The sequence below is a fragment of the Phascolarctos cinereus genome, unplaced genomic scaffold, assembly GCF_003287225.1.
Source record: "Phascolarctos cinereus isolate Bilbo 61053 unplaced genomic scaffold, phaCin_HiC Scaffold_4;HRSCAF=312, whole genome shotgun sequence".
In the NCBI taxonomy this organism is placed as follows: domain Eukaryota; kingdom Metazoa; phylum Chordata; class Mammalia; order Diprotodontia; family Phascolarctidae; genus Phascolarctos; species Phascolarctos cinereus.
The window spans coordinates 358,096,180-358,168,268 of record NW_027555847.1 but is presented as its reverse complement, the minus strand read 5'-3'; the positions used below and the strand labels follow the sequence as shown (position 1 = coordinate 358,168,268).

Below are 72,089 nucleotides of genomic sequence, written 5' to 3'. Positions count from 1 at the left end.
ATTTAATGCCAAACGAAAGAGTTTACTTTTGATCCTGGCAGTAATAGAAAGCCACTGGAGTTTACCGAGTAAGGGGCTGGCGTAGTCAAACCTACGCTTTAGGAAAGTCACTTTAGCAGCCTGGTGTTGGATGCACCAGAGTAGGGAAACTTGAGTAAGGGAGACTAGTCAGGAGGCTATTGCAATAAGAAATAAGAGGTGATGAGGTCCTGAACCAGAGTGGTAGCTATGTAAGTGGAGGGAAAGGGACACATCAGAGAGATGTTGTGAAGGTTTTTGTTGTTGTTCAGTCATTTCTGACTCTTCCTGATTCCCATTTGGGATTTTCTTGGCAAAGATACTGAATTGGTTTGCTATTTCCTTCTCCAGCTCATTTTACAGATGAGGAAACTGAGGCCAATGGGGTTAAGTGACTTGACCAGGGTCACACAGCTAGCAAGGATCTGAGGCCAGATTTGAATGCAAGAAGATACATCTTTCTGACTTCAGGCTCAGCATTCTATCTACTCTACCACCTAGCTAACCCATTGTGAAGATAAAAAGTATAATATTTGGCAAAAAATTATATATTTATAGTGAGTCAAGGAGAACATTGAAGTCTCAGACCAGGGTAACTGGGTGGATGGTAGTGCCCTCAACAGTAACAGGAAAGTTCAGAAGAGGTAAGGGTTTGGAAGTTAAGATTAGGAAAATCCTCATTTGAACATGCTGAGTTTAGGATGTCCAAAAAGCAGCTAATGATGTAGAGCCACACCCCCAGAGGAGGGTTGAAAGAGGAAAGTTGGAATTGGAGTCAGATGACCTGGATTTGAATCCTACCTTAGTACCTTTGACAAGTCATTTCAACTCAGTTTCTTCCATTGTAAAATGGTGGTGAGGATTGGACTGGATGGTCTGTGGTCTCTTCTAGCTATAGAAACTGAATTCTATACCCTGGATGATAGAGAATATTTCCTTTGCAAGTCTCCACGTCTAGTGCAGCATTGTGACTTTTGGTCAGTCAGTAATGTTACTTGACTGATCAGAAGATGAGTCCTAGCTCTTTGTGCTGGTGATGCTGCCACCAATGTAGAGAATGTCCCCAAAACCTGCAGAGCTGACTGAAAAGTGTGGCAAGTATCAGGCTCACAAAGTGTTGCAGTAAAACAAGGGAATGGACTCCTGAATCACTCAAGGGCAAAGGTACTATGATGGGAAGCCAAGGGTCAACAGCAATCATACAAAGCCAATTGAGGGGAAAAGGCCAAGACCACAAAAGAGATTTTATAAAACCCAACTGCAGATCAAAGAGAATGTTGCCCATCAAGAGATGTAAGCCAAAAGGAGATGAGAACGAATCAAATAATCCAGTTCTTTTGTTTGTTTGTTTGTTTTTTGCTTTCATTATAAAAACAATTAGAATGGTGAAGCTGTAAACAAAAAAAATCATTAAATCAGAAAGAAAAAAAAGCCACAGATTTGGCTCAATTGCTATCTGAAGTGATGTGTTTCAGAGAGTCCCTATAGTTTCATGAAAACCATTTCCTATTTTTTTATTATCATTACTAATAACTGACATTTAAATATATTTGTTGTTGAAATTATCAAACCCTTTTTTAGATGAAGAAACTAAGGCTCGAAGAGATGAAATCACTTCTCCCTTAGTACCTCCTTCCTGTATCTATTTGTGTAAATACTCAGATCCTCTCAGGTAGGAACCCCAGTTCGAACCAAATCTGGAAAGGAGAAACAGGGAGTTGCAATTGAGAAGCTTTTGAGGGGCTTTGAGGAAGTACTTCGTAAACACAAGGTGTCATTGTTATAGGAAGCCAACCATCTCTCACGGGTACTATCCCCAAGTTACCGTTTAAAAACCCTGACCAGCTTTGAGAGTGTCTCTCTGCAAGCTAGCCTCATTCTTTATCTTCCATGGCCCTCAGAAAACCGAAACATCTGGGAACAGCAACTGTCTCCCAACTCTCTGTTGGCCTGCAGGAGTTATTGTCAAAGTTGCTAGGCTTGGGAAATGGAAAGAAGGCAGCTAGTGGGCAGTGAAGATCTGGGAATGGACAATGGGTGGTGAAGTCTTTCTAAGTGCCCAACTTATGGTGTCCTGACCTGTCTACCAAGAGGCTTCCATTATCTTTGAAAAAATGGAGAGGTTTGGGGAAGAAATTAGGGAGGGATTGTCAGAATTACATTATAGGAGCAGTAGACAGTCAGAAGGGTGTTATGATAAGAGGTCCTTGAATGACTAACTTAACAAGAAAAATTTCCCCCCACTGACCTGCCATTGAGTTTGAAATTTCCATTGTTCACTTTTGAAATGGATTAAGACATTCATTTACTTGGATGGGGCAACCTAATAGTTTGACGACACAAAAACAAGAAATTGTTTATCTGATTAAGCCAGGAGTGGGGAACCTGTGGCCTCAAGACCACCACATGTGGCCTCTAGGTCCTCAAGTGCAGCCCTTTGACTGAATCCAAACTTCACAGAACAAATCCCCTCAATAAAAGGTTTTGTTCCGTAAAACTTGGACTCAGTTAAAAAGGTTGCACCAAAGGACCTAGAAGGCCACAGGTTCCCCACCCCTGCATTAAACCAATTACCCTTGATAACCTAGCTGAGAGCTGGGTTCAAAGGGAGTGGGAAACAAGGCCAGTAACTTTTTTATTGGGGGGATGAGGGAGAGGAATGGTGAGTAACTGGGAGGGTGGGTAATTGCCCTGGTCAGGTGGGTCCCCTTATGAGAGATTCCAAGGCAGTATGAGACAGGAGGGATGGGAGAAAGGGAGATTGGGAATGCTAAAAAGAGTCCTGGGACTACCAGACATAGAGACAGAAGAGAGCACCAACCAAGAATTTTGCCTCCATCATAATTCTGCCCGTCTTTCATGGCCTGTGAGAAGATGAGGTCACATCCCCCAGGCAGCAAGATGGGAGCTGAAAGTTGAAAGTAGCTGCTGACACATTCCAGAATTCATTAGAACCTGTTCCCATTCTTTAGTGAAACATGGGGATGTTTTTCATGCTCCCTTGGCTAGCCACTCATGATAAGAAGAGAAAATAGGTTTGTATTCTAACAGCTCCCCTTTTCTTCCACATATGGGCCTCCCAATGCCTATTTGAAACATCTCTGTCAGAGCACGGTAAGCATTGAGCAAACTACATTATTCTTTATAATCAGGATAGGTAGAAGGGCATAAGGAGGAAATGTGAATGGGGGAAAGAAAGAACAGAAATAAGAGAGTATATATATATGTATATGTATATATATATGTATACATATATATATATGTATATGTATATATATACATATACATATATATATATATATATATAGAGAGAGAGAGAGAGAGAGAGAGAGAGAGAGAGAGGAGCATATGATTGGGAGGAAGAGGCAAGGGGAGGAAGAAAGGTGTCTAGATGTAGCTATATATAAAGATATACACATATACATACATATGCTATATACATGTGTGTACATTTTGGTCCCAGAATCCAATTAAGCACCTCTGATAGTTGGCAAAATTTCTTTCTAGGAAAAAGCAGGATTGAATCCTGGAATCAGAGACTTTGAGTTACTATCCTGGAGTCAGGATATAGGACATAATAAACAAACATTTGTCCAGGTACAGGCTCAGTAGCAAGCTCAGACACAGGCCCAAAGAGATTGAGATTGAGAAGACTCCTGCTTCCTTATCAAGAACATATTGGCTAATTGTTATATTTTGGGTGTGGGCTTAAGGTAGTGCTCATCTTTAAGCCTTTGCAAACCAAGACCATTGTAGGGACTTGCCTGGAAAGTAGTTGAGTTCAAGGGCCAATGAGTGCACCCTACTTTCCTCTAATCCAGGAGTTAAACCTGAGGTAAATAAACATTTTTGATAGGAAGATAGATACAGACAGAGACAGACAGACAGACAAAAGACAGACACAATGAGATGATAGACAGAAGATAAAGACATAGATAGATAGATAGATAGATAGATAGATAGATAGATAGACAGACAGACAGATGGATAGATGAATAAATAGAAGACAAACATCAATAGATAGATGGATGGATGAATAGACAGAAAACAGACATCGATAGATAGAAGACAGATGGATGAATGAATGAATGAATAAATAGAAGACAGACAGACATCAATAGACAGATAACTGTGTTTCAATATAATTGGTTTCCTTTATAAACCTATGTATTTTATTTTGTGTACTTAAAAATATTCTGAGAAGGACCCCATAGGTTTCATCAGACTGCCAAAAGGGTCCATGACATAGAAAAGGTTAAGAATGTCTATAGAATGTAGTCTATCTTATCTATAAATTATTAGGCCCAGGGTCCCCAAATTTGAGATGGGGAGGGTGTATGTTATAGGAGCTACTTCTGATTTTGAAAGTTTGACATTGTCAGAGTTGAGGATGGTGGACAGTTGACAGCAAAGTCCCTGAGTAGGTGAAAGAGTGCAACGATGAGAGCTGGCTTGGCTATTAGGCAAGACTTTGAGATCTATCCATAGGTCCTGATCTCCTGACTTGACATCCTTGTCCTGAAGGGCAGGTTCTATTCATGCGGGGCCAGGTAAAAACCCATGCCTAAAAGTGCTTTCTTATGACAATATAGTGAGAGTACAGACCAGGAGAATGATACAAGATCACAGGGAAAGGAGATTACTTTAAACGGAAGTTACCAGGCTTATCTTTGGTGACCACAGCAAATGACTGCCATTGCACAGAAGTAATAACTCCAGCCAGGAGCAGACAAGGAGAGCTCCTTGAGATCTTCCTACAGGGTTCTTTCAAAGCATGTCTTTCAGAAAACTGAATGAAAATGAGCCGTTTCACTTTTTTGCAAGACCTTGCACTCAAGCTTCCCCAGAACCTTCAGATTCTAGTCATGTTGGCTGCTCCCTGTCCCCCAAGTCAAGTCTGGATGACCACAGCCTCTGTGCAAAATGCACTCTAAGCTATTTAAGTTTCACCTGGTTTCACATCCAAGCTCATGAGATCATGAGTTTTGCATGATTTCAGTATGAAGTAATAAACTGGGGCCAGATTTCTTGGACAGGCTTTTAAACCTCACGAAACCTTTGGATAAACTGGAACTGAATTTCACATTTGAACTGAAACCCGAAACCTAGAGTTTCTCCCCCTCTCTTTTACACACATGCAAACACACACTATGTAGTTTGAATACAGTGTTACTGCTCTTGTAAAAGTGACTGAGGCTTTTTTATTCTGGTTTCCTCCCTCTGTAGCCAAGGAAATGACACCATATGCTGTTTCTCTGAATAAGCAGGGACCCCAGAAGTGGCCCAGGCTCCCGGGGAGACAGCAGATTTAATGTTCAGAACAGATTCAAAAGATACCGAAGTTCTCAAAGCTGTTGAACCAGAGCTCGTGTTAGCACATGCTGGAAACTGAGACAGCAGTGAGCCTTTGGTGGGTGGAGAAAAGAAAACCCTACAATGAGCTGGTTATATAAAGACTTGGAAATGAGGCTATTTACTAGCACACCCATCTACAAGTACACAGACCATTCTGAAATGGAACCAGAGTGTGTAGGCACAGAATTCTGGAATGTGTGTTGACTGAACATTCCAGTGCTATGTAAAAGGGGCCCATAGCAAAAATCATGTTGTGGCATCAGTGACTTCATTTTTCCCAGCATACCCTTGGGTACTCTTTGGGCAGAGATCATATAAGAGCCTATGATACTTCAACAATAACAACAACAACAAAATCAGAGAGGTGATAACAATTTAGGTTGTGGTTGTTGTGTGCATGCTTTCTTTTTGAAAGTATTAGCTGATCAGATTGGAAAAATCACTCAATTCAATTCAACAAGTATTTATTTAAATATATATGACACAATCCCTAGCTAAAATAGAAATCTAAGAATTTAGTAGGAGAGATAAGAATTACATATATAGGGGACAGCTAGGTGGCACAATGGATAGAGCACTGGCCCTGCATTCAGAAGGACCTGAGTTCAAATCTGGCTTCAGACATGTAACACTCACTAGCTGTGTGACCCTGGGCAAGTCACTTAACCCCATTGTCAAGCCTAATAATAATAATAATAATAATAATAATAACATATATGAAATTGTCAGAGACCAATGTAAGACACATTGGTGGATCTGCAATAATGTACTTATGAGTACTACCTCCCCTGTCTTAGAATACAACCATGCCTCCTCCTTGTCCTGTGTGATTCTCCTTCCTGAATCCTCCATGAGAGGGAATACATAGGGTAGTGGATAGAGCCCTGGTCTAAGAGTCAGGAAGACTTGGTTTCAAGTTCCACTTCTGATATATATTGCCTTTGTGGTCCTAGGCAAATTATCTAACCCCTCAGTGCCCTGAAGAAACTCTTTAAGACTACAAACTGTAAAAAAGTTCTTGTTGTATCCCCATTGTTCCCTCATCTTCCTCTCTTAGTATCCCAGGCTTTCTTGAAGACTCAGTTTAAAACCCACCTTTTTTGGAGGCCCTTTCTGGAATCCCCAGCTACTAGTGCCTTCCCCTTTGATACTGCCTGCCATCTACACTGTATACATCTTGTATGTGTCTCATTATTTGCATGTTGTATCCCCCCCACTGGATGTTGGCTTCTTGGGGGCAGGGATTATTTTCTCTTTAAAAAAAAAATATTTCCGTGGAGGATTAAAACATTGCCTGGCACATAATAGGCATTTAATAAATGCCTGTTGGCTGATTTGTATTGGTAAAGGGAATTTCTTCACTGGGAGTCCCTTCTGTCAATGAGATCACAGTTCTGCCCCTCCCCACCCCACCCCCGAACAAGCTACCATATCCTCCCTAGAATATGAACCTAACATGCTGTAAGCATTCCTCTGGGTGATTTACTACTTCATAAATACTAGGACAACATTCAGACTGTCCATCTGTTATCTTCTACTGTCACTTGATGAGCTGCCCTCCTCCTTTTCCGGTTGTGTTGTTAGAATGTCTTTTACACTTCTGGTACACATGTGTTTCACTCTTTGTACTTGCACCCATCCTCATGTGACATAGTTTTGAGTGTCCCCTCAGCATCTTAGTCATCCTACTCTGTACAAACCACAGTTTATCGATGTCCCTCCTAAAATGTGGCACCTTCACTGTAAGTCTTTTCTCTGTTGCTTCAAATGACACAGATCTTTCTCCTTCATGACCACTCCCACATAGCACTTACCACCTATTCCACACATTTTGATTATCTTCTCTTTTATATTTATTTATCTCTGTACATGTTGGTCAAAGACGTTTGCCATTGCCATGGAGGACGTGAAGACTCCCCCTGGCCAGAATGGGCAGATGAGAACATTTTGTTCCAACAGCCATGAAGATGGCTGAAGCAGAATCTGTGAAAGTCTCAGTCAAGATAGCTTCTGTGGCCCTCACAGCTCCAAATCTATGATCTATTGACTCTGCTCTGTCTCATTTGGTTTTGTCCAATCACCCTTTCTATCTTCTCATCTTTCTTGTGCCAATCTTTACATTCAGATCACCAAATATCAAGGTGTATGGTCATTTAGTTCAGAAGAACTTATCAAATTCTTCAAAAATTCTATTTCATCTTGACGTAGGAGGGGTTTGTTAAAAATAATAAAAGTGCAAATATAACTAGTCACAGGGACGATTGGATGAGTTTTCACGTAAGATAAAATAGTGGCCATCTAGTCTGAGATCTTCATTTTACATATGATCGTAAATCTGAGGCCCAGAAAAGACAACAAGCATCAGAGCTGGGATGTAGATTCAGGTTTTTTGACTCCAACTTCTTCTGCTGATCTGTACCTCTACAGGCCTCAAACCTATCTGTGAGTTAGGGGAGTATCTCCCCCAAGCTTCATGTGAAGACTTCCCCTGGCCAGAATGAGTGGCTGAGAACAAGTTGTTCCAATTGCCACGAAGGCAGCTGAAGCAGGTGCTATGGAGTGCTTAGAGCTTGGCCAGACATTGAAGACACCAAAGTCATCTACTACATCCTGGGCCATCGCCAGTCATCTTGACTTTTGTCCTGCCACTAGACTTCAATGACTCTGGAAAAGAGAATGAGGCTGATGACTTTATGCAACTCTGCCTCATTTAAACCCAATTCACACACAAGTCAAGACATCACCCCATGATATCATTGGTCCTCTTTGAAAATGAAGAATGAACAACAACCTTCCTAGAAATGAGGAACAATACATTTTAAAGGCACTCAGGGAATCAATTTTCCAGATATCTCCAAAGTTAAGATTCCAAAAGAATGGAAAAGTTCAAAGAGAGCATTATTTAAAAAAAAAAAAAGATGACCAAGAAGACATGACCAACCACCAATCTATATGCCTTTACTCTCAGTTCTATAAAGTCCTTGTAGACAATGGGTTCATTGAAGGTGTTGTTGATACAGATGTGAAGTGAACAAGCATTCTCTTGTGGATGATTCAAAAGAGGCTTGGAGTCACACAATTGGCAAAGGTGTTTAGACAGTATAAGAACCCAATGTGTTTATTTTTTGCTTAGTACAAAAAAACACCCTGTTTGACTTAGAATAGGAAAATACAGACCGAAAGGTTCTTTTCCAGAAAGGTATATATGTACAAAAGTCTACAATAAATACAATCATAGAGATAATTTTGTTCAAGGCAGGGGAGACATGCTTGTCAAGGGTTTTAACCATCACTGGAAAATATCCTGTGCTGAGACGAGAGAAAAAGAGAGATCCTCAGTAGATGGTGAGATTATGCAGATACTCCTGTTTATGGGCAACTTGGTGCTGATTACATTAAGCCCTAGAATGCTGCAATTAACAAGAAAACACAGTGACTTACATAATCAGTCTAGAAAGCCATATATGAAAACCAAATCAGCAAAGAATGTTTGCTGCCCAGATTGTGACAGGTTACTGAAAGGGCAGCCTGTTCAGTGATTTAGTCATATGTCTGTCCTGGGCTTTCTTCTGTCTCTGCACTCTCTATTAATGACCTCATCAACTTCATTGAGTTCAATTATCATTTATGATAATAATTATTATTCTTATCTTCAAAACAATACTAAAAGTTATTATTTATTATTATTATTATGGCACCTAGATTTAAGGTTTGAAAAGCACCATAAAAATATTATCTCATTTGATTCTCACAACAATCCTGGGAGGTAAGTGAGTATTATTATCCCCATTTTAGACATGAGGAAACTAAGGCAGACAGAGATCAAGTGACATGTCCAGGGTCACACAGATAGTAAATATTTGAGGCTGAATTTGAACGCAGTTCTTCCTGACTCCAGGTCCAGCATTCAGTCCACTGTGCTGCCTACCTCATGTGGCTCTATGCAGATGACTGTCATCTCTCTCCCAAGCAATAATCTCATATCATTAACTGTCAGAGGGACCTCTCCACCTGGATGTCCCCAAGGCATTGAATACTCAATATATCCAGAAAAAACTCATCTTTCTTCTGAAAGCCACTACTCTTCCTAACTATCCTGTTTCTGTTAAGAGCATCACCATCTTTCAATTCACCAAGGTTCACAACCTCAGAATCATCCTTAATGCATCCCTTTGTCTCCTCTATACCATTCATTAGGTTTCAAGGCCTTGTCAAATCTACCTCCTCAACATCTGTCACATCCACCTTTTTATCTCTACCAATACAGCTATCATTCCAGTTCAGCACCTCCGCACCTCTTGCGTGGACTATTGCAATAACCTTCTAATTGGTCTCCCTTCTTCAAGTCTCTTTTCTTTCCAATTTATCCATCACTCAGCTGCCACATTTATACTCTTAAAGCATGGGGCAATCTAACCATATCAGTCCCCTCCTCAATAAACTCTAGTACCTCCCCATTGTCTTTGTGATTAAATGCTAATTTCTCTGGGTGACATTTAAAGGCCTTCACAATCTGGCCCAAGTCTCTCTTTCCAGGTCTAGTGCATGTTATGCCCTCTCACCTAGTCTATGTTTCAGCTGAACTAATATACTTGCTAGTTCCTAGACTTGACCTTCCACTTTGTGTCTCTGTGACTTTGCACTGAAATGTATGCATGAAACAATATCACTACTTACCTCTTCCTCTTAGAATCTCCAGTTCTTTTCAAGTGTTACTGCTTACATGAGGTCCTTTCTTCCTCATCCACACAGTTTTAGTGCTATTCCCCACCTCCACAAAATTAATTTGTATTTACTTCATAATTTTTTGTGTTGACTTATCTGTGTATCTATTGTTTTCTCCCAGCAGAATGTAAGGGAAGGGACTGTTTGATTTTTGTATTTGAAATCCTAGCACCTCACACAATGCCTGGCAAATAGTAGGTGCTTAATTGCTGGTTGAATTAATTGTGACTTATTCCAGCAGATGAACAATAAGCTGGGCCCAAAATTGAATAGGAAGTAGAGAGAAGGTTGATTCAAATTTTAGAAAACACATTGTGCATTCAATGATATTAAGTTGTCCACTGTTACTAAGGCCTGCTATATAAATTTTATTTTTATTTATATGTTTTGTTTTTATAGTAACTTCATTTCTAAGTATATTTTCTCCCCTCCCTTCCCTAGAAATTTATCCTACATAATAAAGATTAAAAGCAAAAGAAAAAAAATAATTTCAACCAAATGAGCCAATATATCAATTACGCAGTGTTTCATACCTATACTTCCCCATCTTTGCAAAGAATGGATTGAAGTATATTTACTCAACTCTTCTCAGGACCAACCTTGGTTATAATAATTATATAGCATTCAGTTACCCTTTTTTTTTTGTTTTTTCCATTTATATTGTTGTAGTCATTGTGTATATTATTTTTCTGATTACTTCCTCTTCATCAGTTCATAAAAGTCTTCTTATGAAGCCTAATTTTTTTAACACCAATATTCTCCCACTGAAGTTCTATGTCTACGAATCATGGAATATAGTATTGAAATATTAAATGAAGTATTAAAAGCATGATTATCCCGAAGGGCAATTGGAAGACATGTCAGTCAGTCAATATTCAATAAACTTTATTAAGCACCTACTAGTTGCCAGGTACTGTGCTAAGTGCTACAGATACCAAAGACAATCCCTGCCTCACATATCTATCTGCCCTTCTACTTATCCATCAATCAATCTGCCTATCTATTCATCTATCTTTCTTTGTATCTACCTATATGATTATCTATCATCTACCTATCTACCCATATATTTATCTGCCTATCTACCTATCTATCCACCCATCTGTCTACCTCTCTATCTACCTATCTACATAATCTACCTATCTGAATGTCCATCTATCACCTACCTACATATCTATTTGCCTATTATCTGTCCATTTATCTACCTATCTACCCATCCACCTTTATCTCTCTAATTTATCATGTTTATTTATCTGTTTTAAAATAATATTTTCTACTTTCTCAGGAAAGTAAGGGAAATTGATTCTTACCATCTGGACCACCCATGAAAGCCATCTGTGAGTGGGAGGAAGGGAAATAGAATCGCAGGTGCTAGCAACAATATATGTGGAGCTCAGAATAGACATTTGCCAAAGAAATCTCTCGAAAGGAAGTTGCCTTTCTAGTCACTACTTTGGGTTAATGGAGTGTTGCTTTCTTATAAGTCTGCAAAAAAAAAAAGGTCAGCTGTTGAAGGAAAGAACTAAAGGCTGTGGTGGCCCAGTCCAGGATCCAGTTGGAGATTGTTCTATTAAGAGCTCTTGCATTGACTTTTCTTACCGAGCCCTTACAGTTTACTCTTCCCTCCTTATTAGAATTGAGAATGGCTATGGGTAAGGAGAATTACATTGTCCCACTGAAAAAGTTCAATTCAATTCAATTGGTTAAGAATTTATTAGGTATCTGCTTAATGTGTTTAAGGCTTAATAAATTTAAGGAATACTGTAGAGTCCTGAGGTTGTATTCTTTACTTTAAAAATATTTTAAATTCAGTTTATAGGACTCTAGGACCACAGATTTTAGAGGTGGAAGGGGCCTTTGTGACCATCAGGCATTTGTGCTTTGACAATGGGGAATCTAAAGCCCAGAGAAATTAAGTGACTTTCCTAAGATTACATTTGTCAAGTACTTAAAAGAGATAGAATTCAAACTCGGGCCCTCTGTCTCCAAATAGAGCATTCATTCACATATCTATCAAACAGTAAGTCAACAGCATTTGCAGAACGTTCCCTGTGGGCATGGGCATGCCACTAGACCAGAGGCTATTAAACTTTTTGATGTCATAGACCTGTTCGGCAATCTGGTGACAGGGAGGGATTCCTTCTCAGAAGAGTGTCTTAAATGAATAAAATAAAATAAAATACATAGGAATGCAAAGGAAACCAATTCTATCGAAATGCAGTTCTCAAGATTTTTTTTAAAAAACAAGTTGATGGATTCTTGCATTAGGCACAATGGGAGAGGTTAAGAAGCCCTGCATTAAATATTGTGAAAGAGATAGCAAAAAGAATCATAGTCTTTTGAGCTGCAAGGTACTTTATAGATAAGCTAGTATAGCCCTCTTAATTTTGCAGATAAGGAAACTGAAGCCCAAAGTAGTGACTTATGGAAGGTCACATATGTAGTTAGCCACGGAAGTAGGACCACAACCTAGATCTTTCAACCCCATCTAGTTTTTTTCTACTTTATTACGTTGACTCAGGTCCCATCCCCATCCCAACAGGATAACATTCCTGTTATCAAGAAATACTGATTAAATAAAATAGTATGATTTTTGTTCAGTCATTCTGTGGTGTCTGATTCTTCATGACCCTATGGACCTGAGCCCACCAAGCCCTACTATTCTCCACCATTTCTCTAAACCAAGTTTATGTTCAAAATCATTTATCTATCTCATCCTGTGCCATCCCCCTTTCCTTTTGCCTTCAATCTTTCACAACATCAGGGTCTTTTCCAAAGAGACCCAGCACTCTATCCACTGTACCACCTAGCTGCCCCCCATAATATAACCTCATTAATTTGAGCTTCGCTATAACACAATCTACAATTATTTGGATCTCAGTTGGTTTACCTTTGCCTTTTCTATTCAAAAATTCAAAAGTGTCTACAGTTAGCCATTAAAGGAGATAAATTTTAGGTTAAGTTACACAGCCTGCCCTAATAGGGATTACAGTGTACTGCATGTGGGGCTGGGGGCAGGGGGAATTGTACTTAGGTGTAGAGACGTGGTTACAGAGCTATAAGTAGGAATCCCAACACCTGGGAGAAACTGATATGGAGAGAAGGAAAGGATGTAGAGGGGTACACCTAAAAACTCTAGTCAAACAAAGAGTCCAACATCACCCTCCTTCCCATTATAACCTACTGATGGGGTACTCTACTTCAGATTCATGACTTGCAAAAGAAAGGTTGAGGTAGATTAAAGACAAATGTCATGAGCATAGAAGGTGGTTGAATAACTGGGGGCCAAAGTACTTGAAAGAAGGATAAGGGTTGAAGAAGTATGGAATGGTGGATAGAGAATTGGGCAGAAAGATCCAGGTCTTTCTGAGTCTTGTTTTTAATAACTACTAGATATGTGATCTTGGACAAGTCATTTGATTTCTCATAGCCTGACTGGTTTCAGTATCATTGATGGAGAAAAGAGTCTATTATAGAAATCTTTACAGATATTTTCCATTTTGTTGTTTGTCACTTTTCTTCCTAGTTTTATTCTTAAATGCACTGGGATAATTTGGCTTAACTGGTTTTCTTGCTAAGTTATCTATAAATGTGTTTTCTTCTCTCTAATGCTTTACCTCTTTATGAGGTGTTCTTGCAAGATCTTCCTCCATAAGAATTTTTTTTTTTTACATAGGACTCCAAATAGAAATATTTAATTTACTTTCTTGGCTGTGTTTTCCTGGAGAGTGGGTTCTTGTTTAACAAGAGACTGGTCAATGAGCCCAGCACTCATGAGCATGTGCAGAGTGCCCAGTGAATGCAAATCCCACCTGGAAGACAGATAGTCTATAAGGGGTTTTGGTCTACTTAACACATAATGAAGAGGAGCCTCTTTGATTAGCTATGAAGCTGGAACTGGGATACATTCCAAAAGCACTAGTCAAACCAGGCCCATACTTTTTTTGGTCTGACTCTTTGCCTGGCTGCATTCTAGTAAAAAGGAGAGAGACAATGCTATAAAAGGAGAGGACTTGAGTCCTCTCCATTCAAGGCTAATATATGTCCCAGGAATATGGGCCTCTGTCTGTTGCATCATTACAAATTTGTCTTTTCTACTTTTAGGTGAAGGAGATTGGAGCTGGCTATAACCTTCAGAACATTAGGTGAGCAGGCCACCAGGAGGTCTGGGAGAAAAATCTGTGCTAAGTTTGGTAGTCAGCCAGTCCAGAATCCAGGCCAATGTCTTTCAGAGTCCGGCCTAGAGTAGCTAACACAGGGACTCATCTAGCTAATATTATGCTCCATTTGGGTGTGAACTTAGTGGGACCAATGCTATCTAGAAACTGCCTTAAGTTTGAGGTCTCCCCAGGAACTGAGGTGACATGGGAGGGATTGTGCCTCCCAGGTGTTAGAGATAAATCTTTATACTTCTATTCTTACTATATTTTTGAGGTAAAATCAATTTTAATTAGTTAAATGCAACTTGAGACACTAGTCACAGATGACTTACGGTAAGAGGACCACATTGGAGTGGGGACTGAAAATTACAAACTTACAACACTAGAGAATCCTAACCCTTCAGAGATTCCCCTAGAGCCCTGAGGGAGAGATATAGCCAACCTACACTCTGGGACAGTGAGGCCACAATCAATTGCTACACCTGTTTATGTGAGTTGTATTCCAAACTATAGTTGAAGGCTAGAAATAAGTCTGATGACCATTTAAATACATAGGAATGAGAGAGACCTCCAACCTCTAGAAATTAATTCTTCAAGCTGGATTTGTTCTCAACTACTGTTCCCTTTTGGCCTTCAGAGGCCCAGAGGGACATGGCCCATAATCCTGTAGGTGACATGTAAGAACCTGCAAAACAACCAGCTAAAAATTAGCTGAGAAGATGATGTATGCCATGCTCTCAAAAGAGATTGGCTCAGTTACCATCACAGCAGCCAATTCTAAATAGGAACCAATTTATCTGCAATGTCGGCAGAGAGTACACCACATGAGAAAATGTCAACTCCGTAAAAGATTGGAGACACATTTGTATTAAGCAAGCTGTTCTCAATCCTAAACAGTTCCGCTGGAAGAGACGTCGTGGGTGTAACAGTGGAGGCAAAGCAAGCTTTTTTTTTTTTTTAACCCCATGCTACAGCATGGCTGTGAGTTAACATATGGCATCCCCAAAGTGTGAATGAACTGGGATGTGTGTCAGATGCCTAGATCTCGCAAGCAGGGCTCTATTTGGGGAAAACTGATAGGACAGAAACATCAGTGTGCTGGGAAGGAGTAGTCTCTGGGGCTCTGCAAAACAGAACCTAAATTATAGGTGCCTTGCCAGAAAATATCCCAAGGCATCCATCTCTGCAATTACATTTCAACACTCAGCCAAAGAGGGGAATGAAAGGGATCAAATACTTTACCTTTTCTCTTTAGCGATTCCAGTATATGATATCATTTATTCCTGACTCCTACTTTTTTCCAACTATGGAATTCAGACTTGGAAAATCAGGGACATTAAAAAAAAAGCAATTTATCTAAACCATTCATAACTACAAATTCTTCAGTCCTTCAAAGATTGGAGAGCGAAGTAGTACAATAAGCAGTAGAAAGAATACTGGCTTTAGAATCAGAACTCCTTGGTCCAAATCCCACCTCTGACATCTCCCAGCTGTGTGACCTTGAGCAAGTCACTTTAATTCCCTTGATTCCCCATCTGTAAAATAAAGGATCAGCCTAGCTGGCCTCTGAGATCCCTTCCAACTCCATACCTTATGATCCTAGGATTTCCTCCATGTGGCTTACCTCTCCATCCTGTAGATCGCAACCCCTCTATTTCTTAGTTCAATATCTTCCTAAAATGCTATGGCCAAAAAATAAATCACCCTGTGGCCTGCCTGGACTTCCAAGAAGATAATACGGTGCCACGACCAAACATACTCAAAATCTTTCTAGTTTGGTAGAGCCACTCCCACACTCCAAAATGTATGACTTTAAAGGTGGGCAATTATAATTACTAAGTAAATACTAATTTTTTAATTTGTTTTTCAGAGTGAGACTCATGATATTGTGGAGGTGACCCTGGGCCTGCAAAGGATATTCCAGGACAGTTTCCTTCTGGCAAGTTCTCTCAAGGTGTAAAGCTTCACAATGAGCTGTGCAGTTGGAAGGCCAGACTAGCCAAGTTCAAAGATGCTCCCATGAGAAAGCGGGCAATACGCAGGGGAGAGGCAGTGTGGAGAATTGGTGTGGGTTGGAATCCTACCTCTAACACTTCCCAGCTACAGAAATATATGAAAATCATTTACCCTCTCCAGGCCTCAGTCTCTTCACCTATAAAATGGCTCTCCACACAGCTCTTGGAGACATGTAATTATTCACAGTCTGAGAGGGGAGTTCAAGGACACTGGTTCTGAATCCCAACCACCAACGCAGAGGAGCAGAGATTGTGGATTCCTCAGGGAGCATGATTCTAGAATCTAGCCTTCTGGGAGCAAAGGGAGATGGACTGGGCAACACCACCTTTGAGAGCTGCCTCATGGGCAACCACAATTTCAAGAGTTCCTGAGCTTTAGGCACCAGGTCTTCCCTAGAAAGATTTCCAGATGCAGCATGTTTGTTGAAGAAAAAAAGGGGACAGGCCATATGGTTCCTATGTATTTTATCCCTTGGATAGCAAAGCAGTGAGATATTCAGGGTGGTGTCCAACACGCCATGCTTCACGTCCTGTTCAACTCTCCACCCTAGGTCTCTTGCCATTTGTCCTTTTCTGCCTCATGTGCCACGTCTCTCCTCACCTTGAACAACTCTAGACAAGACCTCCTGGAAGCTATGCCTGAAGTCCCTGAGGGAGTTCTACCCCTCAACTTTTGAACTGACATCCTGAGTTTCACCTGCTCTGATTGGTGAGTGAGTAGGTACCCGCTCCATTATATCTACTCCCAACACTAATTCCCCCTCATCTCTACCAAGACCAGACCATGCATCATATACCATCCACTCACTACCCTGGGCATCTTGCCGTCTACCTTGTCATCACATTCATTCCATCCCTCCTGTCTTCCATCTCTTGTTCTGAGAACCCTATGTCCAACGGATCTGTTCACTCATTGTGACAACTTAAACGAAATTCCCTTTTCTGGCTACCACTCCCCATAAGAGTTGTCAGCCTACATTAGAATGTAAGTACCTTGAGGGCAGGGACTATTTTATTTTTGTATTTGTATCCTCAGTACCTATGAGAAGTCCTGGAACATTTGTTATTGTTGTTCAGTCATGTCTTTGTGACCCCATGGATCATACTGTCCATGAGGTTTTCCTTGGCAAAGATACTGGAGTGGTTTGCCATTTCCTTCTCCAGTGGGTTAAGGCAAAAAAAGATTAAATGACTCCCAAGATCACATAGCTAGTAAGTGTCTGAGGCTACATTTGAACTCAGTTCTTGCTGACTCCAGACCAAGACCTCTATTTGGTGAGCTACCTAGCTGCTGAATGACTGAATAATGTATTCCCCCACTCACCTCAACCTGGACTACATATCTTTAAGGCACAATTCTGTTCTCCCCCTAACGGAAGTCTTTTCTGACCCTGCTTAATTGCTGGTACTCTCTTCCTCTTCAAATTTGCTTACAATTACGTATCTGGGTTCAACCTTATTGTATCAGTCCATGCTCCTCCCAGCCCTCCAACCCCAGCTTCTTAGCACAGCACCTGCATATCCTAATAAATGTCTATTGAATCAGAACAAATCGATTGCTACACCTACCATCCAGGAGTCTTTTGATGCTCCCCAAAGAGTGTAAGTAAGACACTCAGGATACCTTGAGGTACTTTGTAAACATCTATTATTGTTATTGTTACCACTGCCATGGTCATGGTTATAAAAAAAAAATACTCAGAGCTCTTAGAGACTCTCCAGGTTCAGAAATGGAGAAGAAGTGAGGAAAGAAGATGTAAAATGCAGGAATAGTTTAGATACAAGAATGGCTGGGGGTGGGCTTGCACTACCAAAGTGGTAGTACCCTAGGCCTCCAAATAACTCACTTTCTTCCCGAAATGCCACCACTTAACATTTCATTTGGGTTAATGTGCATCCTGCTAAAATATAAATACTTTTGAGCAGATTGCTGAGCTCTTCATTCCCCCAACCCAATTTCCCCTCCCAGCCTGAGGCAAACCACCCCAAAGTGCCTTATGGGCAAGTCACTGGAAAGGATTGAACAAGCATCCTGAAAGCCTGGTGGAGCCGCCATTACCAAGGAAGCCAGCAAAAAAGTCCTCTGACTTCCCAGTTCATCAGCCTCCTCAACCAACCTGACCTTTACCTTCATTCCTCAGCCACATTCAAATGCAGTCATATCTTTGATCTGGTCATGATCCCCAAAAGTTATACCTCTCCTCTCCAGAACTCCAAAATTCCTTTATCTGATCATAACCTCCCATCCTGCATCTCCTGGTGTCTCAGGCCTCCAAAACTTCATCTTCCTCCTCCTCAGCACAACCTCTCATCCCCTCTCCTCTCAATGCTTCTTCTCCGGTGCATTATCTCTCTTCTGACCTTACTTTCCTCTTCTCGCCATGTTGATTCTTAGTTAGTCAGTTCACCCTTACACTGTCCTGTGGTCCAGAATTCCTTTGCCTTTTTGTCACTGCTCATCCTTTTTCAAACCCCAAGCAACAATTGCTGCCACCATCCAACTTCTCCTCTCCTGTGCTGCTACGCACAGCTGGAGGAAGTCACATAACCATGCTGACTGGATCAGCTACAAATTTATGTTATTTAATCTCAGTTGGACTCTCACAGCTGTATTGTGATTCTTTCACTCTTCCCTGATAGACTCTATTAACTCTCCATAGCATTTGTTCCAAACCTTCTCTTTTCTCCCCCAGACACTAATATCATCACCCCTATCCAAGCAAAGGACATCACATCACACATTACTAAGAAAATTGAGGCCATCCATCACAAACTCCTTTTTGGATCCAATTCTACACCTCAACAAAACTCCCCATTCTCTTCTCCTTTCCAATAATCCCTGAGAAGGTGGCCTTTCTCCTCATCATAGACAAACCCTCTCCTTTTGCCCTTAATACCATCCGATCCCATATCAATCATTCCTCTCTCATCTCCAGTCTCTATAACTCTAACCCTGATGCCTGTAAACATACCCAGATCTCCCCAATCCTAAAAAAAAAAAAAAACCTTTCATTTAATCTTGCCAACATCCTGTGAAAATGTCATTTTGTATCTCTCCTCCCCTTCACAGCCAAGCTCCTAGAAAAAGCCATCTATACCCATTGCCTCCACTTCCTCACCTCCCACTCACTTTTCAACCCCTTGCAATCTGGCTTCGAAATCCCGCTACCCAACCAAAATTATTCTTTCCCAAGTTTGCAACAATCTCTTAATTTCTAAATCAAATGACTTTTTCTTGTTTCTCACTCTTCTTGATTTTCCTATATTGTTTGACATTGTTGACTAACCCCTTCCTCCTGAACACCTTCTCTTCTCTGGGTCTTTATGACAGTTCACTATTAATTCCCATCCTGTCAGACTACTCCTTCTCAGTGTCTCTGCTCAATCATTATCTATGTTCTGCCCCTAGATCTCTGTCCTGAACACTCTGCTTTTCTATGTACCTTCTTTAATGATGTCATTATAATCTCTAGGCAGATGACTCCCAAATCTGTACATTCAGCCATAATTTATCTCTAGATCTTCATCATCTATGGCCCTATTTCTCCATCTGAGTAGCTCTTAAGGCATCTCATTCAGTATGGCCCAAATGGAGCTCATTACTTTTTCTGATCTCTCAGCTGCTTCCTCTCCAAAATTTATCTTGTGTTTACTTTGTGTATACTTATGAATGTATGTGTTGTTCCTTCTGATTGAATGTAATCCCCTTGAAAGCAAAAGTGGTTTCATTTTGACTTTATAACCCTGGCACCTAGCACTGTGCCTAACACATTCATTCATTCAGCTAATGTTTATTGAATGCCTCCTATTGCCAGACGTACAAAAAGAGGCAAAAGACAGTCCCTGCTCTCAAGGAGTTACAGTCTAATGGGGGACACATCATGCAAACAAATATATTCGAAGCAAGCTATATGCAGAGTAAATAGGAGATAATTAATGGAGGGAAGGCATTGGAGTTAAGAAGGATTAGGGAAGTCTCCCAGTAGAAAGCAGGTTTTCAGTTGGGATTTAAAGGAAGCCAGGGAGGTCCATAGTCTGAATGATGAAGGGAGAGCATTCCAGGCATGGGGAATAAGCTAGAGTGAATGCTCAGAGCTCAGAGATGGAGTGTCTTGTTTGTGGAATAGCCAGGAGGCCAGTGTCACTGGATCAAAGAATAGACATTGAGGAGCAAGGTGTAAGAAGACTGGAAAAGGTAGGAGGGGAATAGGTTATGAAGGACTTTGATTCAGAGTAGATGACTTATAAATGCTCGTAGATAGATTGATCAATTGCTTTTCCCCAAAGCTCAACTCCTTTTACTAACTTCCATATTTCTGTTGAGGGTTCGATCATCCTTCCACTCACTCAGGTTTGCAGTCTGTAGTTAATCCTTGATTTTCCTCTTTCCCTACACCCAACATATTCAATCATTTGCCAAGTCTTATCAAGTTTGCCTCCACAATACATCTTACATTCACCGCCTTGCTCTCTACTCTTAGGGCCCCAGCCTAGTTCAGGGACTCATCACTTCTTACCTAGACATTGCAAAAACCTCCTGATTAGTCTCCTTACATTCAGTCTATTCACTCTCCCATCTATTTTCCACTTGGCTGCCAAACTGATATTCCTAAAACACAAATATAATCAGTCATTTCCAATACTCAAAAAGCTTCAGTGACTCTATACTCCCTTGAGGACAAAATGCAAATTATTCTGTTCTGGAATTAAAAATCATTTATAATGCGGCTTCAACCCATCTTTCCATATTGATTTCCTATTATAGATAGTTCTTGCTTTATGTAAATTCAACTTAAAGAATTTTTAAAGAAATCCACATTCCAAAAAATTATCTATGTTAATTTTATTACATAGTACTGTGCTCTTTCTCAGCTCCTGACCCTTGGCCCACCCACCTCCACTCCCCAATCCCACCTCCAAAAACCTTAATAAAAACCCTCCAAGTGAAAGACAAAGGACAGCACTGCTGGATTGGAGGCTAGGCTTGAGATCCATACCAAAAGAGCCTGCTCCGCCCACCCACCTTGTCTGCCTTCCAGCTGTCACAGCCCCATCCCCACCCAGTGTCACTGGTACTCTCCTATCTGTATCCGTGTCTGGTTCTCATGTGTCTTTCTCTCCCCAACATCTCCCATCCTCGTTCTTCCTTTCAGTTCTGGCCAGGCCCCCGAGTGCCTGGCCCCAGCCCTGCATGTTCTACCTCCTGCTCTCTTCTCCATCCCTGGCCCCAACCTGTCTATGAACCCTGTTCTGGCTTTTATACACAGGCCAAAAGCACTGAGAAATTAAGTGACTTGGGCAGAATCACACAATCAGAATGTGTGAGAGGCAGGTCTTAAACCCAAGTTGTCTCAAACTGAAGCCAGCTCTCTAACCACTGGGCCACGCTGCCTCTCAATTACACCTGCAGCCTAAAATCACCTTAGGTTGTTTCCTGCCATATCACATTATTGGCCAATAATGGACTTGCAGCCCTCTAAATCTGCTAGATAATTTTCATATAAATTATTGTCTTGACATGACTCCTCTACCTTTTACTTGAATGATTGTTAGGCTTTGTTTTTTTTTCAATCCAAGTTTTGGATTTTATTAAATTTCATCTCATTTGGCAGGATCTATAATTCTAGTGAGGTAGCTAGATGGCTTAGTGTATAGAGTGCTGGGCCTGAATTAAGGACAGACCTGAGTCAAATGTGTCCTCAGACACTTACTTAGCTGTATGACCTTGGGCAAATCACTTAACCACTGTCTGTCTCCATTTCCTCATTTGTTAAATGGGATAACGATAGCATTTACCTCCCAGGTTTTTGTAGGAATCAAATGAGATAATATTTGTAAATCATTTAGCACATTGCCAGGCACATAGAAGGTACATGATAAAAAGCTTCTTCCCTTCTCCCCTTTCCTCTCACTTTATTGAAATTTGCAGTTTTAACAAACAGTCCATCTTTGCCTTCATCCAAGTTATTGATAAAAATGCTGAATAGAACAGAATCAAGGAGATATCTCTGGGAAACCTTATTAGAGACCTCCTTCCAAGTTGATATCGATGCATTAATGACTACTCTTAGGATCAAGTCTTTCAACCAGTTCTTAATCTGCCTTAATGTGCTATTATCTAGGCTACATCTCTCTTTCTTATCCACATGAATATCATGTGAAATTTTCTCATATTTTATTCTACAAGATCTCATAACTTAACTATTTAAATCTTAATAGCTAATGATGGCCTACAGAAATATTTGCATTGTAAAAAGGGATAATGCATTCATTAAAAGGAATGAATCTATAATGGTAAAATTTCTACTTGTTGTTGTTGAATGGTTGATGGGGGAAGTACTTTTGGATGAGGACTTTTCTAGCACTCCTTTAAATGATACCAGTTAGACTACCACTCACTCCACTCACTTAGAAGGCCATTCTTATTTAAGGAAGCTTCTCAGCTAGAGCTCAGAAACACAATACAGAGTGAAAGTAACAAAGATCTCAAGCAGCATTTAGATAAATGAATGGAAGAAAGATGTTTGGATGGTATAAAATGAGCTAACCTGCATACAGTACTTTACAATTTCTTCTTTGAATTACAGATTTTGAATTAATATGCTTTGTTTTTAAATAGCTCCAATCTCACCCTGTATATCACCTTCTTCCTCCACCCCTCATCCCCCGGAGCCATCCCTTATCATAAGTGGTAGACATTTTAAATATATTGTAAAATAAAATAAAACTTTATTTAAAAATATAATAGTCATTCTTAGTTCAGGAGCCATACTAACTCCTGCCTAATAACAAACAACTTTTTAAAGAGGAAGAAGAAAAACAAAAATTCATCAAAACCCATCAACACATTGGAAAAACTCCAACATTATGTTCACACCGAAAGAGTCATCTCTGCAAAGCAGTAGCACTGAAGGAAGGTATTTTCTCACATCTCTTCTCTAGGACTAAGCTTATTTTTTATACTTTTTAAAAATTTTTAATTAGTTTATTTTGAATTATCAACAATCACTTCCATAAGCTTTTGAGTTTTTAATTTTTCTCCCCCTCTGTCCCTACCTCCCTCCCCAAGACAGCTTACAATCTGATATAAGCTATACATATATATTCCTATTAAACATATTTTCACATTAGTGATGTTGTAGGTAAGAATTAGAACCAACAGGAGGAACCACCAGAAAGAGGAAACAAAACACAACAGAAGGAAAAAAAATTGCAAGTAGTATGATTCAATCTGCGTTCAAAGTCCATAGTTCTTTCTTTGGATATTGATAGCATTTTCCATGATGAGGCCTTTGGAGATGTCTTAGATCCTTGTATTGCTAAGAAGGGCTAATTAAGTCTATCAATATTAGTCATCGCACAACGTGGTTGTTACTGTGTACAACGTTCTCCTGTTTCTGCTCATTTCACTTAGCATCAGACCATACAAGTTTGTCCAGGTTTTTCTGAAGTCAGCCTGTTCATCATTTCTTATAGTACAATAGTAGTCCATTACATTCATATACCACAACTTGTTCAGCCATTCCATTTTGCAATATTCAGTTTATATTGCTTTGTGATCATGGTTCTTTCTGGTTACATTGTTGCAGTTGTACATATTGTTTTCTTGGATCAGTTTAATTCATTTTTTATCAGTTCATCTAAGTCTTCCCATGCTTTTAGTAATTCATTACGCTTGTTTCTTACAGCACATTAATATTCTATAACATTCATGAACCACAATTCGCTTAGTCATTCCCCAGTAAAAGAAAATCCACTGGGTTTCCATTTCTTTGCTACCATGAAAAGTGCTGTTATAAATATTTTGGTGAATATGGAGCTTTTCATTTTGCCAATGGCCACCTTGGTATACACGACTAGCAGTGTAAATGCTGAGTCAGAGGTTGTAGAAAATCTAGCCATTCTATTTGCATAATGCTAATTTTCTTTCTGTAATAATCGTACTAATTCACAGCTCTACCCACAATAATTAGTGGGCCTGTCTTCCCACAACACTTGCAACATTGATGATTCCCAACTTTTGTCAGTCTTTGTCAATTTGCTGAGTATGAGGTGAAATTTTAGAATTGCATTTTTCTTATATTTTGTGATTTGTATTTTTCCACATGGTTATTATTAGTTTTCAATTCTTCTTTTGAGAACTGTTTATTCATATCGTTTGACTACTTCTCTATTGAGGTATGATGTTTGGTTTTTACACATGTATGCATGTATCTACATGTATTTGTTAGTATACGTATATGTATGCATGCATATGTTAGTGCAAATGCATTTATGCATACACAAACCTATTTGTATAAATGTATGCATTTATACATATATGTTTGTATATCTACATGCATGTGTGTATAGTTGCCTATATGTCTTGGATCTCAAACTCTTATTAGAGATATATAATATGAAGATTTTTTCCCTCAATTGACCATTTCCCTTCTTATCCTAGACGTGTCTATTTTGTTTATATGAAAACGTTCCGATTTCACGTAATCAAAATTATCTATTTTATATTTTAATTGCCTCTATCTCTTGTTTGGTAAAAAAATTCATCCCCCACATATAGCTGTAAAAGGTATACAATCTGTTTCTCTTCTAACCTTTCTGTGGTGTGATCCTTAATATTTAGATCACATAGCTATTTTGAATTTATTGTAGAATATGGTGTAAGATGTTCTCTACAATTTTCAACTTACAGTGCTTTCATATATTATCTCATTTGATCCTCACAATATGTCTGTGAGGAAGATAGGGCAGGTAGTATTAGTTCCCATTTTATGGATGAGAAAATTGAGGCTTAGAATATTAAGTGATTGGCCAAGGTCGCAGTGCTAATAAATGGCCATCCTGGACTAGAACCCAGGCTTTATGAAGCCCAGTTCAGTATTCTTTGCACTGCTCTGTATATAAAGGAATACTTGGATATTTTAATGTATACTAGACATAACAACCATGCATTTTTTCCTTTTTTTTTTTTTTTGGTGAGGCAATCAGGGTTAAATGACTTGCCCAGGGTCACACAGCTAGTAAGTGTCAAGTGCCTGAGGCCAAATTTGAACTCAGGTCCTCCTGACTTCAAGGCCAGAGATCTATCTACTATGACACCTAGCTGCGCCGAACAACCGTGAATTTTGTAAATACGTGCTTGGGTTCAGTGAGAGAAAGAATATTGTTATTGTTGAGCTGTTTCAGTCACGTCCAATTTCGTGACCCCATTTGGGATTTTCTTTTATTTATTTATTTATTTATTGGGCTAGGCAATGGGGTTAAGTGATTGGCCCAGGGTCACATAGCTAGTAAGTGTTATATGTCTGAGGCTGGATTTGAACTCAGGTCTTCCTGACTCCAGGCCTGCCACTCTATGTACTATGGCCAAAAAGAGTATCTGGCTTGATCAGACTTGCTTCTGAGCCCTAGGGCCATTTAGTCATTGTTGTTCTTATGCATGTAAATGTCTCTAACATAAACCAATCAGGCACTGAATACAATCTGCATACTGCGGCCATATGGAGGAGGGCATGGAAAGCATGGGGTCCCAGGTTGGATTGCTGGGCAGGAGGATGTCATTGGCTTACATGATGTCAGCGGGGGAACGTGAAAAGAGACATCCCAACGTATGGAAACCTTGGCAGATGGGGCAGACAGACTATTACATAGGAAAATCCCTTCACTCTCTGAGCCTCAGGTTTCGCAACTATAAAACTGGAACAAATATACCTGTTCTATACCTCACGGGAATGTTGTAAGGAAAGCACTTTCTAAGCCACAAAGTTCTGGTGAAATATGAGTTGATACTATAAATGAATTTTTCAGGCAGAGATCTTTGGAGATTCTAAATTTTGCATCTAGTCTGAAAAAAAAGCATTTCTTTTGGAAGTAATTGGGGTTAGATGACTTGTCCAGGGTCACACAGTCTGAAGCCAAGTTTGAATTCAGGTCCTCCTGACTCCAGGGTGTGTGCTGTCGCATACCTAGCTGCCCCCCAAATCTCTTACATTCACCGCATGTTTTAAGGTTTACCAAGCACTTCCCTCATAACAACTTCGAGTATCTCAATACTTCCGTGGACATGGGGTCTCGTCGATGCAGTAACTCAAGTAAATGAGGACGGTGTGGTATAAATGGTTGGAGCACTGTGTTCCGAGTCAGAAAGACCTCGCTGCAAAAAACACCCAGGCTTGGAGCCTTCCAAGCTGCATGACTCTGGGTGAGTCACTTAAACTTCACGGGCTTCAGTTCCCTCATCGGTAAAATAAAGGAGATGCATCCAAGGATCTCTAAAGTCCCAATGCTAAACCTCTAATTCTGGGATCCATCCTCACTTCTCCTCCTGTGGGATACAGGCGCATGCCCTCCTGTAAATCCTCCACAGCAGATCCATTCAATCACAAGAAAGCCTTCTCCTAGGTCTCCTGACATTGTATAGCTAGGAATGGAGCCCACAGGCTGGTTAGTGGTTCCAGTGCACTCTCTCCAGATGACCAATTCACCTCCTTCACCAGTCCCACATTTCCTCACTTATACTAGTTCCAGGGTAATCAATTTTTCACTGATAATATGCTAGAGCCTATTTAGACTTACTCTGCATCCCGCTGTGCATCTCTGCATCACCCTTTTCATGACTCACAGCTTTAATTCTTGGGAGACTGCAGTATTCTTGTGTTCCTGGCTATATAGAATAGCTGGAAGAAAATTGGCATTAAAAATAGAGGTCTTTGTTTCAAGGAGATGTTTGGGTCACTTAAAGCATAAGTATTAAGCACTGGATATGAGTATGCCCAAATCAGATTAGATGTAATTGGGAAATATTTAACAATAAATAAAAATACAATAAAACAAAGATAAACATTACATTTTAACACTAAGTCAATAGGCAGCCTGTAGCGTTCCTTATGAAAGAATTAGCGGTCCCCTGTTTCTACTTGAGTTTGACAATACTGATTTAAAGCATGGCACAATTTTCCTAAGGCAGTCCATTAAGTTCTTTTCCTCCTATTCAATTCCGAGACTAGTTCTTATCAACTTACAGTGTTTGTATCAGACATGTTTTGATTAAATAATTATATGAACTATTAATAGCATAATGGGGCAACTAGATGGATAAAGAGCCAGGCCTGGAGTCAGGAAGATCTGAATTCAAATCTGGCCTCGGAGACTTGCCATGTGTGTGACCCTGGACAAGTTACTTAACTCTGTTTGCCTCAGATTCTTCATCTGTAAAATGAGCTGGAGAAGGAAGTGGCAAACCACTCCAGTATCTTCACCGAGAACCCAAATGGGGTCACAAAGAGTCAGACAAGACTGAAAAATGACTGAATAAATAGCATAACAAATAATCAAATAAGGTAATATTTGTAAAACACTTGGCTCAGTGCCTGGCACATAGTGGGGGCTTAGTAAATGTTTATTCTCTTCCCTTATATCATTGTCTAGACCAGGTTGGGGAACCTGCAGCCTCAAGGCCACATGTGGCCCTCTAGGTCCTCAAGTGAGGTCCTTTGACTGAATCCAAACTTCACAAAACAAATGCACTTGATGAAAAGATTTGTTCTGTAAAACTTGGACTCAGTCAAAAGGCCGCACCCAAGGATCAGCAAACTATGCATTGCAGCCTGTTTTTGCACTGATCAAGAGCTAAGAATGTTTTTTATATCTTTAAATAAAATAGGGCTAGATTCAGCCTGAAAGCAATAGGATTGTAGTCTAGACAAAAGGCATTCTTCATCCACTTGGTTTTTCATATGTGGATGGTGCAATCAAATTCTTTTGAATAGTCATCTAAGATGTCATCCAAGAGGTTCTGAAATGGGCCAAGGCTTAATGTAATAAACACAATGTCAGCCACAAACCGGGGCATCTGGAAGACTTCCCATTTGTAGGGGATGTCTTTTCCATGTGAATTCTGCATATGTATTATTATCCACATTTACAGAAGAGGAAAGTCAAAGTCAGAGGGATTAAGTAACTTTCCTATAGTCACATAACTAGCCATTGTCAGAACCAAGATTCACACTCAGTTCTACTAAGTGACAGAATAACAATTTCAGAATTATAAGGAGCGACAGTGGCCTTTAAGTCCAATATTAAGTCCTTTCAGCAAGTTGGTGCAGTGGATCGACAGCTGGACCTAGAGTCAGGAAGATTCATCTTCCTGAATAAAAATCAGGCACTTCCTAACTGTGTGATCTTGGGGCAAGTCCCTTAACCCTGTTTGCATCAGTTTTCTCACCTGTCAAATGAGCTAGAGAAGGAAATGGCAAACCACTCTAGTATCTTGGCCAAGAAAACCCTAAATGGGGTCACAAGGAGTTAGACACAATTCAACAACAACGACAACAACAATAAACTTTATTTGACAAACAGTCATCCAGCATTTGCTTAAAGACTTCATTGAGGGGGTAGAGCCAAGATGGCAAAGTGAAAGCAGTGACTTTCTTGAGCTCTCCCCCAAACCCCTCCAAATACCTATAAAAATGGCTCTAAACAAATTCTAAAGCAGCAGAACCCACAAAAAAACAGGGTGAAACAAATTTCCAGCCCAAGACAGCCTGGATGGTTGATCAGAAAGGTCTATCATGCTGGGCTAGTTTGGCATGCAGGCCACAGTGAACCTGGAGCAGACCTCAAAGGACTGAATCGTGGGCAGCTGTGGTGGTTTCCAGACTTCTCAACCCACGAACGCCAAAGACAACTTAGAAGGTCAGTGGGAAAAGTCTGTTTCTACCATGAGACAGGAGCTAGGGCTCAGTACCATTCCCCTTGGGGCAGCGGCTACTTCTTGAGCTTCCCCCCCACAGACTGAGGAGGAATCGAGTGGATGATCAGAGGGTGATTGCAGGGATCTCTCTGCTGGTGCAGTATTCTCTTTGCCTGTGCTTGGATCTGGGTCGCAGTTCTGGGTAGCGGTCCTGGGGCAAGGGGTACTGGCATGGTGGAGCTTCTAGTGGCTGTGGAGAGAAAACCCTCACAGTTCCAGGACAGAAAAGACTGCTTGTGGCCACTCATAGACCAGAGCACAGGCCAGGAGAGGAGTAAACACTTCGCCCTTGATCATGGCACCTTGGAAGAACTGAAAATTTACAGGTCCTTTAGAAGTATCTCTGAAAACAGCTGCACAAAACACCCTGAAGCTTGGGACAGTACATTCTCCACACTGGAAACAGACTCCTACCTTAACAAACAGTTTATAACTCAAGCAATTGGCCAGGATCATGAGCAAGCAAGGCAAAAAGAGTCAGCCTATGTTATCTTAATTTGGTGACAAAGAAGATGAAAACATACAACCAGAAGAAGACAACAAAGCCAAACCTTCTACATCCAAAGCCTCCAAGAAAAATATAAATTGGTCCCAGACCATGGAAGAGCTCAAAAAGGATTTTGAGAACCAAATAAGAGAAGTAGAGGAAAAACTGAGAGTGATGCTAAAGGAAACTCAAAAAAATACTGAAGAAAATAACACCTTAAAAAATAGCCTAACCCAAATGGCAAAAGAGATCCAAAAAGCCAATGAGAAGAATGCCCTAAAAAGCAAAATTGGCCAAATGGAAAAGGAAGTCCAAAAGCTTACTGAAGAAAATACTTCCTTAAAAATTAGAATGGAGAAATTGGAAGCTAGTGACAATTTGAGAAATAAAGGCACTGTAACACTAATCCAAAAGAATGAAAAAATAGAAGACAATGTGAAATATCTCATTGGAAAAACAACTGACCTGGAAAATAGATCCAGGAGAGAGAACTCAAAAATCATTGGACTATCTGAAAGCCATGATCAAAAAAAGAGCCTAGATATCATCTTTCAAGAAATTATCAAGGAAAACTGCCCTGATATTTTAGAACCAGAGGGCAAAATAGAAATTGAAAGAATCCACTGATCACCTCCTGAAAGAGATCCCCAAAGGAAAACTCCTAGGAATATTGTAGCCAAATTCCAGAATTCCCAGGTCAAGGAGAAAATACTGCAAGCAGCCAGAAAGAAACAATTCAAGTACTGTGGAAACACAATGAGGATAACACAAGATTTAGCAGCTTCTACATTAAGGGTCCAGAGGGCATGGAGTATGATATTCCAAAAGGCAAAGGAGATAGGATTACAACCAAGAATCATCTACCCAGCAAAACTGAGTATAATCCTTCAGGGTAAAAAATGGTCATTCAATGAAATGGGGGACTTTTAAGCATTCCTGAGGAAAAGACCAGAGCTGAATAGAAAATTTGACTTTCAAATACAAGACTCAAGTGAAACATGGAAGAGATAAACAGGAAAGAGAAATCATAAGAGGCTTATTAAGGTTGAAATGTTTACATTCCTGCAGGGAAATATGATATTTGTAACTCATGAGTCCTTTGTCAGTATTAGGGTAGTGGGAAGGAAAAAATTATATGTATACATAGATAGATAGAGGGCACAGGGTGAGTTGAAGACGAAGGGGTGATATCTAGAAAATAAAATTAAGGGGTGACAGAGGATTATACTGGGAGGAGAAAGGGAGAAAATAGAATGGGGTAAATTATCTCACATGAAACAGATAAGAAAAGGCTTTTACAGTGGAGGGGAAATGAGGGAAGGTGAGAGGGAATGACTGAATCTTATTCTCATAGGATTTGGCTTAAGGAGGGAATAACATACACACTCAATTGGGTATGGAAATCTGTCTTACCCTACAGGAAAGTAAGGGAGGAAGGGGACAAGAGAGCAGGGGTTGATAGAGGAGAGGGCAGATTGGGGGATGGGATAATCAAAAGCAAACACTTTCTGAGGAGGGACAGGGTCAAAAGAGAGAATAGAATAAATGAGGGAGTAGGATAGGTTGAAGGGAAATATATTCAGCTTTTCACAACAGGACTACTATGGAAGTGTTTTGCATTACTACACATCTATAGCCTCAAGAATCAAGATGCTTGCCTTTTCAGTGAGGGTGGGTGGGGAGGGAGGAAGGGAAAAAATTTGTAATCCAAAGTTTTAAAAGCATATGTTAAAAGCAAAAAAATTTTTTAAAAAGACTTCATTGAGGGGAACCTCCTGTGACAGCCTGTTCTACTTTTAGATGGATCTAATTTTGAGGATGTTTTTCTTGACATCAAGCCTATACTGCCCTCCACAGCACTTCCACCCATTGCTTCTAATTTTTTACTTCTGGGCTCAGAAAGGATGTGTCTAATCCCTCTTCTACAAGATAGCACTTCAAATATTTGAAGACAGCAAATATATAAACCCTACTATAAGAGAAGCTGGTGGAAAGCAGGGCCTAAGGCTTATAAATCTTTGGTCCCTCCCTACCCTTCAATAGCTTACATAGGGCCTCATACCTAAGAGCTACTCAGCAAATATCAGTCAAGTTGATTGAGTGGAAGATAAAAATCTTAAATAAGAGTTAAAAAGGTGAGGAAATAGTTGGGAGAAAGACCAAATAGGCAACTAAGTGTATAGTCTATGTGTCTCTTCTTTATATTTGTATGACAACATATTGCTTCTGTTTGTCAGAACTTAGACACAGTCTTCTTTCACAACATGACTAATATGGTAATATGTTTTGCATGATTGAACACGCATAACCTGTATCAAATTGTTTACAGTCTCAGGGAGGGAGGAGGTGAGGGAGGAAGAGAAAATTTGAAACTCAAACATTTTTAAATGAATGTTAAAAATTGTCTTTACATGTAACTGGGGGGGATATTATTTTAAAAAATAATTTAGACATAAGTTGTTCCACCAAACCAGTGTATAGTCCAAGACTGTAGGTTTCAAATCCGGGGCCATGCCAAGAATGTGACCAGAGAATCAGCCACTCTGGGTATAGAGGAAGAAGTTATCCTACCCCTCCCCTCACCCTTCCCTAAACCTTTGGTGAGGGCTGACCTAGGTGTCTGAGCTGCAATGAGGAAGCACATCTGGTACCCAAGTTGCTCTACTTAGCTCCTGAAATGTCCATTCCTGGTTTAGCTTTGGCCTGAGTCTCACATCTCACACACACACACACACACACACACACACACACACACACACACACACACCCTTATACCCTCAAGGAATTGATAGCCACTCCTCCTCCCAAATCCCAAAGCCAAAGCATAGTTTGTTTCTGATTCAGAAACAATTATCTCCTGAGTTATATAACTCCACTTCCTAGAAGCAAGGAAAATGAGGCAACTCTGGGGGTAAAGCTTGCCCCTAGAGCCCCATTATGCTCTAGGGTTTTTCAAGATTTTGCACACAACCCTGCTAGGAAGGAGGCTGTCAGCACTTATATCATCCCCTACTTTAACCCCATCCCCGCTCCCTGAAAATACCGTATCTGTAGAGGACATGACTTCCACGGTCACACTGTCCATCATTATTTCCAGAACAGTAATTCTCAGTAAAGATGTAAATTCCATGTGGACAGGGACTATTTTTTTTTCATCTCTGTATTTGTATCCACAGTGCCTACCATAACGCCTGATACATTTTAGACATGCCATAGATGCTTATTGCATTGATTTGAATTAGATTGCCTTCAATATTAAATTATTCCTCCTCCCCTTAGTGATCCTCAGACCTATCAGAACAAGCTGTCCCAAAAGCAGACACATGATACATAGCCTTCGGCAAACATGAAAGTGCTTGTTTGCTATATCAGTAACAGTAAAACAATACTGTTTACAAGCATGAATACGAGCTTGGTTGTGCGCCCAGAAATTTCTAGTATCTACAAGAAGAGTTTTCCACATAAATTTCTGTTCTTGTTTAAAACACACACACCATTTTTCAGGTCTTTTTTGACAGGTCCTTATTGGGTTTCTTTCCAAAGAAGTCAGAATTAGGCCAGTTAGAAAAGATTATGGAAAGTTATTAGCTTGGCTGAATTACATATTTTGAGGAAGCAGGGAGTAACTATTTCTCTGTCTGGGATAACAAGACAGTTTCCTACACGGTAGTTAATAAAATGGTATCTCACTGGAGAGGTAAACCAGATGTCTGAATTAATCATGGAATCCCTGAAGTTAGGAATGGAAAAAAAATCCATTAGGTCATATAGTCTCCCCATTGCCAGCAAAAAAAAATTATTCTCTTTCCCCAATTCCCATCCCTTTCCCACACCCTACCCTATCTTTTCCACACATGGAAGAGATTGACTTTGAAGTCAAAGAATCGTACTGGATTTTATTTATCTGCTAGCTCAGTGGTCCATGCACCTAGGGCCCAAAAGACAGGAACAGGCCTCCTGAAAAATTAGGCAATGGACTTCACGAAAAATTTTTTATACTACAATTTTCTGTATTCTTCTTGTTTGACTTTCAGAGGAAATCTGGGTCAGTGGAGGAGTTCTGAGTGAGTTTGCTTCAGGCAGATGTTAATACAAGGAATAGAATCCAGTACTTACTGGATTGATTCCCTGGTGACCATAAGAAAGAGATGGCTGCTTCCAAAACTGTTTAACTAGGGGATAGCCTGGCCAGGAAGTTGTTAGGTTACATGGTTCTTCTGAATGAGTGGCTATTTTATTTTGATTCTCCAATTCTGAGGGAACTCAGTCAAGCATTTTAGCTGAAGGTTTATGGCACACTTTGCAGTAGTAATTACCACCTTGGGTTTTGCAATACCCAAGGCTGCTTCTACTGATGTCAAGAGGTATTGGGAAATTTTCCAACATCTTTTCCAAAGGAGAATTCATTTTAATTTGCTTCTATTTTAAAAGAAAAATTATATAACAAGAATGAAATCAAACATAGATTATTGCAGTCCCAAGTACACTTAGAAACTCGTACAGTACAGAGACCACAGTGCACATCCATGGTCTATATCAGGAGTTCTTAATCTGGGCTCCATGAACTTGTTTTTGAACTATATTTCAAAATAATGGGTTTCCTCTGGAATTGTATGTGTTTTTATTTTATGCATTTAAAAACACAATTCATGCTAGGCTTCATTGGACAGCCAAAGGGGTTCACAACACAAGAAATCTGATCTAAATCGTGCCGGCACTGAAACTTCAAGAATCTGGTTCGTTTCATTGTTGAGGTCACCCTCCCCATACCCCATCGATGCAGACTCCCCAACTTAATAACTGGTGTAATGAGTTGCCAAAGTCAATCACTTCCTCACTTAATAGCTCATGAGTGTCTCTCAATTTAACTAGGCTAAACCCAACACAAGACATCACCATTTCCTAGACTTCTGCCCAAGGACTTTCAAACTTGATAAAATCTACTAGAGTTTGTGTTCCGTAGACATAGCCTTCAACTGCCCAAGGTTACCTCCATTAAAAAAAAATAATATTATTATTTATATACTGCTTGCTGGTTTGCAAAGTATTTTACAAATATCTCATTTGATCCTCAAAACAACCCCAGGTAGGTGTTGCTATTATCTCCATTTTGCAGGTGAGTAAACTGAAGCAGACAGAGGTTAAATGACCTGCCCAGAGTCATACAGCTAGTAATGTCTGAGGCTGGATTTGAAATTAGAGCTTCCTGATTGTAGGTCCAGCACTCCAACCCAAATTTAACAGTAAATGGACCTGGAGTCAAAAGATATGGGTTTGAGTCCCAGCTCTGCCACTAACTAGCTTTATGTTTTTGGCCAGATTTCTTAACCTTGTTAAGCCTCTGTTTTTGGTTTTGTTTTTTGTTTGTTTCAGTTTTTTTGTTTTTGTTTTTGTTTTGGTGAGGCAGTTGGGGTCACACAGCTAGTGTCAAGTGTTTGAAGTCAGATTTGAACTCAGGTATTCCTGACTGAAAGGCTAGAGCTCTATCTACTGTGCCACCTAGCTGCCCCTCAAGCCTCTATTTCTACATCTGTAAAATGGGTATAACAAAAATTTCAGTACATGCATTACAAGATAAAGGGAGAGGGAGAGAAAGAGAGAGAGAGAGAGAGAGAGAGAGAGAGAGAGAGAGAGAGAGAGAGAGAGAGAGAGAGAGAGAGAGAGAGAGGTGCATTGAGGGAACAATGTACACTGAAGAGCAATAAAAACAGAGATTCAATGTGGAAGAGCAGACCTGAAACTTTTTCTTGGCTAGTACTATGAGCTTAGGGCTGTTATCTGGCACAGCAGATACAACACTGGGCTTGGACTCAGAAAGACTCATCTTTTTGAGTTCAAATATGGCCTCCGATATAGTTGTGTGACAGTTGGCAGGTTACTTAACCCTGTTTGCCTCAGTTTCCTCATCTTTAAAATGAGTTGAAGGAAACAGCAAACCACTCCAGTAACTTTGCCAGGAGAACCCCAAATGGGGTGTCAAAGAGTCAGACATGACTGAATAACAACAAGACTGTGAACTATGTGGACTATGTAAATCTTTAGGGAAGGTTGACTCTCACAATCGCATTCTGACTTTGTTTCCCATGGTGAAAGTAGGACCCACCAGGAGTAGATTGTTGATCGACTCCCTAGCAATGCTGAGCTACAAAGGGTAGTATTATAAGTCAGAAGGATTGTACATTCCCTGTGCAAATGGAAAGAAGCTTTTTCCCACTGTCTATGGGCTGTGTATTAGATGGGTTTGTTGATGGCAGTGGTGGTATCAAGCTAAATAAAGCCTGCACTTCTGCTCACTGTCTCAGTTGACTAAACGATTACAAGGGAGTGCCCATTTTTGGAGAGAAAAGGCAGCCAGCAATTTTTCATAAGATACATGTCAAAGGCAGATGCTTCCAAGATGGAAGCTTGCATCAAAGAGTTTTTGTGAGAGATACCCCAAATTGTACACTGGGCCATCAAGTCATGAGGGTCAAAAAGTACATAAATGTTAACTATTATTTTAACATGCCATATTAAAATGCCATGCATACAATGGGTACCTAATAAATATGTATTTAATTGAAATACACACACACGCACATATATAATCTAAGTCTTTTTTATGGCACTAAATGTAATAATAGAAAAAAAAAAACAAGAGTGAATAGAGTATTCCCAAGGTGACTAACAATGCTTGGGAGCAATTATACATGAACAGATATGATTCAGCAAGTAACCATGGTATCCAATGTAAGAAAGGCCATATTTTTCCATGTTTTTGAAATAGAGCATTTGTTTTGAGTGTCCTTTCACTCCTTAGTTCCTTCATTTGCCCTTGATTCCCCAAAATCCCCTACCATGGCTCCTCACCAACATCTACCTTTCCTGACAGGGTCCCATCTTCCCTAATCTTTCTCTCTACCTATCTAGCCTCCCATTCACTCTTCACTTTGCTAGGTTAATCTAATAAAGTAATTTGTATTCAGGTGTTAATGGTTAATACTTGCTTAATATGTTACCATTCCTAGGAATGTTTACATTTTGAAAGGGCATAATGTCTTAATGCAAAGAAATGCATCTCTAATAGTAGATTTTAGGCACAATAGCAGGACAGTAAAGGACATATTCTTGGGCATGGAGTCTTCCAGATATAATGCTTCAAATGATACCACCTAGGACACCACCTATGCTGTCTATACATGAAATCTACTCTAGTTGCCTGATGTCTTTCACTAAGAAGACATCCCACAGAGGTTTTTCAAATAAAATAAAATGAACACTATTCAAGAGACTAAGATTAAAAAACTAAAAGAACTAAAAAAAACTAAAAAAGAACTAAAAAAACTAAAACTAAAAGAAAAACTAAAAGAAAAAACACTTAAGGGGCAATTTATAATACCTTGTGTCACCTGAATGTTTGACTTTATTGCACATTACACATCTTGGAAATACTTTTGAGATGAAAGGCTTTTATGCTGTAAAGCCCCAGTTTTGAAGAAATGTTCTAAGTCCTATGATTAGTGTTTTATTGACCTCCAGCAGCAGGTTTGCAAGGAAAATATGTGCAAAAACAAAAACAGAATAACACAGGCACAAATATTTCAGGCTGGAAGATACCAACTCCAAACTTTTTTGTTTAAAATTGACGCCTAGGAAAGAAAAGAAAAGTGACTTGCCCAAGACCTTAGAGTGTGTTCATGGAGAGTTCAGATTCTGTCCCGCATAGAGGTCATGGACTCCAAACTGGAGTGGAAGGCTCTCTGACATCTCTATATGGCTGGCAATCTTTCTTAGACTCAGCCAACTGTTCATTTACACATCATCCATGGCCAGGGCAGAATATGTCAGCCACTTTCTTCAGCAGCTGAACGCAGGGACAGAAACCTCCCTCCTTCTATCTCTTCTTTTCCTTAGTATGAATGGACCAATGTAGGACTTTCTAGTGCAATATAATACAGAGATCCAAGAGGCAATGTGGAGAAATAGATAGAGAATAGGCTTTGGAGTCAGGAAGACATGGATTCAAGTCCTGTCTCTGACCATATTGGCTGTATGTCCCAGCACAAGACACTCTCAGTGCCCTAGGAAAGGCTCTAACACCCAATGACACCCACTTCCTGTAAGTCTAGGCCAGCTCCCCTTAGGAAGGTGCTTTCCTTTGCTCTTCAGTCACCAAAAGCGCAAAAGAAGCAATTCAAAGACAGAGCCTCTGTCTTTGAACTTAATGTTTTTCTTTATTTCATATTACAGCAGAAACAAACATGAGTAGTTTAATTAATTTTTCAGATTTATTCTACTTCAGCCTAATAATAGTTCTGTTAACTGACTTGAGGGGAAAAGTGGTAGAGACATGTCCTTGGCCACACAGTAGTTGGTGCTTCATGACCTCTCAGGTTGCTGCTTCCTCTAGGCCAGAAACTGCCCCAAATTATTTCATTCTGCCCACTTATGGTACATCTGGAGCCCCAAACAGGATAAATAGCAATAGCTGGTTACTTGTGGATTTGGTGTGGTCATTCCCTGAGCTGGCAGTATCTCGACTATCTTCACCCCCCAACCCTACCTCACCTTATCCCACTCTATTATATCTTGCAGACACTTGATCATCAGACCTACTACTCCACCTACCCATCAGATGGAAGAATCTTCAAGAGGCCATCTCAGCTTTACCCCTCCCCATCTAAAAGACAAAAACAAAAAAAAAATTTACTAATACTTAACAATCAAACTTATTAAGCCCTTACTACGTAATGGTTATGAGTATATAGTTTTAGTAACACACCCTCCATGATGCCAAAGCATGAAAGGACTAGGGAAATCAGGCAATAGCTTTTGGAATCAATCACCAAGGTAGCATGAGGTCATGGAAACAACAATGAACTTAGAGTCACAGGAATGGAGTCTGAATCCTAGCTCTTCCACTTAATGCATGTGTGACCTTGGGCAAGTCATTTAATGTCTTCAGGCTTTGATTTCTTCATATGTAAAATAAGAGAGTTGGACTAGATGACCACTAAGGTCATCTATCCCTATTAATAGCCCTCTTGCTAGGTCTAAGGACAAGTGTTGAAGGGGACAAGGACAACTATCAAGAGGATGTGGGACTCTAGATGGGCCTTAGAGGACCGGGAATGAGTAGACTGGTGACCAAATAACTAATATGGACTCAAGAAAAAAAGTCCACATTCAGATTTTCTTTAACAAGCCATCTTTGTCTATGGGCGTGCCTAATCATCATGTCTGACACCATTTCTGGCTGAAAATCAGACTGTAGGGAATCCCACAGCTGCAATCTCAGGCAGGTGTTTCCTTCTGGCAGCATCCCTTTTTGCCCATCTGCTCCCTCCCCACACCCCATCCCCAAGGCCATGTGTCAACTTCATTTGTCTGGCCCAGACCTGAGGTCCTGATGGATGGGTTGTCCAGAAAACCTTCTACTTTAGCATGCCTGTGCACAGATTTGTTTCAGAAACTACAGGGTTGGTTGCCAAGTGGGAGAAAGGTGTTCAACCTAAGGGAAACGAATCCTGCCAGAGGAGCTCTCTGCTTGAGCAGATGGAGCATTAATGTAACCACGGGGACCTCATCAGGCACTAGAAGGTTTCCCCCCATGAAGGAAATGGAGTTCTTTCATTTGGCAGCCTGTCACACTGCTGAGCTTGGACAGGAGATGAGTTTTTCACTGGTTGTATGATATTCAAGCCTCACTCTAGTTCTCCCCACCTCGGCAGTTTGATCCAAGGTGTCTGCCTCAATCACTGAGTGCTTTACTACAGGCAGCACCAGAAGGACTTCATTCCAAGCTTGTGCCATGGACCCCAAGATGCCTTTGGAGCTACGCATCATTGTCACTGTGTTGGTTTAGCATCTTCCCTTAAGGAGCTCCCAAACTCTTTTAGGCACAGTGCTCTTAATACATGTCATACCACATGTCCCCAATACATCACATATCAAAGAGCTTAGTGGTCCTGTCACCTCTATTTCATAGCATTGAAAAAGGTAGCATGAAATACAACCTATTACAGATATCAAGAAGCTGGTCCACATGCTAATTATGGAAGAACCAAAACCAGGCTACAACGTTCACTGCATCTTCTGACCAATGCATTGCAATGTTGTAGGTATGGTGAAGAAGATATTGAGTCAGGAGACAGAAGTCCTAGCCCTAGCTGTGGCACCAGATAGTTTTGTGGCCCTAGGCAAATCACTTCTCTGCATGTCAGTTTCTTCCTCTGTGAAATAGTTATAATGATACTTGGCCCTATTAACCTCACAGAATTGTTCCATATGACAGATATTTTAAAACAATAATGACGATATATTATCTTCCTTAAATCTTCTCTTCTCTTGGCTATTCAAATGCAAGCTCTTAATACTAATTTCCCAAAATAATTTCCGAACAGACAAAGGATTTTGTGTACTTTTTTTAAAAAATTAAATTAGTTTCACTCAGATTTAATAGCATACCTTCATCTTCCTTGGTATGCTGACACAGTTATACCCTGTTGGAAAAAACAAAACACTATGTGAAAAATCTATATTTACAAATTATATATATGCATGTATATATAATATGTATATATATAATAATTATATATATATATATATATATATATACTAATGAGTGATTATTGGATTTTTATGAAGTTTCATTTTATTTTACAAAAGAAGTCATTATGGGGCAGCTAGGTGGCACAGCGGATAGAGCATGAGCCCTGTAGTCAGGAGGAGCTGAGCTCAAATCCGACATCAGACACATAACATTCACTAGCTGTGTGACCCTGGGCAAGTCACTTAACCCCACTGCCTAGCCAAAAAATAAAACAAAAAAAGAATTCTTTTTTTTTCTTCCTCTGTTTTGACTCTTCCTGGTTTAGGTATCAGCACCATATTTGTATCATAAAAAGAATTTGGTAAGACTCCTTCTTCACCTATTTTCCCAAATAGTCTGTATAGTATTGGAATTAATTGCTCTTTAAATGTTTGATAGAATTCGCATGTAAATCCATCTGGCCCTGGAGATTTTTTCCTAGGGAGTTCATCAACGGCTTGTTCAATTCCTTTTTCTGAGATGGGGTTATTTAAGTATCTTACTTCCTCTTCTATTAATCTGGGCAATTTATATTTTTATAAATATGCATCCATTTCATTAAGATTGTCATATAGTTGGGCAAAATAATTCCTAATTATTGTTTTAATTTCCTCTTCCTTGGTGGTAGCTTCACCCTTTTCATTCTTGATACTAGTAATTTGGTTTTCTTCTTTCTTTTTTTAATAAATTAATCAAAGGTTTATCTATTTTATTGGTTTTTTTCATAAAACCAGCTCTTAGTTTTATTTATTAGTTTAATAGTTTTCTTAATTTAAATTTTATTAATGTCTCCTTTGGTTTTCAATATTTCTAATTTGGTGTTTAATTGAGGATTTTTAATTTGTTCTTTTTCTAGTTTTTTTAGTCATATGCCCAATTCATTGATCTCTTCTTTTTCTATTTTATTTATGTAAGCATTTAGAGATAAAAAACGTTCCCCTAAGAACTGCTTTCACTGCATCCCATAAGTGTTGGTATATTGTCTCATTATTGTCATTCTCTTGAATGAAATTATTGTTTATATGATTTGTTGTTTGACCCAATCATTTTTTAGGATTAGATTATTTAGTTTACAATTAATTTTTAGTCTATTTTTCCATGGCCCTTTATTACACATAATTTTTATTGCATCATGATCTGAAAAGGATGCATTTAATATTTATGCCTTTCTGCATTGGATTGTGAGGTTTTATGCCCTGGTACATGGTTAATTTTTGTGTATGTGCCATGTACCACCGAGAAAAAAGTATATTCCTTTCTATCCCCATTCAGTTTTCTCCAGAGGTCTATCATACCTAACTTTTCGAATGTTCTACTCACCTCCTTAACTTCTTTCTCGTTTATTTTGTGGTTAGATTTATCTAGTTCAGAGAGGGGGAGGTTGAGGTCCCCCACTAGTATAGTTTTGCTGTCTATTTCTTCCTGTAACTCCCTGAACTTCTCCTCTAAGAATTTGGATGCTATAACATTTGGTGCATATATGTTTAGTAATGATATTTCTTCATTGTCTATGGTGCCTTTAGCAGGATGTAGTTTCCTTCCTTATCTCTTTTGATAAGATCTATTTTTGCTATTGCTTTGTCTGAGATCAAGATTGCTACCCCTGCTTTTTTTACTTCAGCTGAAGCATAATATATTCTGCTCCAGCCTTTTACCTTTACCCTGTATGTGTCACTCTTTTTCAGATGTGTTTCCTGTAAACAATATATTGTAGGATTATGGTTTTTAATCTGTTCTGCTATCCGTTTCCATTTTATGGGAGAGTTCATTCCATTCACATTCACAGTTATGATTACTGCCTGTGTCTTTTTCTTCATCCTTTTCCCCCCAGTTTATGCTTTTATTTCTCCTTTCTCCTTCCTCCCCCTCACTAGTGTTTTGCTTTTGACCACCACCTCCTTCAGTCCCTCCTCCCTTCTATTAGCCCTTTCCTTTTTCTTCCTCTTTACCCTTACTGCTTCTTCCCTCCCTTTTATCGCCTCTCCCTTTTCTTTCCCCTTTTCCCTCCTACTCCCTATAGGGCAAGTTAGATTTCTATACCTAACTGATCATGTTATTCCCTTCTTGAGCCAAATCTGATGAGAGTAAGGTTCAAACAATGCTCACCCCCCCCCTCCCTCTGCTGTCTAAAGTGAGGCTGGGCTATTGCTCTGCTGTTCCCTGTCTTTCTTCTGGTTCAGCTGTTCCAGGGCTTTTTCTGGGGTGATATTTTCTGGGTTTTCAGAGATTGATAGGGGAGGGTGAGAGTGACTACCTTTTTACTCCGCCATCTTGGCTCCCAGAAGAGGAAGTCCAAAAAAAAAGAATTCATTATAAAATAAATGGAATCATAGCATCTAAAGAGTTGGAAAAAAGCTTTAGGGAACATCTAATTCACCTGCCCACCCAATACAACAGTGGCTTCTACAACATCCCTGACAAATAGTCATTCTCTACTATCTTGTTATACAACCTATTCCACTGTTCAATATAAAGTTCTTCCTTATACTAAGCCAAAATCTACCTCCTGTAATTTTCATCCATTGATCCTAAGCCTACAATACAGAATAAGTCTACTACCTCCTTCACATTATAGCTGTTCAAATATTTGAAGATATCACGTTTTCCCTAATGTGTACTCTTAAACTTCTCCAGTCCAAAAATCCTCAGCTATTTCAACTGTTCCTCATGTGACATTGATTAAAGATTCTTCATCATCCTGTTTGCCTCCCCCTCTGAAATTGCTCCAGTTTGAAAATAACTCCTATAAAAATATACCATAAACTGAACGCAATACTCCATATGTTATATGACCAGAGGGAACACCTTTAAATACAGCACTCTCCTACTGCACCTAACATAAAATTTAATTTACATGTGTTTTTAAGGGAAGATTAAAGTACTTTACGTTGTGCATTAAGGTTTACCAAGGTCTTTCCTTGTAACAGTCCTCTGAGGTAAGAGGTTTTTGTTGTTCTTAAGTCGTTTTTCAGTTGTGTCCAACTCTTTGTAACTACATTTGAGGTTTTCTTTGCAAAGATACTGGAGTCATTTGTCATTTTCTTCTCTGACTCATTTTACAGATGAGAAACTGAGGTAAACAGGGTTAAGTGACTTGCCCAGGGTCACACAGCTAGTAACTGTCTGAAGCAGGATTTGAACTCAGGAAGATGAATTTTCCTGATTCCAGGTCCAGCACTCTATCTACTGTGATACTTAGCTGCCCTTGAGGTAGGAGGTACAAATATTGTTATTCCCATATTATAGATGAGGAAACTGAAGCTCAAACAGATTATGTGATTTACCCATAGTTGCACAATGATTACACAAACAAGGTGCACTTTATATCCTTAGCTCCACTACCTAAATACTAAAGAGATTTTACTCTGAACTTTAATTCCAGAGAGACAACTTATTTCTGGCCACCAGGAATATTAGTCTGTAAATATAAGACAGTACTGTCTAGCTCATCTTTGGGGCCAGGAATTTGAGATAGCTCCCAGGTGACAATCCCCATGTCCCTGGCAAAGATTTCCACATTTAGGACAGAGGGTAATAGCTTTGTCAGCACTCTTCTCTCCAAAGAAAATGATGTGATCACAAGGTGCTTGTCATCTTGGAGGGAAATTCAAAGGATCTGGCTATTGGAGAAATCCAGAGGATGTGGAAAAATTCTAATTTAAAGTCAACAAAAGGCAGCTCTGGTAAACAATATGGTTTCCCATTATTTTGCAGTAAGTAACAGGGTCTTATAAAGGTTTCCTTCCAATGCAAAGAAATCTGGAAAGACCTCATGACTGCCTCCTTCACCCCCATGAAATGAAACCCTCTTAGTTTCACTGAAAAAAACAAAGCAAGCTGCCACCACAGCCCCATGTTACTTCCTCTCCATTCCCCAAATTTTTTTTGTCTCCAACCAGCTTCTCTTTAAGGATGTGTTTCTTTTCCTTTCCAAAAATAACTCCTTATTTGCGATCTTGATTTCATCCCCTCCAACCCTCTTCAAGATCTTGTTCCACCAGCTACTTCCAACCCATCCTATACCTTCAATCTGCACCTAGCCACTGACCTTTTTTTTTTAATTATAAAAATGTGAAAGAGTCAGAGCCAAGATGGCAGAGTAAAGGAGGCTCTATAGCCCAGATCTCCTAACATTCCCCTCCAAAAAAGAGTCAAGAAATAGGATGGGAAAATAAGCAAACAGCAAGAACAACAAAAGCCCTGACCAGAAAATCTACTATGGTGACAGAGAAGATCAAGACACAAACTCAGAAAAAGACAATGACATGAACATAGATACCAAAAAAAGCTTCAAAGAAAAATGCAAGTTGAACATAAGCCCTAAAAGAATTCCTAGAAGAGCTAAGACATGAATTTTTAAAACCAAATGAGAGTACTAAAAGAAAAATAAGAAAAGAAATGAGAGCAATGCAAGAAAATTATGAAATGAGAATTAACATCTTCACTGATGAAAATAATGCCTCAAAAAGCAGAATTAGACAAATGGAAAAAGAGGGGGAAAAACTAGTAAAGAAAATAATTTCTTAAAAATTAGAATTGGGCAAGTGGAAGCTAATGAGATAGTAAGAAACAATAAAAGTCAAAAGAATGAAAAAAATCAAAGAAAATGTGAACTATCTCACAAGAAGAGCAAGTGATCTAGAAAATATATCAAGGAGAGATAATTTAAGAATTATTGTACTACTTGAAAGCCATGAGTAAAAAAAGAGCCTACACATAATATTTCAAGAAATTATAAAGAAAAATTGCCCTGATATCTTAGAACCAGAGGGCAAAATAGAAATTGAAAGAATTCACTGATCACCTCCTGTAAGAGATACCAAAATGAAAACTTCAGGGAATATTATAACTGAATTTCAGAGCTTCCAGGTCAAGGAAAGAATACTGAAAGCAGCCATGAAGAAGCCATTCAAATTCTATGGAGCCACAGTCAGGATTATGCAAGATTTAGCAGCTACCACATCAAAGGAGTGAAGGGTTTGGAATATGATATTCTAGAAAGCAAAGAAGCTAGGATTACAACCAATAACAACCTACCCATCAAAACTGAATATAAACCTATAGGGGGAAAAATAGACAGTTAAAAAATAGAGGACATCAAGCATTCCTGATGAAAAGACCAGAGCTGAACAGAAAATTGGACAATCAAACACAAGACTCAAGAAAAGCATAAAAAGGTAAACATGAAAGAAAAATCATAATATTATTATTAGGGCAGTTAAAAGGACTGTACATAGGCAGAGGGCACAGGTACAAGTTGATTATATTGTTATGATCTCTAAAAAATGGAGTGATGAAAAAGGATTTACTGGGAGAAAGGGGAAGGGACAGAAAGAATGGGGGATATTATCTCATATAACAGATGTCCATGAGGAAAATTTTTACAGTGGAGGGGGAAATGGAGAAAGATTGGGCAGTGATTGAAACTAACTATCATTTGAACTGGTTCAATGAGGGGAAAATATATATATATGAACATAGTTGGGTATAGAAATCTATCTTACCCAAAGTGAAGTAGAAGTGGAAGAGAATAAAAGAAAGGGGGGGGAAGAGATGATGAGGGGGGGATAAATACAAGAAAACAGGATAGAAGGAAATACACAGTTAGTAATGAATTGAATGGGATGAACTCACCCAAAAAAGGGAAGTGGATAGAAGAATAGATTAGAAACCAACAACCTGTTGTTTACAAGAAACATACTTGAAACAGAAAGACATACATAACATTAAAATAGGGGACTGGTACAGACTCTATTATGTTTCAGTTGAAGTAAAAAAAAGCAGGGGTAGCGGTCATGATATCAGAAAAGCAAAAATAAAAATAGAACTAATTAAAAGAGAGAAATAAGGAAATTATATCTTGTTAAAAGGTATCACAGGCAATGAAGTAATACCAATACTAAACATATATGCACCAAATGGCATAGCATCCAAATTCTCTAAGTAAAAGTTAAATGAGTTAAGTGAGAAAATAGCAAAACTATGCTAGTGGGGGAATTCAATTTTCCTTTCTCGGAACTAGATAAATCTAACCATAAGATAAATAGAAAAGAAGCTAAGGAGATGAACAGAATTTCAGAAAAATTAGATATGATAGACCTCTGGAGAAAACTGAATGGGAATAGAAAGGAATATATCTTTTTCTCAACTGTACATGGCAACTTCACAAAAATTGACTATGTATTAGGTCATAAAAACCTTAAAAACAAATGCAGAAAAGCAAAAATATTAAATGAACTCTTTTCAGACCATAATACATAATATATTCAATAAAGGGCCTTTAAAACATGGATTAAAAAGTTATTGTAAACTAAATAATATAATCATAAAGAATGAGTGGGTCACAAACAAGTCATAGACATAATCAATAAATTCATTAAAGATCATAAGGAGACAACATAATCAAAATGTGTGAGACTCAAGAAAAGCAGTATCTAGGAGGGGAAATTCATATAAGACTCCCTGGATGTTTCTGAAACCATCCTACTTATCTTTTCTTATAGCATGATAGTAAAGAACTGCCTCTTTAGTATATCCATGGAGTTCTCAACAGACAATTGTGACTCAACAGACAATTAAAAGTGTTATCATGCCTGACAGGAAATAATTAAGGGCTATCTGGGCCTGCTTTGAAATGGGTATAGGAAAGTTCATGCCCTTCATGCATCCCAAAGAGGGTGTTGCAGATGTATAGCTGTAATGAGGGTTATAAATCTCTTTTTTCCTCAAAGTAGGTGCCTGAGGTGGGGTAGGTTATACTCCTCTATCCTCTTTCATAACTATGTTAGGAATCGGCTTGGTAATTTGAATCACTCAGACCAGCTGCCCCAGAAAAAGGAGAATTGAAAGACAGTGCAGGAAAAAATGTGAATGCCCTTCTGAGCTCCAAGGCTCAATGTAAAGTTCTGACAGCAACAGGAGCCCTATCACCCAGTCATTTGAGCAGCACATTAACATCAACTTAATGCTTACATCAAGTGAAAAAAAAAGTGCAGACCAATAAATTTGTCATGTAACTAAAAAGAAAAAAAATAGAAAAAGAACAAATTTAAACCATCCCAAATTAAACACCAAAATAGAAATCTTGAAAGTCAAAGGAAAGATCAATAAAAAGTAAAAGACCATTGAACTAGTAAATAAAACTAGTAGCTGGTTTTATGAAGAAAATAATAAAAATAGACAATTGGTTACTTTGATTTAAGAAAAGAAAGAAGAAAATCAAATTATCAGTATCAAAAATTATAAGGGGGAATGAACCACCAATAAAGATGAAATCAAAGCAATAATTAGAAGCTATTTTGCCTAATTATATGCCAATAAAACTAGCAATCTAAATGACATAGATGAATATTTACAAAATATATATATAAATTTCCCAGATTAACAGAAGAGGGAATGTAATATTTAAATGACCCTATCTTAGATCAGAAAAAGATGAGAAGAAGGAGAAGGAGAAGAAGAAGAAGAAGAAGAAGAAGAAGAAGAAGAGAAGAAGAAGAAGAACAAGAACAAGAACAAGAACAAGAAGAACAAGAAGAAGAACAAGAAGAAGAACAAGAAGAACAAGAAGAATCTGTAAATGAGCTCCCTAAGAAAAAAATCCCTAGTACCAGATGGATTTACAAGTGAATTCTACCAAACATCTCCAGAACAATTAATTCCAATACTACATAAACATTTCAAAAAAAAATAGATAAAGGAGTCCTACCAAATTCCTTTTACGATGAAGTACATTTTGATACCTAAACCAGGGAGAGTAAAAACAGAGAAAGAAAGCTATAAACCAATTTCCTAATGAATATTGATGCAATATTTTTAAATAAAATACTTGTAATGAGATTATAGCAATATATCACAAAGATCATAGACTATGACCTCATGGAATTTATACCAGGAATGTAGAACTGGCTTAATATTAAGAAAACTATATGCCTAATTGACCATATCAATAACAAAAACAAGAAAAATAATATGATTCTATCAAAAAGTACAGAAAAAAAGCTTTTGACAAAATACAGTAACTACTTCTATTGAAAATACAAGAAAGCATAAGAATTAATGGAACCTTTCTTAAAATGAAAAGTAGTATCTATCTAAAACTAAGAACAAATGTTATCTGCAAAAGGGATAAACTTGGAGCCTGCCCCATAAGATCAGGGGTGAAGCAAGGATGTCCATTGCCTATTCAGTATTTATATTGGAAATTGCTTGATAAACCCAAAGATCCCAGCTTCTGGGATAAGAACTCAGTATTTGACAAAAACTTCTGGGAAAACTAAAAAACAATATGGCAGAAACTAGGTATAGACCAATATCTTATATCATATACCAAGATAAGGTGAAAATAGGTAAATGATTTAAACATAAAGCATGATACCATAAGCAAATTAGGAAAGCAGGAAATAGTTTATCTGTCAGTTCTATGGAAAAGGAAAGCATTTTTGACCAAACAAGAGACAGTATTACAAGATATAAAATGGGTAATTTTGATTATACTAATTTAAAAAGTTTTTACACAAATAAAACCATGCAAAAAAGATTAGGAGGAAAGCAGAAAACTTGGAAACAATTTTTACAGCAGGGGTCTCTGACAAAGGCCTCATTTCTCAAATATATACAAAACTGAGCCAAATTTATAAAGCAAATTACATTCATATACCACAACTTGTTCATCCATTCCCCAACTGATGGGCATCACCTCAAATTCCATTCAATTTCCACCACAAAAAGAGCTACTATAAGTATTTTTGTACATTTAGGTCCTTTCCTTTTTTTACCATCTTTTTGGGATACAGACCAAATAGTGGTATTGCTGGATCAAAACATATGCACAATTTGATTGCCCTTAGGACATAGTTCCAAATTTCTTTCCAGAATGGTTGGATCAGTTCACAACTCCACCAACAGTGCATTGATGTCCCAATTTTCCCACATCCTCTCCATTTATCATTCTTTTCCCTCTTATATTAGCCAATCTGATAAGTGTGAGGTGGTATCTCAGAGTTGTTTTAATTTGTACTTCTTCAATCAATAGTGATTTAGGGCATTTTTTTCCATATAACTATGTATAACTTCATCTGAAAACTACCTATTCATATCCTTTGACCATTTATCAATTGGGGAATGATTTGTAATCTTATAAATTTGACACAATTCTCTATATATTTGAGAAATGAGGCCTTTATCAGAGATGCTGGAAAAATTGTTTCCCAGCTTTCTGCTTTCCTCCTAATCTTGATTGCATTGATTTTGTTTGTATAATTGTATTGGAATACTATTGTGCTATAAGAAATGATGAGCAGGAGGATTTCAGAAAAACCTGGAAAGACTTACATGAATTAATGCAAAGTGAAGTGGGTGGAACCAGGAGAATATTGTATGCAGTAACAGCAACATTGTGCAATGATCAGTTCTGAAAGACTAAGCTAATCTAATCAGTAAAATGATCTAAGACCATTCCAAAGGACTCAAGATGGAAAATGCTATCCACATCCAGAATAAGAATTGATGGAGTCTGAATGTAGATCAAAGCATACTATTTTCACTTTCTTTATTTTTTTTTCATGTTTTTTCCCTTTGGTGTGTTTCTTCTTTCACAACATGACTAATATGGAAATATGTTTTACATAACTGCACATATATAACCTTTATCAAATGCTCACTATTTAGGGAAGGGCAGGAGACGGAAGGGGGGAGAAAATTTACAACTCAAAATTTTTTAAATGCATGTAAAAACTGTCCTTACATGTAATTGGAAAAAATAAAATGCTGTTTAAAATATTATGCTAGAAATGCTAACTATAACAATAAGATAAGAAAGAAATTGAAGAAATAAAAATAGGCAATGAGGAAGCAAAACTATTACTCTTTGCAGATGATACGATGGTATACTTAGAGAACCTTAAAGAATAAACTAAAAAACTAGATGAAACAATGAACAACTTTAGTGAAGTTGCAAAATATAAAATAAATCCACATAAATCATCAGCATTTCTATATATTACCAATAAAGCCCAGCAGGAAGAGAAAGAAAGAGGAATTCCATTTAAATGAACTGCAGACAATATAAAATACTTGGGAGTCTATCTGCTAAGACAAACCTAAGAACTACAATTACAAAACACTTTTCACACAATTGGAGCAATATTCATTGCTAATGAATAGGCTGAACCAATATAATAAAAATGACAATTCTACTTAAATTAATTTGCTTATTGCCATACCAATCAAACTAACAAAGAATTGTTTTATAGAGCTAGGAAAAGTAAGAACAAAATTCATTTGGAAAAACAAAGGGTCAAAGATATCAAGAGAATCAATGGAAAAAATATGAAGGAAGATGGTCTAGCAGTACCAGATTTCAAACTATATTACAAAGCAGCAGTAATCATCAAAACAATCTCGTACAGATTCAGAAACAGAGTAGTGAGTAAATAGAATAGATTAGGTACATAACATATAGTAGTAAATAACCATAGTAATCCAGTGTTGAAAAACCCAAAGATTCAAGCTTTGGGGACAAAATCTCACTATTTTACTAAAATTGCTGGGAAAACTGGACAATAGGAGCAAACTAGGCATATACCAACATCTTACACTATATATCAAGATAAAGTCAAAATGGGTCCATGATTTGCAACATGGCTAATATGGAAATATGTTTTGCATGACTTCACATGTATAATGGGTATCTTACTGCTTGCCATCTCAATGGGTGGGGGAGGGGTTGTGGAAGGGAGAGAATTTGGAATTCAAAATAATGAAAGATAAATGTTAAAATGAAGTATATATACATACATATTTTTTAAATTATAAAAATTTTAGAAACTGAAAGGATGCTATGGTTCATCCGTTCTAAACCACTCATTTTACAAATAATGAAAATAAGGCCCAAGGACACAATGGGGTTTGCTCAAAATTGCATGGTAAGTGGGAGACACAGGACTCAGATCAAAATCTTAGGAGAGCAAGTCTAGCACTTTTTTCTACCATACTAAGTTGTCTTCTACCTAGAAACATCCTCAAGTCCCCTCTAGAAACTGGTTTCAAAATACCTTTTCTTGCATGGCAGAAAACGGAGTGGGGGGGGGGACAACTCTCATAGTCTCCCAGATAGAATGTGATTGGGTCAGAACATTACTGTGGTGTAAGAAATGGTAAGCTGACAGATTTAGAAAAATACAGAAAGATTGGGACCTATGAGAGACGATGCTATCCACCTACAGAGAAACAGATGACAAGTGGAAATAAGCATAGTACAGACTTAAATATATACATTTGAGCGTGTATGTGTATGTTTGTGGATATCTATGTATGTGTCTGTATATGTGTGTGTGTGTGTGTGTGTGTGTATCCATGCTTAATTATAGCCTTCTGAGGTGGGGAGGAAGGGAGAAAAATAAAATTAAAAGTGCCAGCAGAGGACAAAAGAAAACATAAAAAGAAGCAAAGAAAAGATGAATAGCTTTGGAATTAATGTATAGTATTCATTATATAGCTTTTCTTGAAATAGAAATTTATTGCTTTATTTTGAATCCTCTCATATTCTGCTGTGTACATGGCAATTTTTTTCTTTTCTTATTTTACATACAATTTTAAAATAAATCTAAAAACTTAAAATAAAGTACCTTTTCTTAAACATGATGCCCCTCAATCTACCACTATATTTGCCTTTTTGTCATTGCTAAACTTTTAAAACTTGATGTATTGAATGCCTCCCCTCTCATACCCCTGATTCATTCCTTTGCCCATTGCAATTTAGACTTTATGTTGTGGACAACAGGGAGCCCTTTTAAGATTTGTTTTCTTTTCTTTTTCTTTTTTAAACAAAGTGATACAATAAAAATGCTACTGTGTACAGAATGGATTAGAAAGGGGAAAATATGGGTGGTAACAATATTAATTAGAATATTCTTATGTAATGCAGGAGAATGAATGAATAACTATTTATTAAGCACTTACTATATGCTGAGCACTGTGTTAAGTGATGGGAAAACAAATAGAAAAAGCAAGACAATCCTGTTCTCCAGAAGTTAACTTTCTAATAGAGAGAAACAACACCTACAAGTGATTTCAGCAGCAAATAACATGGAAAGGCCCTGTGGTCCTTTGGGCACATTGGCAAAGTAAATGGTAATATGTCTCCTTTAGTGTCTTTTCCACTATAAAATCATTCCGGTTTCTGATGTATCATTTGACAATGCCAAGGACTTTTGTGACCTCTGATTGTCATAGTCCCCATAACCTCTGATACAGGCACACCCAAGAGAATAAGGGAATTGGAGAGATAGTTTACCTTCATTTCAGATCTCTCCACTTCACACCTCCCTTTCTAATAATAGAAGGCATTGTCAAGGGCAGAGCTGTCACTGACCTTGTGACACAGAGACATCATCACTCAAATCCTTTGGCATTTTCTGTTCCTAAGATCTCCAGCACAGTATGTCATGCATAACGCAGGCAAGGGAAAACATACCAAAAGGAAAAGCCGGGCAGAAACACCAGTCACCCCCCTTCCTGGTCCAAACTGCTCTCCCACAAAAGGGTCTTTCCTGGTGCTTTCTTTTCTTCCTTTGTGGAAACTTCGGCTGAGCCTTGCAGGAAGCTAAGGCAGGGGTGAAGATGAGTGAATTCTAGGCATGGAGAAAAAAATAAGATGGAGAAAAGTAGTGGAATGTCATATATGAAAACTGCAAGTTGGCCAGTCTGACTAAACTAGAGAATATATGAGGAGGAAAAACATGAAACCTATCTGAAAGAGAAGTCTGGAGCCACATTGGTAAATGACTTTCTAATGTCAAACAGAAGAGGCAATAGGGGACCCCTGAAGCTTCTTGAGCAGGAGTGTCATGTGGCTGAACGTGCTTCAGAAATATTAATTTGTGTTGCTTTTAGGAGGAGAGGAGGGGAGAGAGGGAAGGACAAAAATTTGGAACTCAAAAAAATTTTTTTAATGAGTATTAAAAATTGTCTTTATATGTAATTGAAAAAATACTATTAAAAAAGAAATATTAATTTATCAACTATAGGAAGCATTAATTGGTGATGGGAGAGACTGAAATCATGGAAGTAGATGAATTGATATATTTAAATATAATATGAATTATACATCTATATATGTGTATGTGTGTATATGTTTTATATATAATATTACATTATGTAATATACTGCAGAAGTCACCAATAAGGCACCTCGGTACTCCCAGAGGGACAAGCTAATAACCTGAGCTGATGGGACTGATCTTGTGCCAAGCCAACCCCAAACACATTGTCATTGAAATTTGGGGGAGAACACAAGGATGAGGATGATTTTGTGACTTCTTTTGAGCTACCTAGGGAATATTGAAACAGATGTTAGGGTCTTTATAAAAATGTATATGTAAATTTTAAGCTTCTGTGTTCTTTGTTATGCTAAATGAGAGTCTTCTTTTTTTTAGCTAAAAATATATTGGAAATATATTGGTAGAATGCAATGTCCATCTGTGGTTACAGAGGATTGTTGATAAAGTTTGGTATCTACCTCCTAACTGAGAGAGGATGGATTCAAGAGGAAGAATGGCATATGTTTGTGGATATGACCAATATGAAAGTTTATTTTTGCTTGCCATGCATATTTGTTATAAGGGTTTTCTTTTTCCTTTTTTTTTTTCAATGAGAGTGGGAAGGTGGGAGAGAGAGAGAAAATAAAGTTATGTCCATTGAAAAAGAATAACTAAATCATAGTTTGCAATCACATCATTTAAAAGGACAGACATTTCTTACTTCCTAATTTTCCTGCTCTAATTAATTGAAAACTAGACCATAAACTCCAATAGAATGTAAACTCCTTGAAGGCAAGAACTGTTTCAGTTTGGTTTTGTACCTCTAGCACAATGCCTGCCCATAGAATAGGTGCTTAATAAATGCTTGTTGAATAAATGAATAATTTTTTTAAAGAGTAAAAGGTGAAAGGGAGAAAGGAAAATCCCTACATGAATCTCTTTTTTTACACAGTAGATGTGTTCCTGAAAAGCTGGTTATACGTTGATATTTTGTCAACCAAATTCTATTTTCCCAAGTCATCTATCTTTCTATATACAGTATAATGACAAACTGTCCCTATCTCTATTTCAGTGCATAGGTGAAGTGGACCTGAAGTCAGAATATTTAGGTTCAGTTCTTGCTGTTGTATTGCCCTGGACAAGTCATCTCACTTCTCAAGGCCTATTTTTTCACTCACTATATTTTCATCAACCAAGATTTATTGAGCTCTGAAATGAGGCTGTTGGATCAGCGGATCTATGAGGTTCCTTCCAGTTCCAACTTTCTACAATCACACTTTCAAAGATACTTTAGCTTCATTTCCGATTGATCTTTTTTCCATGTTCCTTTAACTTTAATATCTAATGGGGTGGGGGTGGGGTTAAAGTATCTTTAAGGGAGTGCAGACCCAATATATGCCCCGCCTGCTAAAGGACTAAAGTTAGAGGGAATAAAAAGAGGAAGAGGGGTGGTAGGCAACATCCCTTGGGGGCAGGGTCCTAAGGCCTTGTCTTCAAATCCATCTCTAGGTTGGCCCTCCTCTGCCACAGCTTCCTTTTCAGCTCCTCCATAATATCTGTGGAGATAGACATGATGAGAAAACCTTGGGCTTGAAAGACCCTGGGGCAATTTTCTTGGAGCTGATATTCTTAGGCTTGGTAGGCATGGGTGGCACTTTGAGCAGTGACTTCCCCTTATCTCTTGCATTTGGGGTCAGCCAAGAGGCTTGGGGACATTACATATTCATCTGTACATTGGGTTGTGGGCTCATCACAGATGGGCATAATCATCCCGAGCAGGCACAAGTGGCAGAAGTATGAGCAACCAAGGCAGGGCTTGCCTGGTCCAGGAGCTAGATTTGCTCAACCTCTCCTGGCTGGAGGCTTGGGGACTGTCCATGGGCTTTCTCCATTCTACTGGCTGGCTTCCACAAACCCTAAGACCTTCTCCTAGTTCTCCTCTAGGAGGATGGAGATCAAGGTCTTCTTGACATTGGAGAAAAAATAGTTCACTATGTCATGGAGAGACAAGCCCAAGAATGGCTCCACATTGATGTCATGTTTCACCACCTCCACCCCATTTAACATATAGAAGATGGTGATAGAAAAGCCTCCAGAAGCCTCCAGGCCATAGCAGCGTCTTCCCATAGTCCAAGTATTTCCACGAGAGCAGCTGTGCTTCCATCCAACTCATATTCAGGAAGCAGGAAGGCTTCTCATAGTCCTGGTGATCCTTTTTCTTGGTCAGGGCTTCAGCCATCATGTATCTGTGTCCTGGCAGCAGGGTCATGTTGAATGGGACTCTGATTGATCTTCAGTGAGTAGTGAATGGGTTCCTAACATTAGAATTTTAAGTACCTTTATACCCAACTCTTTAATAACTGATGATTTATATAAATTGACACTAAAGAGACAAGGGCTTTACTGGGATGGGAAAAATACTGAAAGAAGACTGACTCTGTCCTTCCCTTATTCTGATATTAGCTTTCCTCTTTAAGAGGTGCCCAAGATCTCAGAACCAGCCCCCAGGGTGCTGACAGCAAGGTCCAAGTTTATAGACAGACTGTCACAATGATAGCACAAGGTGAATCTTGCATTTTCACTCCGGCATTTTGCCTGAAGCCCCTGGCAAGTTTGCTCATGACAGACATTATTTTTCTTCCCGTGACATTTTCTTCACCAAGCATCCTTCTCATAGCTGCAAGACAATTTTGCATAGCATGATGGAAATGGAAAGGACAGATAAAGGAAACGTATATATTTAGCCACGGCCCCACGAAACTATAGGGAATGATGGCTGCCCCTCTCCTTCCCAGATGAGAAAGAGGTAAGGGAAAGTTAGTCAGTTAGATTGAAGAACATATATGTTATAGACACAGGGTGGCTTTGAGGCCACATGTGGCCCTCTAGGTCCTCAAGTGTAGCCCTTTGACTGAATCCAAACTTCTGTAAAACTTGGACTCAGTCAAAAGGGCACACCTGAGGACCCAGAAGGCCACATGTGACCTGGAGGCTACAGGTTCCCCACCCCTGCAAGGCAAAGTGTTTCAAGTCAGCTACCTAAGGGAGTTTTCTATGCCACCCAAGTGGATCCTGAAGCAAGTGAAAGACAGGTCAAAGAATGTATTGAATGTCAATCAATCAAGAAGCATTTATAAAGTTCGTATCATGGGCAGGGCACTAAGGAAACAAATACAAAGAATGAAATATTCCCTGATCTCATGGAGCTTAGACAACCTGGGAGGTCTGAAGCTAAAAGACCATTTATCTGTAGGAGCTGAAACAAAAGATGAAACTGAGCTTTATCAGATGGCTGTGGTGAGCAATGGTATGACAGGCAGTGATGACAAGGCAGCTTTGGAACAGATTGATGCCTGCAAAAGCAGGGCTAGCTGTGATCCACTGAGGCAGAGGTGGGGCTGAAGCACCTAAGCTGGAAACTAGGAAGCCGAGCTCCTTGTGATTGACAGTGGTAGAGCTGCTGCCTTACCTTGGGACAGCTCAGAAGGTAAGGGATCTGCTCTAGTGCTGGGGCTCCTAACCTGAGGTCCCTGAATATGCGCATGCATGCATACATACATACATGTGTAAACATGCATATATCCATACTTGGGTATTATGTGTGTATGGCAGAGAGAGAGAGAGAGAGAGAGAGAGAGAGAGAGAGAGAGAGAGAGAGAGAGAGAGATTGGCAGCTAAGTGGTACAGTGCAGAGTAGGTCTGGGGTCAGGATGACTTGAGCTCAAATCTGGCCTCTGATAGTTCCTAGCTGTGTGACTCTGGGTGAGTCAATTAACCTTTGTTTGCCTCAGTTTCCTCAACTGTAAAATAGGGATAATAATAGCACCTACCTGCCAAGATTGTTGTAAGAATCAAATGAGATAATAATTGTAAAGAACTTAACACAGTGTCTGACATATAGTAAGCTCTATATAAATGTGTTACATACATGCATTTGTGTGCGTATATGTAGATGTGTGTAGATCTAGATGTTTAGATACACAGGCATATATGCACATATATGTATATACATGTATGTATACCCAAAATAATTTTTCCTTTGTGTTTTTAATGTATTTAATAAGCATTATTCTGAGAATTCAAGGAAGGGAAGGCAGCTAGGTAGTGCAATGGATAGAGTACTGGGCCTGAAGTCAGCAAGATTTATCTCACTGAGTTCAAATCTGGCCTCAGACACTTAACTAACTGTCCAAACCTTGGACAGGTCACTTAACCCTGTTTGCCTCAGTTTTCTCATCTGTAAAATAAGTTGGAGAAGTAAATGGCAAACCACTCCAGTGTCTTTGCCAAGAAAACCCCAAATAGGGTTACAAAAAGTTGGACACAACAACAAAAAAACCTGAAGGATAAATTCTGAAGATGGATCCAGAGGCTTCACCTAACTGTCAAAGGGGTCTATCACACCCACCCACCCACACACACACACACACACACACACACACACCTTTAAGAACCTCTGTTCTATTGTCTTCTATTGTATCCTCTGTTCTATTGTCTCTCTCTACCACCACTATGGCCTTAAGAATTTGTTCCCTTTTCTTTACTGGCACAGAAGTCTATGGGGGAAATTGTGTCCAACTAGTTCATGAAAAGTTAGGAACAAGTTTACTGCATGGACTGTTCTGTTAATTATATTTTATCACTATTGTTTAATTAAATACCTTCTTATTTGTTTCTAGTTCCAGATTCATGAGTAGAGTCTGCACTAGATGGGGGCTCAGGCTAAGGCTATGTTTCCTTTCATCCACACTGAGCCTGAGAAAAGCACAGGGATCTTCTGAAAGATAACTCCTAAAAATGCATAAGGGAAGCTTCTATATCAAGAAAACTTGGGGAAGAGATTTTTGGAAAAGAAAAGGATCTTTTTATCATACAAAGGAACCACCCCTAATTTATCGATTTCAAGACTACCATAAAGGGAGGTTTCCTTAAGGGAGGCACACCTGGAATTTATTTGTCTCCCTCCTCATAACCCCCCTTCCTCTGCTCCCAGTGATGTCAGCAGCAGCTATAGTTGCCTTGGCAACTTCATAGGACACATTTGTTGCTTTGTGGACATCTGCATCCAGTGGGAACTGTCTCTAGCTCAACTCCCTTCCCTGAGTGCAATCTATAGGAAAACAGAATTAATTAGCTTGGGGGGGGGGCGGCGGGGCTTGCCTTGTGGACTTACTTGTTAAAAAGAAAAGAAAAAGGAGTAGGGACAGGAAAACCAAGGAAGAGAAATAAGGTGGGAAAATGCATGCTGATTGTCCTCTGCCTAACTGATATTATTTGGACCATACTCTCCTCCCTGTATGTGAAGGAATTAAAATTTCTTCAAGCCCAAGATCTCAGCCGCAGCCCCCAGGGTGCTGACAGTAGGGGGCTGGCAGAGCCCAAGTGTATAGACAGACCTTCACAGTGATGGCACTAGGCAAGGCCTGCATTTTTACCCTGGCTTTTTGCCCAAAGCCCCTGGCAGGTTTGCTCATGACAAACATTTCTCTTCTGCTGAAATTTTCTTCACCAAGCATCCTTTTAAATGAATTCAACCAGGCCTGATTCATGGGGTACAGATGTAGTCTAATGAATATTAAATCACGATTTTCATGAAATCCAAGGAACACATTAAATGCCCAAACTCTGCCAACCATATAGCTGTGGTGCTCAAGAATAGGACAGTGGGCTTCACTATGGTCCTTATGGCTAAGAACCATTTTATGTCAGATGAGAGATGTCTTTCTTACATATTACACAGTGTTCTATGCAGGTATTCTTGAAACCCAGCAGGACTGTATTAAGGGTTGATCTCTTAGCCCATTTGCCCTATCATAATGCCCTTTCCAAGTGTTGCCCTAGACTTGCCTTAGAATTATTTGCATCATAGGCAAAGGGGGCATATATACTTTAAGGTGGTGCACATTGACATATGGTACCCTGGACAGATCCCAGCTCACCAGGGTCTTGGTCTGGTCCTAGACTTTTCTTCTCTCCTCCTCGACTAATTTGGGTGTCAGGCTTTGGAATCAATGGTTCCTAAGGTCCCTTCAAAGGCTAAAAGGTTATCTACCTCTTCCAGATCCTAGATTCCTTTTTTCCATCTTGCCCACTCTTCTTTATGCCCAGGCTCTATTCTAGGCATATCCATTCCTACTGGTCCTTTCCAAGATGTTAACTGTTGACTAGAAAATTAACTGATAACTAAGTTGTCTCTTCTCTACTTACTTAGTCACCACCCTGACAAACCTTTAGTACTTCTTACCTGGACTACTGCAATGGCTTCCAATTGGTATCTCTGCCCTTAAGTCTCTCCCCATTTCAATCCATCCTTCTCACAGTCATCAGAGCAATGGTCCTCAAATGCAGAATTGACCATGTCACTCCCTATTCAAAAAATTCCAGTAGCTGTCTCATGCCTCTGGAACAAAATATAAGCACTTATGCTTGGCTTTTAAAGTCCTACACAGCTAATTCCAACCTCTCTTTCCAGTCTCAGTATACATAACTGTACTTCCCTTCCCACATATCTAGTCTAGCTAAACTAGCGTTCTTGCTGTTTCTAACACATGGCGCTCCATTTCCCATCTCTTCACCTTTCACTAGACATTTTCCATGTTGGGAAAGCCTCCTGCCTCACCTCCATCTCAAAGAATCCCTCACTTCCTTCCAGATACAGTTCAGTGACTACCTTCTACACAAAGCCTTTCTTAATCTCTCCAATAGCTAGTGCCTTCCCTCAGTAGAATGAAAACTCTGTGGGGCCAGGGATCTTTTGTTCATTCTGTCTTTAAATCCCAGTGACTAGCATAGTGCTTGAAACATAGTGGATATTTAACAAATGCTTGCTGAAAATGCAACTAAATTTCTCATAGAGGATACATGTGATGCTCAGCAGAAATTAGGAGCTGGCAACTGTGTGAATAGTGAGAAAGGAACAGACAGTCAGGAGATCTGCATTTACCATTATGTGTGTGGTATCTTGAACAATTCTCTTCACTTCCCTGGACCACTGTTTCCTTGTCCAGAAAATAAGGATCAAACTACCTTGTATTTAATTACTCTCTATTTATTCGGTATATATGTATTACATATACACGTATGTGAGTGTGTGTTTATGGATATGTTGTCTTCCTCTATAAAATGTAAGAGTAGGGACTATTTTGTTTTGTTTTGTTTTGTTTTCATATTCATAGTTCTAGCACAGTGCCTGGTATTTAGTAGGTATTTAACAAATTTTTGTTAATTTATTAATTTCTGTTATTTGGTGATAGTTCAAGAGCATTTGTATTTTAATAGGGAATGCTGGAAGATCCAGAAGATTTTAAGACTCAAAGAAAGGAAGTGATAATGGTAGAATTTCAGGGATAACATTTGAGCGGCAAAGAATCTTGCTCCCTTTAATTCATTTATTCAATGAATATTGATTGGGTGCCAACTTGTTGTGTTGTATGTATTGTGCAGGTGTAGTTTGCTCTTTGTTCTCAAAGAGCATCAGGGAGATGATGACATAACTTGCAATTGACTTTGATTTGAGTGAGGGAGGGCTGTGCAAAGCCTTACTTTCTCTTCCAGAGTCCAGTGGTCAGATATCTATCAAGATGACTGGAGATGGCTCAGGATGCCGTGGGAGACCTTGACCCTTTGAAGCTAAGGTCTTTTCAGGTTCTCACTTTGAGTGAGGCAACACCCATTTGGTAAATAGGCCTCTTTAAGGAGTCAAGGGATGGGCCCTTTAATAAAACAAAAATCAAACGGGGAGGGGAAGACCCTTACCTGAGGGTGCTCTGACCAAAAGAAGGTAAATTTTGATGGTGGAAAGCTACCTAGTTTACTTGGAGTTTACTGTCTAGATTTCTTTCTCAAAGACCAAGCCTTAAACCCAATTCACTCTGGATCTCGTGGGTGCTAACTATGTACAAGGCAAGTATCCCACCAAGTAGATAGCAGCCTACTTCATGTCCTCTTAAGTACATGTCCCCACTTAGCATCTTACTTTTCCCTCCATGCCAGCTACCAAGGAAGCCACTAGGCTCCCCACCAGACCTGTTTGGTGACTGAGCCCATATTTGCCATACCTTCTACACAGCTCTCAGAAGGTAACGAATGGATGGATGGATGGATGAATGAAAAACACTTACTATGTGCTAAACACTAGAGATACAAATACAAAAGCCAAATTATCCCAGCCTATATGCCTGAAAGAATTAATTCACACATACCCCAGAAATGACTCAAAAGTCTATGCAGCTTATTCACCTAGAATGAGTAATTTGCTGGAACATGAATTAATTTAACAGTCGGTTTTAGCCAAAGGAAGTACTGTTTTCCTCTCCTTTTTAAGAATATATTTCTTTTTTGTTATAAACTGAGCATTTACTCAAAAGGCTGCCTTCATTGGGACTATTTCTCTGTCTTGGCACTGAACTATGTCTTGAAGGAGGTCTATCCCTTTAATAGAGTCTCTTAAAAATGGACTTTGCTGTATAGAGACCATGAAATATTTGAATAAAATCCCAGAGACATAAAATGCAACACAAGCAATCGTGTGCTCTGGAGGCCTTGTGTCTAATGTGTCTGGTAGTATTTAGGCACGTAGGCTGAGGCTTCAGACTGTAAGAGGAAGAGCTGATGTCTCCCACATGCTCAGCCTGGTGAATTGAAGAATATCATTCCAAGAGCCTAGGGCTGTGTTATGTTTGACAGAGCAGGGTCTTTGCACGAGCAAAGGAGGGCACATCTTTTTTTCAGATTGTATATTTAAAACCCAGTAGAATGAAAGCTCTGTGGGGCCAGGGACTTTTTGTCCATTCTGTCTTTAAACCCCAGTGACTGGCACGGGGCCTGAAACATAAAAGGTATTTAATAAATGCTTGTTGAAAATGCAACTAAATTCCTCATGGAGGATATGTGCAATGCTTAGCAGAAACTATGAGCTTATGACTGTGTAAACAGTGAAAAGAGGAACAGACTGAGAGTCAGGAGATCTGGATTTACTGTGTGGCATCTTGGACAACTCCCTTCCCTTCCCTGAACCACTATTTCCTTGTCTAAATAATGAGGATCAAAATATCTGTCCACCTCAGAGGATGATTAGTGGATCAAATGAAATAATGTATAATGTGATTAATGTAAGATGTTCTTTTAATTCTTGTCTTTTGAGAAAATTTTATTCTGCATTTGGAGTGCATTTGCTCTACAAGCCATATAACTAATGTAATTATCTTGGGTGGATACAAGGATTTCCTGGGATCCTGGAGGGGAAAAAAATAGATATGATTTGCTACAAGTTTTGTGAGGCTCTGGGTGATAGGATTATAGATGTTAGGCAGAAAAGGACCTCAGAAGCCATCTAAGTCTCTTTTACAGATGAAGAAATTGAGGTCCACGTTAGTTAACTGACTTGCCCTAAGGCAATATAGGTGGTAAGTGCAACATCCATCTCAAAGTCCATTGGTATGTGACTCTCTTCATTGGTGGAGAGTAATCATTCAGTGCTCTGTGCCTGTGTAAGAAACAGTTTCGGGAAGAACTTGGGAGAGGAGAAATCTTGGCCTTCTGGTTTCCAGCTGGAGGGGACCTTGGAAATCTTCTTGTCCAATCTACTCCAAGGGCTATTTTGTTGTTGTTGTCATTGTTGTTTTTTTTTGGGGGGGTTAGGTTAAGTGACTTGCCCAGGGTCACACAGCTAGTAAGTGTCAAGTGTTTGGTCTGAGGGCAGATTTGAACTCAGGTTCTCCTGACTTCAAGGCTGGTGCTCTATCCACTGCTACTCCTAGCTGCCCCCTCCAAGGGCTATTTTGAAGAAACAATCAATAAGCCTTGGTGATTAATTGGATGTGAAGGAAGAGGAAAGCAAGAAGTCAAAGGTTCATTCATTTAACAAATATTCATTGAGCATTGGCTATGTGAGAGGCTCCACATCCAGGAAAAGTCCTTACAAAGGCTGAAGAACATACTGAGATCCCATAGTATGTCACTTAATATCAAAAAGGATTCTGAAGGTTCAACTTTGAGAAACTTGGGAGACAGTGGCAGCTTTGACTGGTAAGAAAGATAGCATCATCATCAGACTCACTAATGATAGCCCTTTTAAGGACTCGGTGAAATTACTACTCAATATTTTCAACCCTGACCCTGAACATAGGGGATGCTCTGAAATGCCCAGTTCTATCTTGACTGTCATCTTCAAGGAGAAAGACAAGAAAGGTGACTTTGGTCAGTCTTGTGACATTTTACTGCTACATCTGGGACAACTCTTTGCACTTTCCAAGGGCCTGCTTGAATTTTTTGTATTTGTAGACCATGTAACATCATTAGACGCGGCTACAAAGATCTCAAAGCAACTCTAAGCCATTAAGAAGCAAGCGTACATGATGTGGTATGATGATCCTTGGACTCAAAGTCTGAATACATAAGCCTTCTAGGTATGGTGTTGCTGTGATGGTGGTGATGGTCGTCGCTGTTGTTGTTATTGAGTCATTTCAGTTATGTCCAAGTTCTAGTGACTCTATTTGGGGTTTCTTGGCAGATACTGGGATGGTTTGCCATTTCATTCTATAGTTTGTTTTACAGATGAGGAAACTGAGGCAAACAGGGTTAAGTGACTTGCTCAGGGTGACACAGCTAGTAAGTTTCTGAGGCTGCATTTGAACTCAGATCTTCCTGACTCCAGGCCCAGTGCTCTATCCATTGTACCACCTATCTGCCCTTCTAAGTACATCTCTGTCCTTAATTGGTTAATTTTGGGACCTTGGATAAATCACTGGATTTCCCATTGACTCATTTTCTTCAAATGAAGAGAACGACAGCTGACCTACTTTACCCCTTCCTGCTCCACACCCACAGTCCTGTAAGGATTCAATAAGATATGTTTGAAAAGCTGAAGAACAATATAAATGTGAGGTATTAGTAATATTACTGTGGTCTTGGCACCGCCGTAGGCCCAGAAGGGGGTCAGGAATGTGAAGGCTTCTACTCCCTGTCTTCATGGATTTTATGCAATAAAAGCATTTGATACCATCAATAAATAGAACTGGGCTCTAGCAGATTCCAAGTGAGCCTGGCTGCCTTAGCGGTTGTCAGCTAAATGCTTGCTTTCCAAAGCATTCATCCCAAAGGAACTGAGGGTCCATGTTGTGCAATAAATTCCACTTTAGAACAACTCACTTCATATAGCCACATTCAAAGAAGCAACAAGAGCCCTAGAAGCTTGTTTCAGATTATGTGTTGGCCCTCTCAACTGGTGAAAATGTAGAGTGGGGACAGAACTTTTTTTTTTAACCTGTCTGTAAGTCTATTATAACCAATGGGAAAAGAGGGTCATTAGCTTCCGCATTTCAGTTCTCAAAGTGGCTCTTTTCCAATGAGAAATCAAGATGCCTTACTATTGTAGGCAAATTGCCTTTTACTAAAATATATTTGGAAGGAGAAAAAGGGTCCTGAAGATGGCAGGTATATTCACTATCCCAGACACTATCTTTTTCTCTAGGATGTGGACTGAGATCATCACTTCTTTTATTCATACTCAAATCCAGAAGAGCAGAGACATCGTTTTTTAGTGTCACTGGGACTTGAAAGCACACATGAGTCAAAGGAAGTATGTTTTCTTACCCTTCAACCTCTTCAATCACTTTTACCTATGGTCCTTTTCCACCCTGAACTATGACTCTCTTCCAACATGACCTGGTGACTGTTCTCTCACTACCTCTTTACACAGAGGAAATGTTATACAGACATGCACACAAAGATGTTGTGATTTATTGGAAGTTGGAATGTGATTTCTCACTGAAACAATGTGACATATAGTAGTTTTAGAGCCACAGACCATCTCTCAAAAGACTACTTAAACCATAATGTAAAAGAAATAGAATATTCCTAGATGGCATCCAACATTCTGGGTCCTAGAAGCAGAGAGCCAAGTAGTTCATTAGGCAGGAGAAGGAAGAGGAAGAGAATTTACCTTCAGCCTCTCCCTTCCTGGACAGAGGGCTGGCCCTAGACAAAATCTTGAAATAAATAAGTCTTTAAGATCCTCTAGCCTCTGTTTCTGTGCCCTCTCCTATCTCCCAGTGCCCAATGACATACTGTCCTGATGTCTATAGCATCCAATCCCCCTAGATTGTTCCAGGCTCCAAGGTTGCCCACCTTCCTCTACCTCTACTACCAAAACTTCCATTCTTTTAATACAGTGGTTCTCAATGAGGTGCTAGGAGGGAAACAATCTGAACTAATTAATATTAATATATGAATGACCAATGTCTATCCAAGAGACATTTGTACTTTAAAAAAAAGAATGCTTGTAAGCTAAATTAATCTCTAGTTCCTAGAATTTGAGTCATAGTTTAAACAAATGACATGAAAAAATCCAGGCAATTAAAGAGGCAGATATTTGGGGGCCAAAGAGCTAATAAATAAGTGGGTCAATCCTGCCTAGGAATCTGCACTCAGAGTAAGATCTCCCAAGCTTTTGTCTTCTTTTCACAGCTTCTTCCTTAAATCTACTTCTAAACCCACCATCCCTCTAAAAATGCCAAGTTTGTTTCTGACCTATATGGAGGACCATAGCAGAAATTTCATACTAATAGAACTTTGGGAATAGCTATAGGACATATAAAAATTTCAGTAAGTTGAGGGAAGAAAATGTCTAGATGGGGCAATGGTATCCTTAATTAGGCCAATGTTTCCAAATTCTTCACTGTGACTATATCCTTTTCCCCCTGTAGCCACAGCTGGGATTCTGGGGATAGGAAAGTAAAGCATTACTAGGTCTACTCATCCAGAAATGCAGGCTTCCTTCCTATGAATTACAGTATAATCTCATTTATATCTCTCTTAAGCCTTATAGTCTATAAATTGATTAATGAGAAATCAAGTATCTCCTATATGATGAACACTGTGCTAGGTGTTGAGAATATAAAGATAAAAATAAAGCAACCCCTGCCTTCAAAGAACTTATAATCTAGTTAGGGGTAACAATATGTGTGTGTATGGGTATACAGAAAATAGGGGCAGCTAGGTGGTTCAGTGGGTAAAGAGCCTGGTCTGGAATCAGCAATCTGGCCTCAGACATTTCCTAGCTGTGTGACCTTGGGCAAGTCACTTAACCCTGTATGCCTCAGTTTCCTCATCTGTAAAATGATCTGGAAAAAGAAATGGCAAAAAGTATCTTTGCCAAGAAAACTCCAAATGGGGCCACGAAGAGTCAGACACAACTGAAATGACTGAATAACAACAACAAAATATATACAAAATAATGAGGGAGGATTCTAGCAACTGAGAGGATCAGAAAGGCTTCATGTAGATGTAGTGTGTGAAATGAGTTTTGAATTTTTTTAAGGATTATAAAAGTCAAAGGTGAAAAGGAAGTGTATTTTAGGCAAGGGGGACAGCCAATATAAAGCCACAAAAATAGGAGACAGAGGGTTGTGTATAAAGAACAGCAAAACAACTAGCCTGACTGAACCACAGAGTACAAGAAGGGGAATAATGTACAACATGGTTGGAGAAGTCATTTGCAGCCAGATTTTTGAAGGGCTTTAAATGTCAAACAAAAGAATTTGTAGTTCTCCCTTCCACATCACAGCTTTCCCCATCACGGTTCCAATATATTATGGGTCAGCATAAGAAATTAAATAGGAATTCTTGGGAGTTTTCCAGAAGCCACAAAATGACATGGAAAGGACAGCAGATGACAGAGGAAAAGTTTTAAAAGTCAGAAATACACAGAATACATGTATAGTATTTTTACTTAAAATTGATCTTGATCTACATGTAGCCTATGACCAAACACTTAACCCAAATTTTAAAATAAGGTACTGTAAATATCCCATAAAAGAAAAAGAAAAAATTCAGACTTCTTCTCTGGTATGAAGGGAGAGCCAAAAAATTTTACACAGATTTTCCAGATCATGGGGGTGCCATGCCTCTAACCCCCATAATGTGGAAAGGATAACTACACATAAACCTAGAGGCAATAGGGGGAGCCTTTGGAGTTTACTGTCTGTGGGAGTGATGTGGTCAGTCTGCGCTATAGGAAAACTACTCTAACAGTTACCTGGAAGAAGGAGTAGGGAGAGACCTGAGGCAGGGAGAGTAATAAAGAGACTGTTGTAGTAGTCCAGGGAAAAGGTAATGAGGGCTTGAACTAGCATGGTGACTGTGTGAGTAGAAAGAAAGAGTCACATGCAAAAGATATTATGGAAGTAGAAACAACAATATTTGGCAAACTGACTGGATATGTGGGGTGAGAGAATGAGTATTAGAGGTTGCAAACTTGGGTGACAGAATAATAGTGATGCCCTCAACAGAAATAGGGAAATTTGAAAAGAAGTGGGGTTTGGAAAAAGGATCATGTATTCACTTTCAGCCATGTTGAGTGTGAGATGCCTATAAGACATCCAGTTTGGGGGGGCGGAGCCAAGATGGCAGAGTGAAAGCAGTGACTTGCTTGAGCTCTCCCTCAAATCCCTCCAAATACTCACAAAAATGGCTCTAAACAAATTCTGAAGAAGCAGAATCCACAAAAAGACAGTGAAACAAATTTCCAGCCCAAGACAACATGGATGATTGATCAGAAAGGTGTATCGCACCGGGCTGGGAGCACAGCACAGTGCAGCGTGGGCGTGCAGGCTGCAGCAAACCTGGAGCAGACCTCAGAGGACTGAATCGTGGGCAGCTGTGGAGGTTTCCAGACTCCTCAATCCACGAATGCCAAAGACAACTTAGAAGGTCAGTGGGAAAAGTCTGTTTCTGTCAGTGGTCAGAGAGGAAGGCGGGATTTCAGCTCCATTCCCCAAGAGTGTGGCCCTGGGGGGGCAGCTGCTTCCTGAGCTTCCAGCCCACAGACTGAGGGGGAATCCAGTGGCTGATCAGAGTGGGACTGCAGGGATCTCTTTGCCAGTGCTGAGGCAGGAATCTCTTGCTTTGCCCATGTGTGGATCTGGGTCACAGTTCTGGGCAGCAGTGCTGGGGTGAGGAGGAGCGCTGGCATGGTGGAGCTTGTAGTGGCTGTGGAGAAGAACCCCTCCTCACAGTTACAGGACAGAAAGGAATACTTGTGGTCACAGGCCAGGAAAGGAGTAAACACCTCACCCCTTATCATACCACCTTGGTAGAACTGAAAATTTACAGGTCCCTACAAGTATCTCTGAAAACAGCTACACAAACCCCTGAAGCTTGGGACACTACACTCTCCACATTGGAAGCAGACTCTTACCTTAACAAAGAGTTTAAAACTCAAGTAATTGGCTGGGATCATGAGCAAGCAGCGTGTAAAAAGAGTCAGACTATATTATCTTACTTTGGTAAAAAAGAAGATCAAAATATACAACCAGAAGAAGACAACAAAGTCAAAGCTCCTACATCCAAAGCCTCCAAGAAAAATATGAATCAGTCCCAGGCCTTGGAAGAGCTCAAAAGGGATTTTGAGAAGCAAGTAAGGGAAGTAGAGGAAAAACTGGGAAGAGAAATGAGAGTGATGCAAGAAAATCATGAAAAACAAGTCAACAGCTTGCTAAAGGAGACCCAAAAAAATACTGAAGAAAATAACACCTTTAAAAATAGCTTAACCCAAATGGCAAAAGAAGTCCAAAAAGCCAATGAGGAGAAAAATGCCCTAAAAAGAAAAATTGGCCAAATGGAAAAGGAAGTCCAAAAGATTACTGAAGAAAATACTTCCTTAAAAATTAGAATAGAGCAATTGGAAGAGTGACTTTATGAGAAATCAAGACACTGTAAAACAAATCCAAAAGAATGAAAAATTAGAAAACAATGTGAAATATCTCATTGGAAAAACAACTGACCTGGAAAATAGATTCAGGAGAGAGAATTGAAAAATTATTGGACTATCTGAAAGCCATGATCAAAAAAGGGAGCCTAGACGTCATCTTTCAAGAAATTATCAAGGAAAACTGCCCTGATATATTAGAACCAGAGGGCAAAATAGAAATTGAAAGAATCCACAGATCTCCTCCTGAAAGAGATCCCCAAAGGAAAACTCCTAGGAATATTGTAGCCAAATCCCAGAGTTCCCAGGTCAAGGAGAAAATATTACAAGCTGCCAGAAGGAAACAATTCAAGTACTGTGGAAACACAATCAGGATAACACAAGATTTAGCAGCTTCTTCATTAAAGGACCACACAGAGCATGGAATATATTATTCCAGAAGGCAAAGAAGATAGTATTACAACCAAGAATCACCTACCCAGCAAAACTGAGTATAATCCTTCAGGGGAAAAAATGGTCATTCAGTGAAATAGAGGACTTTCAAGCATTCCTGATGAAAAGACCAGAGCTAAACAGAAAATTTGACTTTCAAATACAGGACTCCAGTGGAACATGAAGAGGAGCTTCTCCTTATCAGAGATCCCTAAGAGAAGAAAACAGAGATCACCTGAATAAAGCTTGGAAGGAGGCATCTTTGAGAAAGTGCCTTCTCTCCTGGCTTAGCTGTGGAGAGGGCAGTTCCATCTAAGGGACACATCCCTCTCACCCAGTTTCTCTCACTTTGCATGAAAGCAACAGATTTTCATAATTGGCAGGATACTTGGTGAGCTTTATTGCTTCAGCAACTAAAGAAGGCAAGATTCATACTTGGTGCCTTGATGACTTTTACCAATGTCTGTCCAATCTTGGCTAATTTTTTGTTTAGGAAACCATGGTGAGTAGTGAGTAGAACACTGGACTAGGAAACTGTAGATTCAGATTCAAATCACAGCTTTGCCACTAACTATCTTTGTGGCCTTGATCAAGTCTCCCTTTCTCTGAGTCTCAGTTTCCTTAACTGTAAAATAAGGGTTCAGCTATAGTATTTGAACTCCAAGTTCCCTTTCAGCTCTGACTTCCTATGGTTCTGCTATTTCAAAACTCATAAGGACAAGAATGTATCTGAAAAGATCAACCAAACAATTCAAGTTAAGTATATACACACACACACACACACACACACACACACACACACACACACGTGTATATAAACATATTTATACACACATGCAAAAAAAAAAGACATACAGTTTGAAATGTCCAATTTCAGTTGGAGATGAATAAGCAAAGCTCAAGGGAGAGAATAGAGCTGGACAAATAATAATGATACTGATGATGATGGTGGTGGTGGCAGTGAAGATGATGATGGCTACAATTTACATAGCTCTTTAAGGTTTGCAAAACACTTTATAAATATCGTTTGATCTTCACAACCTTGGGACATAGGTGCTACTATTATCCCCATTTTACAAATCAGGAAACTGAGACAGACAGAAGTTAAGTGTTTTGCCAAAAGTCACACAGTTAATAAGTATCTGAGGCCATATTTGAACTCAGGAATTTCTGACTCCAGTCCTAGAACTCTATTCAATGCACTACCTAGCTGACTCAATCTGGAGGATGTCTGCATAGTGATAATAAGTAAACCCACTGCAGTCAATGAAGTCATCAAGTGAGAGAGTATATATGGAGAAGGAGGCCTAGGACCAAACCTTGAGGAATACTCACAGTTAGGGTGTATGACATATATGACGAGCCAGCAGAAGAGAAAGAGAAGGGAAAGTCAGATAGACTGGAAGAGAACCAAGATAGAGTAGTGTCGGAAAACATAGAAAGAAAAGAATGCCCAGAAAAAAGAGTCAGCAGCATAATGCTATAGAAAGGTCAAGAAGGATGAGGACTGATCATCAGATTTGGTAATTAAAAGATAACTTACTTTCTTATTTTCAATCTCTCCCTCTCTAATGGCTCATCTCTTCCAGGCTACAAACATGTCCATGCTTTCCTCATCCTGAAGAAACCCTCATTTGATCCTTCTGCCCTTTGCAGCTAAACTCCTCAAAAAGGTCATCTACAATAAGTATCCCAACTTCTCTCACTCCCTTCTTAACCCCCTACAACCTGGTTTCTGATCTCATCATTCCACTAAAAACCACTCTCTCCAAAGTTACCAATGATCTCCTAATTGCCAAATCCAATAGCTTTTTCTCAATTCTCATTCTTCTTGACCTCTCTGCCTCTGACACTACCAATCACCCTTTTGTCCTTGATACACTCTTCTCTCTAGGTTTTTGGGACACCATTCTCTTCTGAGTCTCCCCCATCTGTGTGGCCACTCCTCAGTCTCTTTTGTTAAATCCTCACTCAACTCACACTCATTAACCACAGGTGTCACCCAAGGTTCTGTCCTGAGCCATCTTCTCTCTTCCCTCTATACTACTTCATTTGGTGACCTCATCAGCCTCACTGATCTAATTTATCATCTGTACATAATGATTCTCAAATATACCTGCCCAGCCCTAATGCTGCTGACCTCCACTCTCACATCTCCAACTGCCTTTCAGATATCTCAAACTAGATGTCTAGTAGATATCTAAAACACACGTCCAAAATCAAACTCATTAGCATTCCTTCTAAACCTTTCCCCCTTCCAAACTTCCCTGCTTTTTATAGGACACCAGCATCCTTCCAGTCCATTCATTTGCAACCTAGGTGACATATTCAACTCATCATTGTCTCTCACTCCACCTCAAATCCACCCTGTTACCAAGGCCTGTCAATTTCACCTTTGTAACATTTCTTGAATACACCCCCCTTCTTTGCTCTGATTCTGCCACCACCCTGGTGTACCCCCTCAATACCTCCCACCTGGACTAATGCAATAGGTTACTGGTTGGTCAGCCTGCCGTAAGTCTGTCTTCACTCCTGATTCATCCTCCATTCGGCCACCACAGTGATTTTCCTAAAGTACAGCTCCAACCATGTTAACACATACACAAATACACACACAGACACACAAACACATACACACACACACTTATGCATACACACAATAAGCTCCAATAACTCCCTATTACTTCCAGGATCAAATACAAAATTATCTTTTTGCTGTTCAAAGCCCTTTACAATTTAGGGCCTCCTTCCTCTACTTTTCTAGTGTTCGTATATCTTATTATCTATAGTCCCTGCCACATACTTTCTTCCAGTGACACCTCCCTGATGTTCCA

The 72,089-nt window shown here is 39.3% G+C and overlaps 1 pseudogene; it reads right to left on the bottom strand.

Moving 5' to 3' along the window:
- Positions 1–54,596: 54,596 nt before the first annotated feature.
- Positions 54,597–71,803, bottom strand: LOC144456540 (signal-transducing adaptor protein 2-like; annotated as a pseudogene).
- Positions 71,804–72,089: the final 286 nt, after the last annotated feature.